Below are 72,089 nucleotides of genomic sequence, written 5' to 3' on the forward strand. Positions count from 1 at the left end.
GGCTGCCCAATCTAAACAGATTATTGTGGATGCAACTGAGCTGACAGATCTGCCAAGTGATTACTTGTCTTGTGTTATCTGTCTCGGGAAACTAAGCTTTATGAATGATGAAAAAATCCAACTAACAAAGAACGATATCAGTAGTACTTTTGGTAACTTTTTAGTTCTTGAAATGGGGCTTCTGAGACAAGAACCACAATTACTGAAATGTGACCAAGCAGCCAAGTATGTCATAGTACATGAGTGTTTTGCAGATTTTGTTGCTGCAGTTTTTATCTGGGACAAGTTGGTGAATGCAGATACAAGGGATGAAGCCACAAACGTACTTATGTGTTTGCTGTATTGCAAGAGACCCCTTGTTGTGGAATATGCAATAGCATTGATGGGTAAGAAAGCAGAGGGCTTCTTCTCTTTTATTAGATACCAAATGTGCTGTAAAGTCTCTTCTTTCTCGGAGAGTTCGCTCATCAGACTATATTTGCGTTGTCTGTGTGAGTGCTATGATACAGAGTTATTCAGCACAAAACTTGCACCATTAATGCCCAGGGCCTTGGTTCTGGTCGAATGGGACATAGCCGAAGTGTATGGTTTGACCAGTGTTTTGCAACATGAAAGGTGTAGAGTAGAGAATCTACGATTTGGTATAGTGTATGGTAAGAATTGGGAGTGTCATGAAGGTGCTGTGGCTGCTTTCTACAATGCACTACAGGTCAATAAGTCGATTCATTCCCTATCAGCACGACTCAATAATGCAAATAGAGATTGCATTGTTAGACTGGTAGATTTGCTTAAGAGGAAGAGAAGTCTTAAGCATCTGCAAATCACATGCACAGAAATAATGACTGCTGAAGTAGTTAAGTTATTTTGTGAAGGGCTCAGAAGTTGCAGCCTTGAGTCGCTGGACTTTTGCTTCAAAGGCATGAATGTTGAAAGCATGAGTCTTCTTTCGGAGGCTATAAAATGCATGTACAACCTTCGATCCTTTGCCTGCATTCTTGATAGCGGGGAAAGACATTACAATGAGACTATGCGGATTCTATGTTCCTATGGACTAGAGCATCTCCAGAAACTGGAAGAACTCGATCTATCCTTTTGCAAACTTGGCTGTCCGAATGGCAACTTTGATGATGTATGTATCAAGTCACTGGCTACTTTGATAAAGAAATCTACAAGTCTAAGAATCATCAAACTGGAAGGTTGTGTTCTTACAGACTCAGGGGCTGCATATTTGGCAGATGCTATGTCAGAGAATTTATCCGTAGTTGAGCTTCATCTCAATGGCAATGCTTTTAGTGTAGAAGGGGTACAGGATTTATGTAGGACATTAACTGATAACCACAGTCTGGAGACCCTTCACATCAATTACTGTGTCCCCAAACAGAAAAATCTAGTAAGTGGTGTAGGTGACTTGATTAGGTCAACAAGGTCTCTCAAGGTGTTGGACCTCCACAGGGGAGATGAAAGGTGTATTTATTTCTCACATGCGAAAAAGTATGTAGAAATGGTTGAATGTCCCATAGAAAATCAAGCAGAGGTCCATGACATAGCTTTAGCTGTGACACAGAATTTTACATTGAGAAACTTGCATTTTGGCACAGGTGTTACTCCAGGAATGCTGTGCATTCTTGTGTCCAGTATTAGCAAAAATACTCTCCTACAAGAGTTGGACCTGAGTAGAGGGTTGCTGACAGATAAAGTCGGCATGGAATTGCTTACTTCTGTCTACAACAGTGCAGCAATACGATGCATCAATCTAAGCAAAAACAAGCTTACAGTAGCGAGTATCACTGCACTGATTCTTGCCTTTGGTGCCATGCCTAATGTCGAAGAGATTGATCTTACTGATAACTATATCAAATCCACTGGAGCTAGAGCAATCTCTGGAAGGATATCAGATCTGACTAAACTTCGAAAATTGAATCTTCGAGATAATGGCATCTTAGAAGATGGGGCGTCAGCATTTGTCAACTCACTGCCACAGCACCCATGCCTGAAATACTTTGATGTCAGTGAAAATCCCATAGGTAATCAAGGTGCCCTGATGGTTTTAATGAGTATGAAATCCAATACAGTACTTGAGGAATTACACTTACAGTACTGCAATATTACTGATCATGTTCTTGATGAGTTTTCTAACATGATGATGGAAAATTCCACCCTCAAATTTATTGACATGAGTCCAGTAAAGTTCACCAAAGCTGTAGATCAAAGACTAATACAAATTGTTGAGGATGGTTGCCCCTCGATACGAAAAGTTCAGTTGAGCATTCCTCTGAATAAGAGACAAGAAATCGACTGGAAAACCTTTGTTCCTGTAGAACATTGGTGTACAGATTGGGTTGTGCAGCAAAACAGATGGATGTCAAAAGAGGAGATGAAGGTGAAAGAGGACTCACCTGCTGATTCTGGTGATGAAGAAGCTAATAACTTTTCTGACAATGAAAACTCATCACACAGGGATCGTGATGAATGTTCAGACAATGATCGTGACCCATCTGATGAAGATGATGGCGATTATGACGCTTCTAACAATGAACCATCAGATTCAGATTACAAGGATCAATATGATAATTTCTCGGACAAAACGACAAACCAGAGCCAAAACAGAAATGTTTGGTTCGCTGAAAATGCCAATACAGGGCTGTAAGCACGTAAAGGGGCAAATAGATAGATTTGGAAACAAGGAAAATAGGATGTTTATAGTCACTGTGTTATGATGAACATAACTTAAAATTCTGGTGTTGGTACATTAACTAGCATTTGATTTAGATTTAGTGATTTGTGCAAATTTCTTCGTCATGATAATGGTTCTGTGATATATATATATATATATATATATATATATATATATATATATATATATATATATATATATATATATATATATATATATATATATATATATATATATATACATAATTTTACCATTTATTAGTACTTGCAATGTTTCGTTCTATTTCATAAACATAAAGATATAATGTCAAGTGATAACCTATTTATATCTTGCCTTGGTATCCTTTGTTCTGACATGTGTGGTACCGATTACGTCTAATGTCAGTATATTGGAAATCTGGAAATTTTCGCTATAGTTCACTGGAAAACGAAATTGCAAAAATAAGTAGTGACTAAAATGTCTTCTTGTACATGAACACTGTGTCTGTAAATTAGTGAAAAATTAGTCTTTGAGAACTAGAAAAAAATTGTACAATTGCAAAATTTTCTGGTGGCAAAAATATGTACGGTTTACGGTATTAGTTGGTCTTAGCATCATAAAAGATGTGCTAGCTGTCCTCACTGCTGTCAAGTGTATTTTCCTGTAAGTTGGAAGTAAGGTAGTCTAGTTCCTATACAGTATCGTTACGATTTATATACCTATACTCACAATATAGACAAGACCCTGATGAAAGGTGTTAATTATGGTTCAACTCCATGGTAAGCAAAGCTCGAACAGAGCATGTCACTAGTAATAAAGGGCTGTGGTCATCGCTCATTAAATATTCATTTGGTACAGCTGTTTTGACCAATGTCCAACCAGGACTCCACTGACAGTCCTTTAAACTATATGATGTGGGGACCCATCAACATAATCATGTTTATATGAACACAGCACAGGAATGTGTGCTAATTGAGGGCATTTGACCAGACTGTGGTTAGAACCACAGGCTGGTCATCTAGACTAGAATTAAGGCCGACTACAAACATTTTGTTGAAGCCATTCATCAAATAATTAGTATCAGTATATATATATATATATATATATATATATATATATATATATATATATATATATATATATATATATATATATATATATATATATATATATATATATATATATATATATATATATATATATATATATATATATATATATATATATATATATATATATATATATATATATATATATATAATTGATTACCTGTCTAAAAATTTATGTATTTTGTTGTTTTCACAATGTCTTAAGCTCTGTAATGTACAGTTCAATAAAAACATTACAAAGAGAAAAAAAAAATGTACAGTTCATCATTTCAAAAATATGTTACATTATATTTATTACATCTTTGCAAAGATACCTAATAATTAAGTGTAAGTCTTATAATGGAACACATGGCATCATCTAATGCTAGCAAATTGACAATGTTTCTTTTCTGTATTACAAAGAGTAACACTGAAGTAAAACACTTGTGTATGTGCTACACCTGTTTATAGCATTCATATTATGAAGTAAAGCACTTTCTCAAATACTACACTGGTTTATAGCATTCATATCAAGTGTAAAAGTATACTGTTTCAATTGGTTTATTTACAAGCCTAGCATGTGGCCTTTCTGATGTGGTCAATTAGCAAATGAAACAGTATACTTTTACACTTGATATGGATGCTGTAAACAATTGTTGTACATACAGAAAATGTTTTACTTTGGTGTTATGGGTTGTACAGGACTAGTGGCTTGTATTGGCTGTCTAACAAGACATTCTGTGACATTGCTGAACAAATTATATGTATCTGTGAATTGAAAACATTATAACCTTTGTATACCATGAGTCTCCACTGAATTCAGTCTAAAATGACAACTGTGCATGTCATTGTGACTCGGATAAAGATCAATTCCTGTAAGATCAAAGTGACAAAATGAAATAGCTAAATTGCTAAACTCTAAGCCTTATAAAGTCATGTTGCCCCTATTCAGGTATACGAAGACTAGTAGTTTGTCATTCTGTCTGGCATGTTCTTATGAATTTATGAACTACGGTAAATATGGATTGCCAAATTGTTGTTCTTATTTCAAATATAACCTACAACAATATATAAAGTTACTTTATTATTGTATCACGTTTTAGTTACCATTTCAACTTTAAAATGCACTTAGAATGCTTTCTTGCCCATTAAAACCAGGGCAAATTACTTGTGTGTAATTTTGACATGTTTGCAAGAATTCTGGATTAACAAATCTCACTGTATGGTTACCATAGTAATCATGGGATCCACTTTTGACAGTCATTTGCATCAGGCACTTTCAGAAACCTGGGAGTATATGGAAGTTTCCTTTGCTCTATACTTTGGCTAAATGAGTGAATTTCGTATAATTACACAGTTTTGGTTACCATGGTAACCATGGAGTTTACTTATGATTTGTCAGTGGATCTAGTATTTCCAGAAGCCTAGGAATATGTGGATATTTTGTGTAACTATGATGCCCTGTGGCCAAAAAGGGGAAAGATGACATACCTTGGAATGTGATGTGTTATAAAACACTAATTATTGCCTGGCCTTATTTGCTGACTCGTACCCATATTATCCCTCGTGCTCAGCTATGTGGCAACTATTTCCCTCCGCTAAACATTTGCTGCATAACAACCCTTGGGGTTTATAGACATCTACTAGTGCCCAAATTAGGCAAGGCAATAAGTGTATATTACTACTATCATTTTGTCTCATATCTCAAAAAACTTTTCAAGTGTCTATATACCCCACATCATCAATAATAAGTGTTCTACTGATACCTTCATTTTTGACCTTGACCAACATTTTCAAGGTCAAATAGCCGAAATTTGTCTTTCTACCAGAACTCAAGTTTAATGCACAGACACTCCATTGAAGTATCTACACCAATATTATCAAAAGTAGGCTTTCTTTTTATACCATGACTTTTGACCTTGACCTCCACCTTCAAGGTCAAATTTAAATTTGCTCAATAACTCAAATAGTCTCACTAATATCGCAAGGGGTAACATCTCTAGGACTAAGATGTGAGATGCCAATTCACAGCATGATACATGTTGTGTTGGGAGGTTTATGTCAAATGCAGGAGACTTTAAATTATTTTAATAATCATCATTATTATCACATGAATGACATTGTAATTGACAATTATCAATCAAAAATTTATTTTATGAATATTTAATCGCCTGATTAAACTTCGTCCACATCATTCTCATAATAGATATGTATTGGTCATTTAATTTCCTTAATGTGATGTCATGTAATTTTGTTTTGCAATAAAGGCTTGTAAAATAGATCAAATATTTGTATGTGTATGGTGTGTGTATGTATGTATGTATGTATGTATGTATGTATGTATGTATGTATGTATGTATGTATGAGTGAGTGTGTGTATATGTATGTATGTATGTATGTATGTATGTATGTATGTATGTATACATGTATGTATGTTGTTTGTATGTATGTATGTATGTATGTATGTATGTATGTATGTATGTATGTATGTATGTATGTATGTATGTATGTATGTATGTATGTATGTATGTATGTATGTATGTATTGGATGGATGGATGGATGGATGGATGGATGGCATTACTACAACCTCTATCCTACCAGGTCCCTCATCCTAGACCCTCCACCAACTTCAGTGGAGGGTCTGTAGTTTCATGCATCTAGTCAAGTTGCACATTCTCGATCTCTCAAAAAAAGAGCCCAGACTATAAAGTACTAATTCATTTTATCTTATCTTATTTCATATTCCATATCATTTGCATATTAATATTATTGCAGCAACTTTATTCACTGTTGGAAGACGAGTTCCCTGTGCTGTGCTCATTACTGCCACATTGGTTAGGGTTAGGCACTGTAATAATAGCAGACCATATCAAGCAGCACGCTGCTGACAACCAAGCAGTGAATCACCTGTCAGTTGTGATGTGAGGGGTGGGGAGAGGGTGGGTGGTAACACGGGAACAGTTGAGTTAGAAGTTGCAAATTGCGCCCTCTTATGTTTTCGCAATCTCAGTGGAGGAAGTGCAGCGTGAACTCTCGAATGGGTCATGTCAGGTCAACCCGGTCATTTCAGCTCGGCTGGTTTGCATGCGATAGTAGTTTGGTGGTAGAGTGATGCTTTCGGGAGAGTATGCGGTCAGAATGGTTTAGCTTGACACAATAGAATATGCGAGGTAAGTGAAATAAAGGTGTGTGTACTCGGTGTTTCACTGTTTGCTCCCGTTGTTTACCTTGAAGATTTAGCCTCAGGACGGTCATGTTTTGTCTCCATGGGTTCCGCATTCTCGAGTAAACAATGTCAGCATGGAGCAGATAATTTCTTTTCAGTTTTGACTGCGTCTACAGCTGTTCATCCGACAGATATGAACGTAAAGGACTCGAGGGAAGACCGAAAAATCTGTCTTTGGACAGATCCGAACTTGAATTCTAATGTGCCATGCAAGGTATGGTGTCGGCGGGCGTTTGTACATTAATTAATGTATACCCGAAACCGTAATGCACACTGCGCTAAACTTGAGTACAGTATTGTATAGGACTTGGCCAGGTCACAGACCAGATACATCTGTGGCCAGATACACCCAATATGATTTGCTTTAGTTAGAGAGTCTCTCTGGTACATTCATGATGCATGGCTACAGTTCATATCTTGCTTGCTTCTGTACTGGTTATCATCTTCGTCCCAGACCACTGCTTCTTTCTATGTATTATAGAGCACACGGCATGTAATGGATAGAAAGACAATAGAGACAAATTCCCTTGTAATGTCTTTGGTTTAACTATATTGTTATGGTGTTATGTATTTATACTGGGTTGGGTTTGTAAGTAGCATGACAATCATTTTACTATTAATATAGTATTTTCAATTTGTGTATGATTTAATCACACCAAGCACAGTGTGAGGAAAGATATTAATCATAAATTTATTGATTATATTATATTATGCAACCATAGAAATGGTGTAGTGAGCATACCTACCTACCTATCTACCTACCGATCTACCTACCTACCTACCTACCTACCTACCTATACCTACCTACCCACCCACCCACCTACCTACCCACCCACCCACCTACCTACCTACCTACATACCTACCTACCTATCTACCTACCTACCTATCTACCTATCTACCTACCTACCTACCTACCTACATACCTACCTACCTATCTACCTACCTACCTACCTACCTACCTACCTATCTACCTATCTACCTACCTACCTACCTACCTACCTACCTACCTTCCTACCTACCTACCTACCTACCTACCTACCTACCTACCTACCTACCTACCTACCTACCTACCTACCTATCTACCTACCTACCTACCTACCTACCTACCTACCTATCTACCTACCTACCTACCTATCTACCTACCTACCTACCTACCTACCTACCTACCTACCTACCTACCTACCTACCTACCTACCTACCGTACCTACCATACCTACCTACCTACCTACCTACCTAATTTGTATAGTGCCAAAATCCAATACAACATAATGTCCTATGGTGCTAGCTGAACAGGAACAATTGTAGATCATTGTAAAAAGTTAGAGAAAGCTCTTGCAAACAGATGTATCTTGATATCCTTCTTGAATTTATAAACAAGTTCAAGTGGTGTACAGTTCCATAAGCATGATAAGAGTGGCGCTGATCGTGAGAACGCACGCTCACTGTATGACTTTGTATTACAGTGGGTACATGAAGTAGACTTTTGTTATTTGAGCAAAGTGAATGAGTTGTGGGTTTACTGTTAATCAAGTCAGCAATATAACTCAAAGTTAGAATTTAAAAAAAAAGTCAATTGTATCTTTTCTGTTGTACTACAGGTGTATATATGTGATAGAGACTTATTGAATTCTACGCCTGTAACCATGGATGAGCTGTCTATGTACACAAGTCATGGCAACAAGAAACGCGGTGTTGTACTCTATAATTACAATGAAATCCCTCACTTCCTGAAAGGAAACCCTTTCATTCTCAACGGATACAGAGCACATTTACCCTCTTCCTTGTGTGTGAAAAGGTAAGATCATTTGTAGTCATATTAGTATGCAGGGCTCAAAATTAACAGTAGTCCCATGCCCACAGACTACCAATTCTGGTTATGGGGCTGCCATAGTTTGCAGCTGGTAGCCCACTCGGGCTACCACTGATTATGTGATGAGGATGGAAGATTTACGGACATAAAAGTATTTTAATAATAGAAATATTTCCAATAGAGGAAATCTGTTTTCAGTTCAGGAATATCGGACTACAGGTCACAATCCATGGGCTATCAATTTCTGAATTCCCAATTTCTGAAATTGGTAGCCCACTAGGACTACCAAAGAAAAAAAAGTTAATTTCAAGCACTGACTATGGTTTGCAGAGGTTTGGTAACCCTGGTAACAGAGGGAGAAACCCAGTAGAAGCTGCATAGATTTCCATAACTTGTTACTTATATACATACTGTAGTCCTATATATTTTGCATAGATTGCAATGTATATCATAATGTTAGTGAGGTACATGGTAAAAAAGTTTGAGAACTCAGGTAGATGTTACCCTAGTTATCAACAATAACAAGAGCCCTAAATGTACAATGTACCATAATTTGGGTACGGAAGCCTGATAAACTACTTTGGGGGAACTGTGCTAGACTTGTACCTACTTTATACCTAGCTACTGTCTGGATTTGAACCTGCCCAGTATGAACTGGGTTTGATTGAATTAGCCAGATCTGTATGTGAGAAGGATGTTGCTCCCCATTTTAACAGTAGAATGCTAGTTTAGTGTCATGCTCCATTACTTGCCAAGGAATGGTTTGTCAGTTTCCATTCCTCCCAAGAGTACAGCGATATGTCTATCGAAGTCTGCCCCCCCCCCCCCCCCCCCCCCCCCCCCCCCCCTTGCAGTCAGAATATGCCAATCATGTTATTTTGGGTATGTTTTCATTATAGTTTGTTTGTCTGGTCTAATGAAACTTTGAATATCTGGACACATATGGTTGGATTCCTCATCTTCTTCTTCCTCTGTATCTATGACAACCTGTTCCTCATTCCTCAATATGATGGTACAAAGATAGATCATTTGATGTACACAGTTTTTCTAACATGTTTTATGGTAAGTACATATATACAGTTTTTCTAACATGTTTTATGGTAAGTACATATATACAGTTTTTCTAACATGTTTTATGGTAAGTACATATATACACAGTTTTTCTAACACATTTTATTGTGCAGGTATATTGTTAGGGTACTGTACTCAGTGAGCAGGTAAAATCTAGCTGAATTCCACTTTCATTTTACTGGCTTTCCCCACCACAGTTCGTCACGTCAGTGCAGTAAGGTCGTATCTGCCTTTATAATTGCATAGCAGATACGACCTTACTGCACTGACGCGACGAATTATGGTATAATATATGGGAAGCTATGCCTATTTTATCATATTTTCCCCATTCTGTTACTGGGGTTTCCAGACCTTGGCAAAAACTCTGGTACTTCTTTTTAAAAAGTGATAATGGCAGTACTAGTATCATGAAATGTGAAAGGTCATGGCTAGACTGTGGTAAGATATGTCATGTCACTCTGCCCACACTGGCCTGCTCTATCTATATGTGAAAGGAGTTGACCGATGTGTGAGGGCGCCCCATCACACAGGACAGCATACCTTACAGTGTAGGTCATGACTTGCTCTTGTCTGTGAGATACAACATGTTGTGCCACTCAGTGACTCTTATCAAATACCATGTGAAAGAGAAGCCTGATTTAGAGCTCAACATATCTTAGTCTAGGCTTTTTTATATGCATACAAACCCCTACCTCTCAAACAAATATGCTGGTATACACAGTTTAGCTGTACATACCCTAATAATTAGTTTAACATCACCAGTGATACATGCAGCAAATACAACCCAGAGAATGATCAAACAGGCATGCAGGCAAGATATTTTGCCGAAATCCTTTAAGTACTACACTTATACTTAATTCCAATGTCAACTGATTAGACATGTTTGTGTTTTTATTTGCAGTTTTGTATGTTATGTTCTACGGGGTATCATTTATTTTGTTGTCATTCGGAGCATATATGTAAATGGTGGCTATCCTTAGATCTAGCTGGTATATCAGTGGGTCTCCTAGGTTGTTACTTCCCTGCAGTCTTCTATGCTTTTTACTGTTTTGAGGTAAGTCTGACTATAAACGCAGTTTACGTGTCTTCTCAAAATACATTATTATATAATCTTACAAGAATGTGGTCATTGCTGCTGTGTTTGTGTGTGCATGTATGCATGCATGACTGTGTATTGAACGTGTGTGTGTCACAGTGTGTGTGTGTGTGTGTGTGTGTGTGTGTGTGTGTGTGTGTGTGTGTGTGTGTGTGTGTGTGTGCACGCACGTGCACGCACTCACAGTATTTGTACTTTTATGCCATTGTGGTCAGGACAAATCAAAAAGCTCTGCACAACTGAAAATCTTACTTTTTTACCTTCATTTCTACCTCACAGATGTGGAAAATCTTTTATCTAGTTGTAGTAAGTTGTTTGATGTTGCTGACCTTGGTAATGCAGCTTCATCCAAGATATTTGTCATCTAGATGGGCAGTAAGGAGACTAGTGTTATTATGTGGTGTTGTCGGCTTTGGTATTGTACCTGTAACTCACTGGATTTATTTACATGGTGGATACAATGCTCCCATTGTTATGGTAAGTCTGAAGGTCCATGTTGGATTAGGATCGAAATGTGGGTGAGGAAAAAGTTGTCTAGCAGAACTTTGGAAAAAGTTGGGCCAGAATAAAGAATACTCCTGTCTAATCCTTGCTGATCAGATAACACTAATGTTATATATATAAGATTGAATACTATGACAGAACCACATAATGCCGGGGTGCAAGTGTTGCGTATACTTGGGGTATTTGCATGTCGTACTTTTAGTGTTCTCTGTGGCCATACTTTTATGAGCGGAGCAAACAGAAGTGCAGTAAAAAACACTGGAAGCATGAGTATAAATACCCCTGAGTACCAACACTGGAACTCACATAAAATGGGGTCTGTTATTATTAATATTACATGTTGTTATCTGAATCGGAAAATTTCCGTAATATGATACAGTGTGACGAATGCTTGCGTCCTTGTGCGACATAGGGGACTGTATTCGTGAAATATTGGCTTGATACATGTTGGAAGTGTCGAGACACTAACCTGGATTGAAAATTACCCCTTTAAGTACTCAATCAGTGATATTTTTATGACTAAAATATTTAACTTTGTTATTTTCACAGGAGTTTCTTCCAAAAGTAGCAGTCATGTATATACTTGGAATTTTGGCTTTGACTTTCTATGCAACAAAGGTACCAGAAAGATGTTGTCCAGGTAGGTTATCGTTACATATGTACTGTTGAACTCAAGACTTTCTTTCAAACTGGCCTAGCATTTAGCTGGCTTATAAACTGTAAGATATGTTAAAGGGGAACACCACTCCAGGAAATACAGGGATTTCCATAAACTATGGGTTCTAGAGAGTCATTGCATGATTTTACATCACCTACAATTACTTGTGATTTCAGAGAAACATCAACTTGATCTTGTGCCTTTATAAAATCATGAAATGACTCTCCAGAACACATAGTTTATGTAAGTGTCTCTATTTCCTGGACTTGTGTTCCTCTTTAAGTTGTTCAGCCCTATTAATCTTCTCAATCACTGATAGCATGGCAAGACACATCGTATCTTACAGACTAGCTTGCTTGCTTAGGACTTACACCTCACCACTAACACCTCCCCAACATGTATTTATAGCACCCAGCTGGCTCTGACTGTCCTAACATCAAAGATCAGGCTAACATTTGGCTAAATCATTGCTAACACTTCACCAGCATGTATTAGCAACTTGAACTTGACGGGTTCAGTGTCTGCACCAGTTGATGTTACGGATGAATGATAGGTATAAAAACAACGCAACTGCACATATCAGTTGAACAGTGCACGCCGTTATACGTCAACATGGTTTTTTGCGAAGTTGCCATAGTGATTTTGTACAACTATTCAAAATGTTAAAATTCTATTTAAAAAACCCAAAAACAAGCATGTGACCCCATATTTTCTTTTCAATTTCTGAGAGCATAATAAATATATTTTATAAAAAATCACATTTGATCAAATTGTCTTTACTTTCAATGTTACCTATCGACCTTCCTTAACACAAGGCTAGCTCAGTGCTACACCAGGCTAATATTTTGCAATTTTAAGACTGTGCTAGCATCAGTCAAAGGTTGGGCTAGCTCTGTGTGAACGCACCAGCCAGATGTTAACACCAAGCTAGTCTGATGTTAACATAGAGCTAACATATATGGCTAATAATTTTCGGTACCTGAAATAGAATATTACTGCCAAGGCACATCATAAAAATAACGAACATTCAATTTCTTGGTCGACACCATAACGTCCACTCCATGTGCTTCAAATGCATTACAGTACTATAGGCACGCATGAGGTAAAAAGCTATTGCAGGTACCGAAAATTGGCTAGCATTGCTCAGTGTCAACACAACCAACATGAGTATGCAGCTTGAAGAATTAAAGCCAGCACTAGACATATGTTACAGTTAATGTACTAGGCTAGGTTAGTGTAACATCAGGCCAACATTTGGTTAATATTGGGATAGCTCAGCATTAACACCTCACAAGCATTCATTTATAGCAACTTGAAGGGGTGATTCCTGCACCAGCCAGATGTTAATCATAGGTGCAAGACTGATATTGGGATGTCTCAGTCAGTGTTTTTGTTAAGGTTAGGGAACCCGGGTAACAGAAAGGGGAAAGGGATAAAAGCTACTAACATAGTTTCCCATACAATTTTGTTTGGGAACCCTGGTAAAAATTACTGGGGAACCCCGGTAGATTTTACGTGCTTACCGCCCGTAACGAAAACACTGTCAGTACCAACACTTCACTAGCAAGCCGTAGTTATAACAACTGGAAGGATGAAAGTAGAAATTAGATCATGTCTACAAACTTTGTTCTCTGAAGAATTACTAGAAAAATATAAGAACTGTTAATTTTCATTATCATTTTTTATTTTACAAATATTTTCAAATATTTTTTTTTTGGCAGGTAAAGTTGATTTTATTGGTTCTAGTCATCAATGGTGGCATGTCATTATTTGTGCAGCCTTTATCTGGTGGCATCATTCAGGAATACTCTTAATGCAACACAGATACAATAATCCGTGTGATACATCTCAGAACCTGACACAGTGAGAACAGATCAGAAACAGTACTAGCATAAACCAGTTGGAACCAGTTAGAACCAGTTAGAACCAGTAAGAAACAACAGCGTGGTATTAACCAATCAGTTGTAATAAACCATTACCAGTTTTGGCTAGTTTGAACCAGTTTGAACAAGGTAGTGGAAAAAGCATAACTTAACTAATGACACTAAACCAATACCGGTGCAAACTGGTTCAGACCAGTTAGAACCATCTGAAGAGTATGAACCTCTCAGAAATGAAATACAGTAGTCTCAAAAGACCTTCATCTTTCTTACATGAGCTAACCAGTTTAAACACAGACAAGGTCTTTCCCTTTTCTGTAGTTTAACTTCGTTAACACTAGTTTCAGCTAATAAATTGACTGCATAATTTGCCATGAGGCAGAACTCAAACTTGGTATGCAGGCATAGTACATAAAGAATTGTATGACTTGATTTCAAATACACATACTTCAGTGTCAGAGCAACTCTAGTCTAGTGCTACCCATGGCATCAACTCTCAAGATCTCTCTTTATGTCTAGCTCAATGAGGTCCTGAGGTAAAATTTCAAATTCAACCACAGCCACCCTTACAGTCGTAAACATCATGTCTTTGTTAATCAATCACAGAATTGTGTGCAATGATATGTTGCTTTTTATTGGGGGGGGGGGGGGGGGGGGGCAGTTACTAATGTCCAAATATGCTATATTTGTCAGCCCAAGCTGCTATTTATACATTGTTTACTTAATTTTCACATTTGGAGGTTTGCTTATTTGCATGAACAAGTCTTGGTTCATGATTTCTCATTGAGCTAGACAGGGTGGAGAGATGATTGAATACTATTGGTAGCATCTAGACTAAAGTAACACCTATAATATGCCGTCAACTGTGTGAAGACAATTTTTAATGGCATCACGGGAATGCATAAAATTATACCTAGAATAGTTTAATTAAGGTGTGTATATTCACCTGAATTAAAAAAAATTATACACTGAAGCTTGTGCCACTTGATGATCTGGCTGTTTGTAGCTGCCACCAATGTAACAGACTCAATGTAGCTTGTGTCACTCGATAACCTGGCTGTTAGTAGCTGCCACCAATGTAACAGACTCAATGTAGTTTGCGTCACTCAATTACCTGGCTGTTAGTAGCTGCCACCAATGTAACAGACTCAATGTAGCATGTGCCACTTGATGATCTGGCTGTTATAGCTGCCACCAATGTAACAGACTCAATGTAGCTTGTGTCACTTGATGATCTGGCTGTTTGTAGCTGCCACCAATGTAACAGACTCAATGTAGCTTGTGTCACTCAATTACCTGGCTGTTAGTAGCTGCCACCAATGTAACAGACTCAATGTTTAAAGAATTTAGTCTCATGTAAGTTATATTGCTATGTGAAAAATATAGAATACCAGTTTTTCAGATTTCCTAATGAATCATTATGATATTAATACATCAACATCCAACAACTAATTGCATTTCAGCCCTGACAGTGAACTATTCATGTGTCAGTATTTGTGAAGTATTTCATTGGATGTTTACTGCTTCCTATTTCATATATGAATAAATCTAGCAACACAACATTTTAGAATTCTTGTTCGGGTAAAGGAAATCTCTTTCAAAACCAAATTACAGGAGATTTCTGCCTAGCTTGCAAATGTTATTAATGGGGCATCAAGATCAGTGAGACTGATCACAAGGTTTCATGTTTGAGATAGACACAATAAAGATAACACGGAGACATCACTTACAGTGTGGGCTCTGTATTTAGTTAATTTACAAAAAAATGTAAATGTAACAAAATACAGAGCAGACACTGTGTATGGGATGTGTGTGTATGTTATCTTTATTGTGTCTATCTCAACATGAAACCTTGTGATCAGTCTCACTGATCTTGATACATCGTTTAAATAGCATTTGCAAGCTAAGACGAAATACCCTGTATTTCATGAATATATTATTTATCAGACTGTACTCTAAACTAAGATTTTGGGGACAAAAAGATGTCCGACAACCAAAGAATTTGTAAATGGAAATTTTGTTGAAAAGTAGTCAGTACTATAAACATATACAAAATAATCAATTGCAAGAAATGTGTACCGTACGGTACATCTAAAATTGGCGGGAAGAGATCAGTGCAAAAATTTACACGTAACCAAGAAATTTGTGAATGTTAGTTTGGCATGAAAATAGTTTTACAGGTAATCAAGAATTTGTAAATCTGAAGTTGGCGGGAAAGCGCATGGCACATAAAAATGAGCCAAACAAGAATTTTGTAAATGTAAGTTTGTTGGGAAAGCACTTGCTACAAGAATTAACAGATAACAAAAATGTTTGTTCATCTTTAATAATTTGGCAGGAAATGGTTGGTACAAACAACAGATAACCCATAATTAGACAATCTGAATTTGGTGGGATAGCAGTTGGTACAAAAGTTTTCAGATAAAATTTGTTCATGTAAATCTAAATTTGGCAAGAAACGAGCTTGGTACCCCAAAAAGAGAAAACCAAAAAAATTTGCTCATCATATTCTTCGGATATTATATGTGGTGGCTACAAAAATGTATAGATTTATCCAAAAAAAATAAAAAATTTCTTCATATTTTGATGGGAAAGCAGTAAGCACAAAAATGTGTAGATAATCAAAAACTGTATTCATTGTATTGTGGCAGAAAAATTGTAGGTACTTAATATGATACAGTAAATATTAGAATACTCTACTCTCAAATGTACCTCAGGCATAAAGTTCCCTGAAAATCGAAGTTCTTCAATTCTCTCCAAAATTTGCCATATAAAAGTTTGTTCCTGTCCTTTTAAAATAATAAAAGAGATTTGGGGTTTCACAATCTTGTTTTCAAGGAAATTGTCAATCTTTTATTTTCTCATAGAGTAGTAGTTCAAAGTAATCGGCGGCCATATTGGTTTCAAAAATGGCAAAATTTTGATATCATTTTGACCCCTATTGAAAAAATTGTGCGGTGACCCCAGATTTTTTTTACTGATTTTAACTGAGAATAGGTTGGAATTTTCTTGAACAAAGTAACAGCAAAAAGTTTAAGGAGTTTATTTCTGAGGCATATTCTACATTAAGCCCAATTGTACAGTGGATTTTAGTGATATATTTAAACTTAATCAAATGTGTATAAATTTTTACTTAAATCAAGAAATTTTAAGAATGAATTGCAACATCAAGAGAATGATGATGAAAACAAGTTATTTTTAAATTGTAAAATTATTATTATTTTTACACAAGACATTCTTCCTTAATATGCTGTCTTCAAGTTGTGTGTTGTATTTTCATTGCAAATAGTGCAATAAGAGAGAGAGAGAGAGAAGTATTTTGTTTCGTATGGACCAAGATAATCCCAATGATGTACATTTTATTTGATGACCTCTGTGTGTCCTTCTGTGTGCCAAATCAGTTACAATGTATGTAGTAAGTTCACTTTTAGTCCAAAGTCATTTTATGACCTTTTTAAACCAAGAACATGTAAAATTGTATCCTAAAATGGCAAATTTCATGAAATGGCATTATCCTTGGTATTTCTATTGTCAAACTATATATATATATATATATATATATATATATATATATATAGTTTGACAATAGAAATATATATATATATATATATATATATATATATATATTCAGTTTGTACATTTTTATATTATGTTGTGTTACATCTTTGTGCAAATATTTGTGTCTATTGAGAAATAAATGTAAAGCTGCAAGTTTAGAAGTTGTTTTTTTTGAGTGAAAGATACTGTTGGGGGAAATATCATCAGTACTGTTCAGGACTAGCCCAGAGACTTGGCTATCTGACAAAGCATACTGGCTTTTTCTGATAAACAAGATTGTCAAGCTAAATAGCAACATTTGTGAATGACATTGTCAAGGTGAATAGCCATGTCTGTGAATGATACTGACATTGTCAAAGTGAATAGCCAAGTCTGTGAATGGCATTGCCAAACCAGAGAGCCATGTCTGTGAATGTCATTGACATTGTCAAAGTGGATAGCCAAGTCTGTGAACTTCATCGTGAAGGTGGAAAGCCAAGTCTCTGAACTTGCGAGAATACTTTAAAATGAATGACCAACAATCCGTATAGTTAATCAGAGTTAATAAACATTATTTACTGTATTTGATACAAAACCAAAAAAGAACCAACAAGAAGACAATCTGGTCTTTTATGCTTTGAAAATTACGCCCAAAAAGAAGAAGAAGAAGCCACAAACCACAGAGGATGATACATTTGTATAATGTGCCAACTATACAAAATTATACAAAACCAAGAAAAAAACGAGGAAACACCAAACATCTGCTCTTTTTCCTATTTTAAGAAAGAATTCCAAAAATATAACATTATGAAAATGTTATCGAGAACCCCTGAGGATGCACCTCACCCAGTTTCCCTAAATGTCACAAAACGAAGAAAAAAGGAGCTAGGTGAAAGAAACTATAGAAGATCTAGTCTTTGTCCTTTTAAATGGATTCTAAAGATACAACATTATGTGCAAAATATTTCCTGAGAATCCTGAGTATACACCTCACCCACTTTTCATAAATTGTATGGCATTATATAGAAAGACCAGAAATGAGAGGAAGGGAAAGAAAAGACGTTTATTAACCGAATTTTAAATAATACAAAATATTTCGTCAAACCTCCCCTAAGGATGCACTCTACCCATTCCCAAATGTGACATTGTACACAAAATCATGAAATGAGACGGGAAAGAAACACAATCTGGTCTTTATCCGAATTTTCAAAAAATATGATAAAGCCACAGCAACAAATTAAATCACCATGAAGCCCCAGAGGCCGAGGATGCATCCAACCTTTATACTCTGCCACACCTTCAGCCTGTAGTAATATGATTTATGTTTGCAGCCATTCTTAGTCTACATATTAGGTGCGTCATTTCTTGTTCTGCCGACAAAGAAGAGTACTTAGCCAAATTTTAAAAAAAAGTTGTTTGGTTCCGGTTACCCGACCCCACCTAGTTTTTCACGCCGACCCTACATTTTTTTTTACATATTCGAGAAAAAAAATAAGAAAATTGTGAAAATTGTGAAGTCTCGCAAGAAATAATGGATGCGGAAACTGATATCAACTGAAAAAGACAGTTCTTCCAATCTGTAATAGCTGTACATCTGATGAGAAGAAACCAATAACACAGAGACCATATGGAAAACAACAGAAAAAACATAACTACCTGAACTAGACACTCACATATGAAGAAAAAAAATTAAAAATAAAATTAAAAAATCTACCTACTCCACCTATTCTAAAATTGAATGTAATGGGAAGGAACCACACAATTTTTTATACGTCTTTGGGACAAAGTGGCTTCATTTCTTGCCCTTCTAATCATCTACTCCGTATAAATGTGTATTTTCAATATTGAGTGGTTGCTTTTAAGATAGATAAATTGACTACTCAGCATAAATAATACAGCATTGTCTGGTCAAAGCAGCTCCATTGGTAAGATACATCGTGTCGCATGTGAGGTTGTTGAACGATGTGTGAGGGCGCCCCGTCACGGCGTACCTTACATGTACAGACCACGCCATCTGTTACACAGACAAATGACGCTAATCTCATATTTATAGAGTGTGTAATATACATATAAGTCTGTATACAAACTCACCATATCACGTTACAAGTAATCTGACTACGACAATAATTTTTACATAGCATCAATTTTCGGTTGTCTAAAATTCGCCTCCATTGTATATAATTTTATTAATTTATGGCTCCTCACATTTAGTGTGTTTTTGACTACTTCTGACAGGCTAAAAGATGAACAAATCCGACAAATTGAACTTGGCCCTACACTTAGCTGTGTAACACAACTAAGGATCGGACGCACTGTTGTAAACCAACAGCGATTTTTTTTGACAACAGCAAAAAAACCGACCTGCCAGGCTATGCTCTGATTTGCGAATATGGATATAACATTTCTAAATACAATAATGACATTGCGCATGCGTGATCCCTGATTTATCTGGGTGTTATGCAATGGAACTGAGAGGATCCAAATGTAACTATAACAGCTTTCTGTGATCCTTCATTTATACATCCCGTGACGTCATAAAATGAAAGTCTAGCTTTCATTAGGCACCTGTTGACACATTTGATGACCATTATATCAATTTCAAAAATTCTTTTCTTGTACATTTTATGATAAAAATAATAATTATCATTATTATTATTATGAATTATTATCAATACTAATAACATATCATCTTGTACATATCCATGGAAATATTCCACACACAAATATGCGTATATTTTTAATTACTGAATATGCTTAAAATACTAGCAGCCTAGCCCTACTGTATAGTTCACACCCACACTCATATATATAGCATTAGCAGCACAGCTGTTAACAATTTTAAATAAACAATTCCCAGACTGGCGTTTATTTTATCTATGTGGATGAAAACATAACATAAATTGTACAATTATATCGTCTGGATCACGTGTCTAGAGGTATGTATACTAAACACTGTTTAGAATTTACCATTTTTTTCACTGTATAATTGTATAGTTTTATAAATATATAGCTGTGATATTTTAATGTGATTTCTCCACAGCATAACTTTCTATTTTTATAAAACGAAGCAAAACGTACTATATAGTTGTATGCCAATATGGTGTCAGGAGTTCTGAACCTATATATGTTTGCATATATGTTGCACGCACGATCCGAACAGACTTTCAACGGCACAGATTTACGTATCAGTACATCGATTACTAGTATTTCGTGTTCAATTTAATGATGAACGACTTCGTCACCCGTGTACAAGATTTCATTTTTTTTCTTCAGAAAATTAATGCAGGACAGTATTCGCACGTCCAACCATTTTTCATCAATGTAAAGAGACATTTCTGCCAAGTACGTCTCGTTTAATTGAGAGGGCCTGACGATACTGTCAAAATTTAGCTTATTTATGCGGCAAGATTCAAGTGTTTTGATTAATACTGATACCGCGCCATCATCGTGATCCGGCTTTCTCATGATCTGCTGTTGTTGAGTTTGGAATGATGGCGGCCATCTCCTTGTGAATTGAGTAGAAAACAAAAACAAAAACAACTATTATGATAATTCTGAACTTGCGCTGTGGTGATGTAACGATAGATTGTCGTGTATTAATTCGTGACAGCAATTTCAAATTATAGCATTCGTCAGTATAAGCGTATATGTGAGTCTAGAGACTATCCGTGGCTTCGAATCTCTTCTCACGTCTAGCAAAATGTGGTAGTTAGATGAAATTTCAAATTCAAACAAAGCTACCCACTACAGTCATTAACATCATAGAGCATCTCTTTGTCAATAGGTTATGGAATTCTCTTTAAATCTAATTTGGGGCAATTATATAATGTCCGTACATATGCCATATGAGGATGCTAATTATATATTGTTTACAAATCATCATTTCTAACAGTTTACTCATGAGCAGCTTTTGGTTCATGATTTCTCGCTGAGCTATAGGGGTGATATCACCGGAAGAGAGATCTTGACTTGAATCGAAGCCATGGTAACCTCTAGACTATATACAATGCTAGTATTTGCAAATCGGTTGCTAGAAATACGTTTCATATTGCCATAGAGTCATGGTGGTTTTGACTTCCTTTTCCCTTCTAGAGTTCCTGGATTGACGTGATTGGTTATCAGGAGTCTGAAAACCTTTGTAGATGAAAATGGTGTTTCGGGATCGTTAGCAGTAACGTGTATTGGTGATTGATCACTGCAGTAGCGATTTGTATTTATCACATTACTCAATCACAGTGCTACAATCTCTACCAAGGACGATGAACCCTCGATTGTGCAAAAGACAAAAATTGCTTTGTATCATTGTCTTTGTATTTGTACTCTTAATCGCATATCTTAGATCTGACATCTTTCCTTCACTGACGGAACACCCTGATACCAATGAAGTCTTCGCTGCAGATGAATCAGATACGCATATGATGATGACGTCATCGAATGACGTAAACACAAGCAGACGACAGAAGATTCCATATGACACAATCACTGAATCTACTTTGCCAGAAATCTTGATAGAAAATCATCGTTCTTGTCGGATTTCCTTAAGTTGCATAAGATCTGTAAAAAAATTGATCAATATGGGTAAGAAATTCAATGTTAATAATAGTCGAGATCTGCAGGTGTGTAGGAAAGACCATGTAAGTAACAACTGTATCAAAATTATCTCATCGAAGGCCCGTAAACACCCTACCCTAGTTGTGCCAAATATCGCCCACTACGTTTGGTTTGGAAATCAAAGTTTCCGATTCGATCATTTGATATCCATGCTTAGTGCTTATCGCATTATGCAGGCTGACAAAATTATATTTCATACAGATATTGAGCCATCGGGACAGTACTGGGAAGAAACGAAAAGGCTCGTGAAAAATCTTATTATCAGGCAAATTGAACAACCCTACAGTGTTTACGATATAAAGTTGAGGAGAGCTAATTTACAACACAAAGCCGATATCGCACGACTGCAAATACTGCAACAATATGGCGGCGTCTATATGGATAATGACGTTATTGTTGTCAAGTCCTTAGAACCATTACGTCATTATGATTTCGTCATGGGCAGAGAGAGTGAGGTTAGCCTGAATAACGGTATCATCTTAGCTAGGAACGATTCGGCATTTCTGAGATGGTATTACAAAGGTTACAAGTTTTACAACCGAACGTGTTGGACCTGTGACTCCATCTTATACCCAAATGCCCTGGCCATTCAATACCCACGACTTATCCATATCGAAGAAACATCACTTGTGAAACCTGTCTGGAACAATAGCTGGCAGATTTTTAAGGGACATTATGAGTGGTGGCAAGATCATTATACAATTCACACTTTCATAAGGAACTTTTACAAGTTTCCAGAAAATATAGGGAAGGAGATAAATTATACACCAGAAAATATTAAATCTCTGAATACTGCTTTTGGAGAAATTTGTCGTTTTGTGTATTATGGTAATAAGAGTTTAGAATTTGCTTGATAAGTTTTGCAACATGTTACAACCTGTTATACTGTATTCTGTTTTTCATTAAGTTATGTAATTGTCATTTTGGCCTGTGGCCTAAAGACGAATAAACAATATTTGGTAATAAGAGTTTAATCTAATAAAGAAATATCTTGACAGAACACATATTTACGGTATGTTTTTATCCTATGAGATAAGAACTTGTTTTGGTATCACTGTACTTCTATCTATCTATCTATCTATCTATCTATCTATCTATCTATCTATCTATCTATCTATCTATCTATCTATCTATCTATCTATCTATCTATCTATCTATCTATCTATCTATCTATCTATCTATCTATCTATCTATCTATCTATCTATCTATCTATCTATCTATCTATCTATCTATCTGTCTGTCTGTCTGTCTGTCTGTCTGTCTGTCTGTCTGTCTGTCTGTCTGTCTGTCTGTCTGTCTGTCTGTCTGTCTGTCTGTCTGTTATAGGAAGGGAGAGAATTGCAATGTTTTTACATTCGTTATGAACACAAGCCTATTTGCCAAGCACAAAGGGCCTAGGGCCTAATTGTCAGGAATGAAGACACTTCTTAGGAGGTATGTGAAGGACACTCATTACAATAGAAGAGACGGACAAGCACAGGTGGTGTGAAATATATGCTAACTAATATGAACCCTCTCCAAAATCAGAATTTCATCACCTCTATAAACGCTTTGATGTGGTTGATGACAAAGTTGATAAGCGCCCTCAAAGTTCAAATCAAAACTACCTAAAATTAAACATAGTATACATTCACTATAGCTAGCACCTTTCCATCGATGATACGTATAATATGCATTTACAACACACATGCAAAAACCTGACAATAATTTGCATGTATGTGTCTCTGTCTGCCTGCCTGTCTGTCTGTCTGTCTGTCTGTCTGTCTGTCTGTCTGTCTGTCTGTCTGTCTGTCTGTCTGTCTGCCTGCCTGCCTGCCTGCCTGCCTGCCTGCCTGCCTGCCTGTCTGTCTGTCTGTCTGTCTGTCTGTCTGTCTGTCTGTCTGTCTGTCTGTCTGTCTGTCTGTCTGTCTGTCTGTCTGTCTGTCTGTCTGTCTGTCTGTCTGTCTGTCTGTATGTATGTATGTATGTATGTATGTATGTATGTATGTATGTATGTATGTATGTATGTATGTATGTATGTATGTATGTATGTATGTATGTATGTATGTATGTATGTATGTATGTATGTATGTATGTATGTATGTATGTATGTATGTATGTATGTATGTATGTATGTATGTCTGGCTTTCGGGCTGTCCATCGTCCGTACCTACACGCTTTCATTGCTAGAAAACTTTGCTTCGAAAAATCGCTATTATTGTAAAACTAAACCTGTACAAAGTTTGTCAGTTCGGTACATGAGCAACGCGAGCAATGATGCCACAGTGAAATTAAAGTGAAAAAAGAAAGGAATTATATTACTTTATCAGTGAACCACTTACTTTGGTAAGGGAAAGTTGGCATCTTGAGGAAGTTTGGCGAACTTACTGAACTCGCAGTGGCGTATGGGATAGCAAGAACTTTTTGACCTTCGGATTCCTTGAGGTCACTTGCAGTAAACAATCATGGCGGCCACTACGAAAAAGGTAACGTCTTATTCGTCTTTTTGTTGATTCTTAACTTTTATAAATTGCATACTCGTGAATTAACCTGGCTCCTCAACTAACAGTTTTTATTAGAATCCTGACAGACAATCGACCTGGTCTAACCCCTCGAGAATAGTAAAGAATCGGAGTTCAGGCAACTCGGTCGAGGTATAAGCGTGATTTATTGGCTATATATTCTACAGATTTCACGATCGATCGATCGTGTCATTAGAATTGGGTATTTAGGGGTTAGAAGTTAAATAGTAATTTGATAGGATACACACCAGTCTAGTGTGATTGTTATTGCATGGAGATCGATTCGTTAATGTGTACTACTTTTCCAATTAACGTACTCAATATTGTGTTGGCTGTTTGAAATTGAGATTACTGGCCGAGGCTTCGATGTTGACAACTCCACACATACAAAAGTTTTAACTTTTATACCGGAGCCTCTAGCTATCCATTTTCCGTCACACTGAATACAACACGATTACACTTTATGGCATAGCAATGTGCATACACAAATCTAAAAAAAAATAATAGTTGTTTTTCCAATTTTTAGATGAAAGAATGGTCAGTATCAATGCAAACATTATAGTAATCTGCACGCCCGTAGTATTCTCTGATCATTAGAAAAGTGAAAAAAATGGAATTACCAAAAACAATAGCACATGGAAAACAGCTCCTGTTCATTTGTGATTTACATACAACTGTAAGGTGTGAAAAGGCATTGTTGTGATCGATGTACGTCGGTAGACAAGGGTAGAACCAGCTGACTGAAGAGTCACATTTGTCTGTCATGCAAATATGTGTATATGCAAATTTAAAGTACTGATAATTAGACATTGAACATATTAATTAGATGTGTATTTTATCTATATATAAGTAGTAAAGGTTGAAATCATGATCACATAGGGTGCTGAATTTCAGGTACAGATCCAACTATTCAATTTGATTGGGTTTATTGTATTGTATTTATGTGCAGAAATATATTTACTCACACAGTCACAGTTGATTTAGCATAGTCTGGATGTGCCAATGTGGTGTGAGTGGAGGTGTGAATCGCAATGATACCATATAGGAACTAGACTATGTCAGTGAAGGTGTAAATTGTAATGAGACTGTATAGGAACTAGACTATGTCAGTGAAGGTGTAAATAGTAACGGTTCACTATGTGAGTGGAGGTGTAAATTGTAACGATACCATATAGGAACTAGACTATGTGAGTGGGGTGTAAATGGTAATGATACCGTATAGGAACAGACTATCTGTGAGTGGAGGTGTAAATGGTAATGATACTGTATAGGAAGTAGACTAATTTAGCTCTGTTCAAGGGTTCAATATTATGAGTAAGTTATTATCTAATGAAATAGTTTCAAAAAAAATGTTCCAGTTGCAGAGAGTACAGCTTTGATACCTGGTTAGAGTTCTACCAATTGGTACACATGCTTAAACATATTTGATTGTATTTTCAGTGTGAAACCTGAGTATAATAACCACTAGACTGGCGCCAGTCTGATGCCTTGGGAGATTGTTTTCTTAGTCACATAATCTTCAAATGTTTTCAGTTTGTTACTCATGTTTTAGTTTGTAAAGGGAAATGACCTCAACTCTTTTTTTTTAATTTGTCCCATTTACTAATTAGCTGTTCGTCTAGTTCCTATATGGTATCATTACGATTTATACCTCCACTCACATGGTTTAATTAGAACCCACATTGGTATCCAAACTAGTTAGCTGTGTGCGCTCTAAGCCAATTTGATGCACCACTGATGCTCACAATTTCTAGTAATGCACCAAAATTTGATGTTCCCTATCTCTTACTGTGGTGACTCACAAGAAATGCCAATTTTTCTCATTTTGACTCACAGCAACAAACTTTGGCTATCATTAAAGGGCACACTGCTAGTTAATCTCCCATACATATTCACCCCACCATTTTGTAATTACTTGCTCAGGTCATTACAAAATGCATGTTTTAAAAAAACTATATTCAATATAGAACAAATAAAGCCTGTCAATGCTTGACTAAGTCTAGAGTACTGAAATCACCATAAAACACATGAAATTAAAGATTGAGCCCCTTACTATCAAGACAATGATTGTTTTTAAAGTGAACACCGTAAATCTGTTGCTGGTTCAAAGATGCATCACGCTTTTCCCCATACAACACCATGTATTCTGTACATCATGCAGGGGGATTTGCATGTGCTACCCAGAGGGAATGGTTGTCACCTGACCGTACCCTGGGTTTACCAATAAAATCCTTCTCTGTCGTTGATGACATTTAGTCTTTGTTCTATAAAATCATAATTAAAGAGGTGAACATGTCTTTCCATCATTTCCTGATGAAAATGTTATTTCTTATGTAATAAAGACAAAACAAGCCTAAACATAACAACATGGGTGATGACATCACACGCTGTGAATCTTAGAACCAGACAGTCGACCATAACAACATCGTCACAGTTGAATCCACTGTCAGTGTTTCCCTTGTATTTGTAAATTCTGCTAAGCAAGAGTCTCTGTATCTATCAACTAGTCTATTTGCTATACCGTTTGTGATAAAAATTTTGACCCGATTTAGTCAAAGCAAATTCTCAAATCTCCTATCAAAGTGCTCACTGACGTCACATGGTCTGTAACAAAATCATCACCCTACCTAATAGTATTCTCTCTGTCTTACATAGTGCAGAGTCGATTTTGATTAAATATTCTTGTAGCCTGGAATCCATGTGGATTGGATTTTTTACATTCATCGTTCCAGGTGATTGGAAAGACGAATATGAAAAATCCAATATGCATGGATTTCAGGATATATATGCTTGTTCTCTAACTAATACTTATTGGTTCAATAGAATGTTAGAAATATTGCAATACGGTTTTTCTGTAACATTTCAAAGAGAAAAATATGGAAAATTAATTAATCCCCTTTCTACTAGGAAGTTATTTTTTGTGTATGAAAAATTACAAGTTGGGAAAACCAGATTAGATTAAGATGCTGGTAGTGTTACATATATTGTAATTTAGACAGAGCTGTTATCTTGGTTTTATTACATTTTGTAATTTTAGGTAGGATTTTTTATAAGATGCGCGTTGTCACGTAGGAAGACGTCACTTTTTTCGGTCGAGTTTCTAATTAATATTGATATTTTACACTACAGGAGATTTACTATCTACTGGAGGGTAGGTTTACTTTGTAGCTAAAACAGCGGATAAACTCAGTTTGGCGCCAGTGCTGTCTTTTTTTTTGCATGCAAGTATTTTGTTTCAGTAAGCCATTGGATTAGTAGACTGGGCTTTCTAATAAGTCTGTTTGTTGCAGCTGTGATAATATAACTTTATTACTATTTGCATAAAAATGCATTGGAAACTGGCTTTCCACGAGCGCTCGTAAAAAGAGGTGAATAAAATTGAAAACTAAAGATTGAAAGAAAACAATACTGGAATAAACCATTGGAAAGAAAATACAAGTGAAATGTAAAAGCATGAGATGAAATTAATATAAAACATCAAACGATTTAAAACACACATGATGCTAAAAAGATATAAATGCAGAGACTAATAACATGAAACTAAATGAAATCCTAGGACTGGTTTAAAATATGAATCGCAGATGGATAAAAGCTCTTTCTAAAATGTTCTGATTTTGTTTTGATACTCATGTATTGCCTACCCAAGGGTAACAACTGTTATTCGCACAAATATAAGTTTGCAATGTATAATGCAAAAATACCAAAACAAGTTCAAGGCTGTTCTATAAACTGGTCTTACATATATGTACTATTACAGCTTGTACTATTGCTTTTACAGCTTATCAGTGAGCAAACTCAAAAATTGTGCCACAAGTGGATTTCATTTTGTACTTATACCTGTAAAAGCTAAAACAGTGAATTACACTGCAACTTTAATGTGTTTGACAAATAGATGTATATTGTAAGCAAGTTTGACTATTAATATGTTCTATAAAGTGGGTGTATATTTTCAGCGAGTTGTATTAAACTTAATATGTGTTCTACAAAGTAGGTGTATAGTTTCAGTGAGTTAAACACAATATATATATTTTATAAAATGGATGTATATTTTCTCACGGATTAGAATCCATATTTGGTGCCAGGTTCGGATGTGTGAAATTTTCACCATCCTATGATTACATTCTTTCTAGGAAGAGTTACACAGGCATGTAACTCTTGACACTAAATCACATTTATCACTGCATCCCTCGGCTGTATATCTGTCATGTACACATCTTAAGATAACTTGATTTTCTCTGACACACTCAGAGATTAAGTTGATTTGGGACTTGAAAATATCTTACAGAGCCATAGTTTTATTCCTGTACATATAAAGCAAAATCAGACTAGATCAAAACAAGATACTTAGACTTTTGATAAAAGCCTCTAGTGATATGAACTCTGATCGGTGAACAGATGGTGAACTCATTTCCATGGCAATGACGAGAAAATATGACTCTAACCGTAATATGTTATTTTCGTACCACATGTTCCGTTTCAACCATACTTGACATATTGTATTTATATACATTTATTATTAAACAGAGTTTTTTCAATGTTAATATTTTAGTTGACTTTTTAATAAATTTGACACCTTCTTTCACTCTGTTCAAAGAAAGGTTTTCAAGTATTTTACAGACTCAACCACACTTCCTGCGACTGTGTAAATGTAAAATGTAATTATAAACCCGGTGTGTAATCAGTCAATGGTGTGGTCAGGTGAATGCGTGCAACTAAGAGGAACGTCAAATATTGGAATAGATTTTTATGATCGGATGTGAATATCCTGTGCTATAATGTAGTCGTCGTCGGTCGTTGTCGTGTGTGTGTACAGAATACAGAAGCATAGAGTCACATGTTAGAAATATGGAGGTGGAAAATAATGCCAGTAGTTCATGTACCTTATTGCATGGTCTTCCAGTCCACTGATTTTTTATGGCTCAATTAATTTCAAATCAACCTTGAAAACGCCTACAGAGGTGTGAAAGTCAATTTTTTAATACTTGTTTACAGCTGAAATATGTTTGAATTTTTTGTATTACAGTTCATTTGCATGGGAGTTTTAAAAGTGAATTTTTTTCAAAGGAAAGCGCAAAAGAGAGACACAAAGACAACAGAAAACGTAATATATATTTTAGTTGGAAGCTTACTAATATTAAAAGTTTGAAGTTTTTTGTATTACAGTTACTAGTAATTTGCACAGGTTTTTTTTTTTCAAGTTTTTAATATTTTAAAAAGTGAATTTTTTCAGCTGCATAGTAAGAGAGACACAGACGAAAATGACAAAAAACTACACAAACAAATTCTAAAGGTATATATATATAAATTCAATGGATCACAGTAATTTATATATCTTCTAACAAGGACTACTCGTACTTTGTCAGATCCTTTTCAACTTATTGTTTTTTTCTTGCAATTTGTAATTCAAGAATTTAAGCCTGGTTACTACAAGCACTGAATCTAGGCATAAGTTCATCTTATACGGATAGTATTAGGTAGATTTTCGTAAAAATTTTACTGAAATGACTTTGATGAAAAAAGTCAATTATTGCCGTAATTGTCTACTCTGAAATTTTGTGCATATTAATAGAAAGTGTATTAAACTTGTCTGCTCAAATAGTCCATACTGTTCTGAGAGAAAGTGTTATTACTTTGCCATTGTGAGGCGTAAGTGTTTTGTAAAAAGTAATCGAATTTCCTACAAAAAATTCCATATTTTTGACAGAAAATATAATTAACTTCAACATGTGTTTTCTGAAACGCTGTACTACTGGGAGATAAAGCGTAATTACCTTGTACTTTTGTGGCATAAATATTTTATAAAAAAAGTAATTGACTTTTCGTCTCTGAAATTGTAAACCGCTTTGAGAGAAAGTGTAATCACTATGTCCTTGTAAGGTATAAATGTTTTATGTTTATTCAAATTCAGTGAATATATAAATTACAGTTATGTGAGCTATTAACTCTAGCGAAAAAATGCTGTTTGATTAATACGAAAATTGAAGCACAACGTCAGAATTGCAAATCCATGAGTCAATTAATGCTATTAACATCACATCAGGTTTAAAATGAACGACAAAATCAATCTTTTTCATCTAAAATTTAGAGTCCTTTGAAATTCAGGCTCTGTCGGCGTTGATTTTAAAATCTCATTTATTTCAATACATTACCCACAGTCACCGTAAATGGTTCTGACAGAATAAATTTGTTCGTCAAAACTGTAAAGTCCACTGAAAGTCAAACTCTGTCGGGTTTGATTCAAAAATCTCAATCTATATCTTAATATACTACCAATCAGTGTAAATGGAAGTGACAAAATGAATTTGTTCGTGTAATGTTTAAGTCCTTTGAAAGTCAAGCTCTGCCGACTTTGATTATGAAATCTCAATACACACTCTATTGTAACAGTCATGTCATCGCATAGCTTCTCGAATTTCAGCATACTTCAAATGAACTGGATAAGATTCACAATCTTGAGTGCTACTTGAGACGTACTCAAAGATGAGTGAAAGGAAAACTTAATTGAGGTTATACGGTTCTCTGATTCAGTACTCTGATTGTCCATTGCAGATTATTAAAAAAAACACAGAAAGAAAAATGTAAGATAATTGTGTATATTGCACAACTGGAAAGTGAATAGTTTTATGTTACATGTATGATGTAGGATTGTTACACACGCAATTTATTAAAACCCATTTTTGTTTGCTAGTGCTTCTTCTTCTTCTTCTTCTTCTTCAAGACAGCTAGAGAGAGAGAGACAGAGAGAGAGAGAGAGAGAGAGAGAGAGAGAGAGAGAGAGAGAGAGAGAGAGAGAGAGAGAGAGAGAGAGAGAGAGAGAGAGAGAGAGAGAGAGAGAGAGAGAGAGAGAGAGAGAGAGAGACAGACAGACAGACAGACAGACAGACAGACAGACAGACAGACAGACAGACAGACAGACAGACAGACAGACAGACAGACAGACAGACAGACAGACAGCCAGACAGACAGAATGACAGACAGACAGACAGACAGACAGACAGACAGACAGACAGACAGACAGACAGACAGACAGACAGACAGACAGAGATACTGACACAAAGCCAGACGTAGATCTAGACAGACAGGAAAGATGTAAGACATAAATTTTTACATCAATGAAAGAGATTTTTTTTTACTACTTTAGATCTAACAGAAAATCAAGGAGAAAATAACAGATGCTGGTGACGGTAAGTAATACTATAGCTTTGCAGGTGGACTACTTGTATAGGTGAATCAATATAACACAATGTATCAAGTTTAATACATGTAAGTTGTAATCTATGAGTAAATGATGTGAGAATGTCATCACCTGGCTATGTTTGTATAAATGTTCATCAAAAAGTGTAAAATACTTGAATTCAGTACAGTCAGATTTCATAAAAGGATGGGTTGATCTCCCCCCCTAAAAAAAATGAATTTCTTTCTAAATATCATAAAAAGATGGATGCTCCAAAATATCATTATCAGATTCCCATGGAAACACAAATTTCCAAATCTGTTACTAGAATCAAATTAATCATGAAATTTAAATTTTCTTTCTTATTTGAAATTTTGAAACATTTTGTCCAGGATTGAATTTTATTTATCTATTTAAACGTTTGTTACACTTTAAAGCAGGGAAAAGTGGTGTGTTAGTCTAGCCCTGGTATTTTGTGAAAAGATGGATGAAATAAACAGGGAAAGCGGTGTGTTAGTTTAGCCCTAGTATTTTGTGAAAAGATGGATGAAATAAAAGGTTTAAAATGTCCTTGTGAGATGCATTCAGTGTACATTTGGTTTTGTACTTGCTTGCTCACTCACTCACTCACTCACTCACTCACTCACTCACTCACTCACTCACTCACTCACTCACTTAGTTACTTGCTTGCTTGCTTACTTATGTATCTACCTACCTACCTTCCTACCTACCTACCCATGGCACCTACTTACTTACTTTTAATACTTACTAACCCACCTACCCACCTACCTACCTACCCACCTACCCACCCACCCACCTACCTACATGTACCTACCTACCTACCCACCTAGAATATACTCAGTGTTCAAAACTTGAAGTGACAGGGTAGATAGGAATTGTTGGCTTACATCAATGCTTTGAAAAACATACATCGTAATAGAAAGTAAGCGAGGAAGGTAGAATTAGATGGAATTTATAGTTACTTTATTAAAACTGTAATGAAAATTGTCATTGAAAAAAAAAATCTTTAAAAAACCCACCAGCAATAATGTAGATATAATTTAATGTAAACAAGAAATGTTCTAACATAATGGGGATGACAGAAATAAAACAAGATTAAATCTGTAGCTTTGTAATCTGTAAAAATATTTGCTGGGAAAAGCAAATTCTGAAATCGACAGAAATAAATAAAATAGAGATATAGAAATGTAGCTTTTGACTTTTATTTCAGACAAAATATTCCCATGAAAATAAATCTTGTATTTTAAAGATATTTTCTTAAAAATGGACTGAACCAGAGTATATATAATGTGAAGGACCATTCCATTATATCTAGTATGCAGGGGTGTCTATAGTTATTCATTTTAGACACGTTGATTTGTGTAAATGATGAAGTAGAAGATAATCTATATTTATTGCACTACTTTTACTCCCCTTTCATTTCACTCAAAATAGACTGATCCTGTATACACGAATGAGAAGACTATTTTATTATTTCAGGTATAGGGGTGTATGGGTTCATTGTAGATATTAAATTAGGTAAGGATCAATTTGTGAATTGAATTGAATACTTTAGTAGAGGTTTTATAATATCGCTGCTCCGGCTTGATTTCATTGCGGGCAATTTACCAGCAATAAGTTAATTACACAGTAATAACTAGTGTATGTCACAGTGTACCTTGAGTAAGATTGATTGAGAGCTCTGCATAGGTGGGGGAGGAAGTAGTCGTTAAACGTATTGACGTAAATCATGGATAATAGCCGTAATTGAAGGAAAACCTATTACACCAATCAGTTCACTGAGCTAATAAGGCCTTCAGTGTGTTTTAATTGTGTATGCCATAGCCAATTTACAGAATTCTCCATTCCAGACTACGTTGTAGTGCGTTCACCAGTGCACGTATCAACACACAGGATTTTACAGTGCTCCAACGTCAATGATTACACAAGGGTGTACTGATTGCATACAAGGTGGGTAATGTTTCATACAGTGGTTTCTCTAAGGGTTTAGGAGCAGACGACAGCTGGCAAATATTTGGTCAAATTTTGTGCTGTATCTCCATAAACTAACCACTGTTTAATGCAGACTTTCTAAAGGAAGAAAATTTGGTTTAATTTAGTCAAATTTTCATGATTTCTCTGTATGTTTATAAAGTGTGATTTGATAGCAGACTACAGGAAGGGGAAAATCTGGTAAAATTTTGTGAATCTTTCATTAAAATAGTGAATCATGTATCTATTTAAAGTCGGAGAATTTAATTTCAGACAACAGATAAAGGAGGGTGAAATTTAGTAAAATCTTTTGAATTTTTTGAATCTATTGAAATACATGTAATGTGTTGATTTAGTAGTTTATCTAAGTCCAAGGGTTTGGTAGCAGACTACACAAAAAGGAGAGAAAATTTGATCAAAATTTAATGTCTCACAAAAATGTTTCTCCAAGACTAAGGGTTTGACAGCAGACAACAGAAAGAGTTTGAGACTAGAGAAATTTTGTCAAATGTACTGAATCTTTTATTATTGTGGCGTTTTGTGAAGCGATTTCTTTCATTGACGTGGCTTTTTGTAAAGCGATTTCTTCTTCTTAATTAGCAATACTACTCAACTTCCCATATGGAACAAAACAAGTAGGCCGTCATGTTTGTCTCTCTAAGGATTTGACTACATGTACAGAAACGGAAAATCTGATGAAATTTTCTGAATATTTCATGCAGGTAAATGTGTCATCTAAATGCTAGATCGAAATCTAAGGAATTAATCAAACAACAACAAGGGAGAAATTTATTTCAATTTACTGAAAATTTCATACATCTAAATTAATGTTTCATATGGTGGTTGTGTAGATACAGGTTTGGTAGCAGACGACAGAAAAGGGAGAAACCTGGTCAGATTTACTGAATAATTCAAACACAGATACATCTATATATAAACAACAATGCCGGGGAAAATCTCAGTGCCTTGTAGTGGCTATCTCAAAAGATTACATGTTTTGACATATATTATTAAATGCCAAAACTGAGTTCTATTACTGAATATTCCATAAACATAAAAAATGCTGATTGTAGGAAAAATACCAGTGAAATCATGAGATTGAAACGGATATTCGCACTGATACAGGTAAACTCTGAAAATGCATAATATTATGTAAGTGTGATCCGGAGGCAAATGAAATATTTTTCACATTTCCTGTCGCATTGTGAGTCATTGAAAGTGGTTTGGAAGTGATGGGTTGATCAATATGCTTATAAAAACAACTTATTTTCAAGTACTTTAATTGTGTGTCTATAGTTTGAATATTTTGTTATTTTGCCCCAAATTCACTGTCTTGTGTGTAATTGTCTAAATCTGAGCAAAAGATTAGAACAATATGATGTGATGCATGATGTGATGTGATGTGATGTGATGACATAATGTGATGTGATGTGATGTGATATGACGGCAGGGCTCCCACTACCCATTCGCCAAGACGCCAAATGTGAATACAAATTCTAGCTGGCTATGAAAAATTCGATTTAGCAAAACTGTCGGTGACACATTTTTCACTGTCCTTATTTACATGAGATGACTGATACACTCTACAAATCAGTCATGCCCTAAAAATTAGGAACGATCACGTTGTATCTGGTTCATTTGATCACCGCTGGCTGTTTCACGGCAACACTGTCAGATCAAAATTGACGTGAATAGTATGTACGTTCATTCAACGTTTGTTTTGAAAATAGCGCGAATCAACTTCATCATGCCCGATACGTGTTTGGTGGTAAATCACACACAATCAGACTCCTATCGGCACGATCGGAATTATTCGGAAAAAGCATAGGGTGGCATATATGTTAGCATATGAATACGAAGTATGTGAATACATCACCATTAGATTGAAATTTGCCGACGACTAACAAAATGGACGTGACGTGCTACAAAATCAAAAAGCGGCTAATTTTTACACATCATTAGATCATGCTATCCAACATTTTCGAACACCATGAATATAATTATATCCCTTGGAAGAGTAGTTGAAGCCGTGTCCTGGCTTGCTGTGAGCTTTGGACTGTTTGATTTCTACTTCCAGAAGTCAACTTGAAAACTGAGAATGAACTACATCACTACTGTACATTTGCAGAATTATGAACATGTATATGACCTTACACAAAGTCAGCTGTGATTTTTTTAATGACAACACAAATACATTTGTAACCCACGATGAAAAATTTCATCGACTGATAGCAATGTGGTGGTGGTAGTTATACATCTATGCAATGTTATAAAATTTTGTCAAGTTTGATGATTGACCTCGAGATTGACCATATGTCATGCATGTGATGTCGTTCAAAAATTTTATTTTATCGTGAAAGAAAAATTAGTCTAATTAGAGATGATTACAGTACATGACATTTTGATACAAATAATTTGTTTCTTATCCCTTTACCACCAAGATATCGAGTCAGAATATTGAAGTAATATTGTATGAAAATGGTAGCCAGGAGAGGCTCACTTGCGTTATTTCTTTTACCCAACCGTGAGGTACTACATGTCATTGAAACTCACAGCAGCTTTTCCTTATCTTAAAATGCACTGAAATGAATGTACATGTACTGAAATATATGAAATTGTAGACTTAAAGTTAAAACAAACTGCAGTGTTTGGAAATGAGTGTGAAATATACAAAATTGAAGTACTTAAAAACAAGTTGCAGTGTTTGGAAATGAGTGTACATATACTGAAATATATGAAATTGTAGAACTTAATACAAATTGCAAAGTGTTGAAAAGAGTGTACATATACTGAAATATATGAAATTGCAGTACCGGTACTTAAAAACAAGTTGTAGTGTATTGAATTGAGAGTACATCTACATGTCAGAAACATGTGAAATTAACGAGACCACATGGAGTTGATACCTGCCTAGGCATAAATTGTATGAAAGAGCCTAACAAATTCATCAAATTCTGGGGCAAAGCATAAGTAATGTTTCCTGTAGGCTTTAGTCGTGTATTTGATGTTTGCTTAATTGTCATGATCTAGATTTATCTTGATATTTGGTGGTGCCTTAGTATCCTGCCATGTGTTCTCTGGATTTGCATTTTTAGAAGTTCAATAATTTCATTTTGTATTATAACACTTAGTATTGCACCATGTCATATTCATATTCATATTCATATCATATCATATTATTTTGATTCGTATCGTATCGTATCGTATCTTATCTTATCGTATCATATCATATCATATCATATCATATCATATCATATCATATCATATCATGTCATATCATATCATATCATATCGTATCATATATTTATATCATATCATATATTGTATTGTATCATGTCATATCGTATTGTATATAGTATCGTATCATGTCATCATATCGTATCATGTATCGTATCATGTCATATCATATCGTATCATATATCATATCGTATCGTATATAGTATCATATCATGTCATATCATATTGTATCATATATCGTATTGTATCATGTCATATCATATAGTATCATATCATATCGTATTATGTCATCATATCACATCATATCGTATCATACTCAATCTATCATATCTTATTGTATTGTATCATATCCCATTGTGTCATATTGTAATAGCACATTGTGTCATATCATATATACAATGTATCATATCCTATCGTATTGGTAAACAGGTTGTGAATAGATTTTGCCAATAACATACGATTTTAAAAAGCATGCTACAAGAACATCAATACTAGAAATTTAATTGTTCAAAATGTTCACTTATCAGGTTATGCCAATAAATGTCAGTTTTCAGATTTATATTGAAATTAAAATCAAATATTCATGGACAGCAGTTTCTTTCGAAATGTCAAAAATGAGGAGTAATGAAAAAAAAATGATAAAAGCTTAGGAAAAAAAAAAATTTCACAACCAATAGTTATTGCTTTGTTTAACTTTAATATCGAAGTGTGCCTGTTACTCTCATTGAAAGTGATGTATGGGGAGTTGCTAGGCAACCACTAATAAATTTAGGAGAAAAATTAAAAGTGCTTTGAGTTGAGTACGTCGTTAATGTTCTCAACATTTAATCTTTTATAATTTGCGTTGTAATGCTACGTAGAATAACTTCATAGGCTTACAATTAGATGTTATTCCGCAATATTTTTTCTTCATTCAGCCAAGGAAAATATGAGTGAGGGGCCATTGTCAGTATGAGTCGCTAGATGAGTAGTGACAACCCTTAACTCAAGAGTATTTTTTCTCAAATGGCATATTCTATGTAAATTTATAACAATTTTGTGGAAAGGTTGACAATAATTAGTATGCAATAGTGCATATTTTACTTTTTAGCATTAAAAAGAAGTTTTGAGATGAGAATGATGTATGATTTGGTTGTTGCCGCCACTTTTGAAAGTGACTTGACTGCACATGACAGGTTTATTGAATTGTGGTCATTTTAAATTAGTTTTAAGATGGCAGAAGTTTGACATATATTGAAAGTCATACTTATGTTGTTATTTTTGACAAGCTGTGTTTAATTTTGTTGCCAGTCAAATTTATTATTAGTTTTTGCAACTAATTGCAATAAGTGTCAAATTTGTCTAATAATTAGATTGGGCACGTGAGAAGTTTGACGTTTCTTCTGGGCCTTAGGGACGATCACGCAATGTCACACAAGCATAAATAAGTTCAATGGGGGGGGGGGGGTGTGTGTGTGTCAAATATCAATGCGATTGCTGAACTTCATTTGCAGCGGCACATACACATACTAGTAGTATTTGCAGTGCAATACTGAAAACATTGCATACCTGTATGTAAATGGTATGCAAATGAGGACACAATCGTTTGTTCGACATGAGATAGCGTAGGGCCATTTTTAGAGAAATTTGTTGTTTTAGACATTAGTAATAAGGGATATTTGCATTCGTGCTTGCAGTGTTGTCTGCTGCACTTTCACTAACTATGCTCGTGAAAGTATAGGCGCAGAGAAGACTGTAAGCATTTGTGTAAATACCCCGAGTACACCACACTTGCACTCACAGTGTCATGGGGTTCTCTGTGTTAAAGTACAATTTCCCTAGATCTATAGATAACACATTCTAAATACAACCAAAAACTTGCTTCCTTGCTCTGGATTCATACCTTGCAGTAGTTCCAAACTCAAAGTGTAAATAATATGTCAGAACTCCCATGACCCATGAGTGCAAGTGTGGCTTACTCAGGACATTGCATGAGTGTTTGCAGTGTTCTCTGAGGCAGTACTTTCACTAGCATAGCGAGTGAATGTGTAGCAGAAAACATTGCAAATACCCCTGAGTACCCACACTGGGACTCACATGGCATGAGGTTCTGTTATTATTACGTATGTTAATCTGAAACAGGAAATTTCTATAAAAATCATAAAAATCACACAGCATGATCACATAATTTCATGTGTAGTGAACGACAGGGTCCTCATTTGCATAATATACGCATACAGATATGCAATAATGATTTTGGTAATGCACTGCAGTGAAAATACTGCGAGTATGCATGCCCACCAGTGCAAGTAATCTCCGGTACATATGTAATATTACTATGATGTATGTTTCTGTTATTAAAAACATTTTAAAGTGGCCATATGGATGAGAATTTGGTATTTATTTTGGATTTTTATTTGATAAAACAGCCTCACTATGCTTTTCTACTTGAAAAAATAATGTGAAATAACATATACCAAGTCCATGTTCACATCTCAATAAACGGCAAAACATTAAACAATGTGTAAAATGTTTGTTATTGTACGTACAATAACAAACTTTTCACACTTTGGGCATCTTTTTGTAATGTATTGAGTTATGAACATGGACTTGGTATATGTTCTTTTGCATTATTTTTTCAAGTAGAAAAACATGGTGAAGCTGTTTTATCAAATAAAAATCCAAAATAAATAACAAATTCTCATCCATATGGCCACTTTAAGATACTAGCACTGAGGAAAGTCTGCAGATGAAATGAGGTTGCTTCATATCTGATGTATATCAGTTAAAAATTGAATTCTAAAATCTTGCATTTATAGAGGAAATGAAATTTCTATATTGATTTCACCAGTAAGGAGATAAGCACTGTATGTTAAAGTATAAACCCATTTCGCTGGTAATTTTCGCATATATTTCATTATTTGCAATAAAGCAGATTTCAGAATTGAAGATACAGTACATCTTCTTTGAGTAATCCCTTCAAGTTGGTTTAAAATTGAATCAAGAAATCTGAAGTTATATTCAACAATTTTATCGTACAACTTTTTTAGTTTCACTAGGTGAAAAAAGTAGACTTTCTTAAAAGTTGAATTTTCAGCATGCAAAATGAACAGCTACAGTTGAAACGCTGTAATAGTATATTTAGCCTAAAATAAAGACGATGTTCGACAAAATGTTGCAAAATTCTAGAATTTTTGTCACAAGATTTTGGTGACGGTAATTAGAACAGTTTAGTGTCTGACAAAATGGTATTTCAGAAAATTAAGAATTTTTGTCAAAGATATTAAAAAATAGTAAATTTAACCACCATTGAAAAATTGATATAATTTCACTCCCTGGTACATCAGAGAAAGAACGATATCATTCAATTATTTGGGTAAATACCATGACTTCTGTTCCATGTGCTAAATATTATGCATTACCAGTACTGTAGGTGTACATGAGATAAAAGCTTCTGTATTTACTACTGAGATGTGATAATGTGATAGACAGTGCAGGGTTTCCTGTAGTATTTTAATGTGTTTACCATCATGTTTTTACATTGCATCGATTGTGACCGCTATAATTATCATCATGGTTTACACCATATATAAATGTGTCGATGTTGCACTTGTGAATGTTTGTTTAGGGGGGGGGGGGGAGGTTTTTTGTGTGCTAAACGAATGAAGTTTGTTTTAAGCATGTGTGACATTGTGCGATCATCCCTAATCATAATTTGTAGGTATGTAAAAGGATTTAGTTCTGAAATATATCAAATTTGGATAAAGAAAATTGATAAATTTAGTTGTGCAGATATTATGAACAGATGTTGTCTGTCGGTATGGAGAGGTAACCCTGAAACAAGGCAAACTGCACGTAACCAGGGAAACCTTTTGAGATTTGTTGATTTAACAAAAATATGAAATATTTGTTTTGTTGGTAATTTTTATGATTAGAAAGGATGCATGGAGAACTACTTAGATGTGTTATCTTTTTTGTCAGGATTTTCTTGAAATTTAATGAAACAACACAAATGAAAAAGTAAAATGTGTGTTTTCAGATTTGTGATTGTTTATTGTGAAAATGAGAGAGAGAGAGAGAGAGAGAGAGAGAGAGAGAGAGAGAGAGAGAGAGAGAGAGAGAGAGAGAGAGAGAGAGAGAGAGAGAGAGAGAAAGAGAGAGAAAGAGAGAGAGAGAAACAGACAGACAGACAGACAGAGACAGACAGACAGAGACAGACAGAGAGACAGAGAACAATAGACAGCGATACATACACACATACATACATACATACATACATACACACATACATTCATACATACATTCACACACGCACAGACACACACACATCATAATGATGTTGTCATCAGCATACTCTCAATTGAGAGAAAAAATCCTCAGTGTATAAGGATAGTATTATATTTACGAACACAGAATATGTTATTGCCTTAGGGTTGTTGGACATCTGAAATATGCAACATCATAACAAATCGAGAGCTGGAATTTACATCATAGAAATCATAAATTTTGCATTGATCCAATGAAAAATATGTCCTGATTTGATCGAAGACGATGTGTTTTGTCTAGAGGCAATAACATGGCATAATGAGAGACATGAAATGTGATTTGTGGGGAATAAAAAATCACACCTTATATCACGAGTATGTCGTAAAGGGTTAGATTAGTGTGGCAGAATTAATGGGTTTTAGCAATGTGACCTTTCAGTGTTGTGTTAACAGATTGTAACAGCTCTATGTATGACAAGCTGTAGACGTGTCTCTTTGTGCTTGCCAATATTATACAGTGAAGTAGTTTCTTGTTTAACACTCGGCTGTGTTCGCCCACTGTCAACTCTGGTGTTCTCTGCTATTGTAAGCTACTCAGTAGATTTTCACAATTTGAACGAAGACATCATGGCAGAAGGTATGGTTATAGTAATACTCCTGTACTCCAAGCACCTAAACTGCTTTTATGCTATCGTAACTTTGTCATAAAAATATAATTTATCGCCCAAATTGTTTCTCATTTTGCGATAACGTCTTAAAATTTTATAACTGTGCTTAGAAATTCTTCTTCTTAAATTGTTCATTGCCATTTCACGTCTACTGTGTGTATCTTGCGATGTGTGATATGAGACATGCATCACTAAACCTATTGTTGAATGTTAGGAGCCTCGGTCTATATATGTATTGTAGGTAGCAAGTAGTATATGTGTACATGTTCTCTTTTCCGTATCGCAGCAGGTACTGTTACTGTACATAGTTTGTTGTATGGATGTTTTGTGCTTTCTATGTAGCACCTTTTGAATTTAATGTACTAGCTGTTTCATTGTAGCAGATGTGGCTTGCATATAGCTGTATAGTTTTGTAATAGGTATCATGGTATGTGCATAGATATACTGTTTTCTGTCATATTGTGAATATTACTATTCTATTGTGGCAGGTTTAGTAGTATGATACTTATGGTAGTTTTTAGCTCCGTTGTCAGTGACAGCTGAGTGAAGCTTACGGAATAGGTTGATTCTCCGTTGTCTGTTGTTTGTCAAGTTTTGTCTGTCAACTTTTAGCTCTTGCTGTCCAACAGCTGAGTGAAGCTTAAGGAATAGGTTGATTCTCCTTCATCTGTTGTCAATCAACTTTTGTCTGTCAACTTTTTAGCTCCCGCCGCTGTCCATGACAGCTGAGCGAAGCTTTAAGGAATAGGTTGATTCTCCTTCGTCTGTTGTCCGTCATCCTTCAACTTTCCTATTTTCATCTTCTTGTCTGAAACCAACTGTCGGATTGCTTTGATATTTGGTGTGCATGTACTGTTGGGGAGGCTATTCAGGTATGTTCATGCCAAGTTGACATGAATAATTTTCTATTTTTAGCGATTTTTTTGGTATTTTGGTCAAAAACGATATTTTCGACTTCTACTCTTGAACTGGTCATCGGATTACTTAGATATTTGGTGTGCATTTGCCTTATGGGAGTCTATTTAGATTTGTTCATGTCAAGTTGATAGTCATTTTCTATTTTTTAGCAATTTTGGGGTAATATTGGTCAAAACTTCTTCTCTGAAACTGATTGTCAGATTGCTTTGATATTTGATGTGTGTGTACTGTTAGGGACAGTCTATTTAGATTTATTCATGTCAAGTTGATTTTCTATTTTTAGCAATTTTTTGGTATTTTCTAAAAAAAATGATATTTTCAACTTTATCGCTGAATCTGATAACTATTTCGACCACTATGTTGCTTGTTATATAATGGTTTACCACACTGTGCTCAAAGTACTTTACAATTAGTACCTTTGGTATGGACCTATAATGGCACAGCATATAGCCCATGCAATCTGTATTAGTACATAAGATTAACACATTCATATTACAACCTCTATCCTACCAGGTGCCAATTACTCAGCTGAGTTTATATTATTTAGAGTGTTATTGCAGGAGTGGAGATTATCAAACAGTACTAGAAGTATAGATTATCAAACATTTTAAGACATTATGTACCAGCAGTGCAGATTATCAAAAAGTAAAACCATACTGGCTGTACAGATAATCAAAAAGTAAAACCATACTGGCTGTACAGATAATCAAAAAGTAAAACCATACTGGCTGTACAGATTATCAAAAAGTAAAACCATACTGGCTGTACAGATAATCAAAAAGTAAAACCATACTGGCTGTACAGATAATCAAAAAGTAAAACCATACTGGCTGTACAGATAATCAAAAAGTAAAACCATACTGGCTGTACAGATAATCAAAAAGTAAAACCATACTGGCTGTACAGATTATCAAAAAGTAAAACCATACTGGCTGTACAGATAATCAAAAAGTAAAACCATACTGGCTGTACAGATTATCAAAAAGTAAAACCATACTGGCTGTACAGATTATCAAAAAGTAAAACCATACTGGCTGTACAGATTATCAAAAAGTAAAACCATACTGGCTGTACAGATAATCAAAAAGTAAAACCATACTGGCTGTACAGATTATCAAAAAGTAAAACCATACTGGCTGTACAGATAATCAAAAAGTAAAACCATACTGGCTGTACAGATTATCAAAAAGTAAAACCATACTGGCAGTACAGATTATCATTAAGTGAAACTGTATCAGTACAGATTATCAAAAATTTAAAATTGTATTGGCAGTACAGATTATCAAAAAGTAAAATTGTATTGACAGTACAGATTATCAAACAGTAAAACTATACTGGCAGTACAGATTATCAAAAAGTTAAACTGTATCAGTACAGATTATCAAAAAGTAAAACCAAACCAGCAGTACAGATTATCAAACAGTAAAACTATACTGGCAATACAGATTATCAAAAAGTAAAACTGTACTGGCAATACAGATTATCAACTGTGAAGCCAATCTTATATTATTCAAAGAGACCAGAAGCAAGCTTTCATTTTTTAAAGTTTGGCGATATTTTAAGAACTTTGCTTTTCAAACAAATTGACTGTCAAGATACGTTCTACATCTACGTTGACAAAAGTATTGAAGCACATGAAAGAGATATTGAAAATAACAACGTGTGTCTTCGTAAAATTGGAACCTGTATAACTCGGAGTTTGAAAAGAGATTCCATTTAGACTCCGCAGATTGAAATCCAGAACTAATCACACTACACAATGGTACTTTATACCTCAGTATCCAATATCAAAGACGAGGTATTTTATGTAACAGTTATTTTTTTTCACTTTGTTGGGACGTACAGTGTATAGATCAGAGAAATAGGACCCAAGTGATCATCTTCAAATTTGATCTAGAATTCTTCATTCCAGTAGACTAAGTACATATATTAGATACAACAATCTCCATTAACTGAAATCACATTCAAACTGATACTTGTAATGAAAAGGAATCTTGGATTATTTTATTTCTTTGAATTGCAGTAATAGTCTAATTTTTTTTGCTCTAAATTTTGATTGTCTACAACTGATACGACAACATTCTGATCAGCAGCATTTCCAAGGTTGTATTTTACTTCATAGCTTTACAAATTATAGTACAGCCTACTTGCAATGTAGATGTGTAGGACTAACACTACAACATTATTTTCGCTGTCCTGGTGGACATTTTGATTTTTTGAATTTTCACTTGTCCAACAAGTCTACTGTGACTCTTCAGTTACGCTGGTATTAGACCACGCCCCCGCCGCTCGTAACATACGCAAAACATTAACATAAATTAAAGTAAAATAAAATCTGTTTCCCATGTAGCCTTTCCTGAAAACACCTAATTATAGATTCATCATGTGACCTGATTGCATAATTTAAATATGTGTAATTATGTATTTGACCAATCATGTTGTATGGTGGAATGCCATTTGAGACCTGGTTACCAGTGTAACTAAAGAGATGTTGTAGACTTGATGGACAAGCAAAAATTCAAAAAATCAAAATGTCAGTAAGGATGGCGGAATAGTGAAGTAGCATTAGTCCGATATGTCTACAGGTAGGCAAGTTTTATTGTTGCTTGAAGGCATCTCTACAACCTTAAACTTCAAAGTGCAAACAGACTAAAACCATATAGAGAACTAAAAGCTTCCCCAGATCAGATTAATTGAATAGGCTCATTTTAATCTTCTGTTGCTATAGAAACAGATGTTTTTTTGACCTATGTATTACAACGCCTTGGGAAGTGGATTTTTAAGTGAATTATTGATGGGAATAAAAGATGACAGTTTGAATTGAATCAAGGGTACATAGTGGACATTAAAAGGCAGAACTAGTCACCTGGAGAATCTCCTTAATGTGATAATAGAATCAGTGTTGTTAAGTGCATCACTGAAGAGGTTTTGTTGAAAAGTAATTTCATTTCAAGCTGTATTCTGTATTGTTAGACTATCTTCAACATCAATGGAATCTTGTCGTAGGAAAGTTAGAAAGAGAGAGGAAGGGAGGGAGGGAGGGAGCGAGAGAGAGAGAGAGAGAGAGAGAGAGAGAGAGAGAGAGAGAGAGAGAGAGAGAGAGAGAGAGAGAGAGAGAGAGAGAGAGAGAGAGAGAGAGAGTCCGAGAGAGAAAGAGAGAGTGCAAGAGAGAGAGAAAGAGAGAGAGAGAACAAACGAATGAGAGCAGCAGCCCAGATAGAGTGAGAATCGTTACCCTTGCAGTATGTATTAAAGCCCATATTTAGAACTATCATCCAGGTGTGTTAAAATCTTAATATCCATGGTAACAATACTGAATAATTTAGTAAGGTATTACATGCGAATAAATCTGACTTTTGGGTAGATGTAGCAGCTTAGGGTTTTGTTGAAGTGCGGTGTTTGTTGTTACCTCAGTGTGTTAGTTGAATGATAATATAACATGTATAATCCATCAAATCTTTGAAATGTGAGACTTGTATTCCAGCATTGAAATCTTCCACATAATCCTATGATACATTAAAACAACATCTTTTCACTCAGTTTTGCAGAACATGAATATATCAAAAGCCTGATACCAGTGCTAGTCATATAGGCTAATGTGTGTGTATGTATGTATGTATGTATGTATGTATGTATGTATGTATGTATGTATGTATGTATGTATGTATGTATGTATGTATGTATGTGTGTGTGTGTGTGTGTGTGTGTGTGTGTGTGTGTGTGTGTGGGTGTGTGTGGGTGTGTATGTATGTGTGTGTGTGTCTGTCTGTCTGTCTGTCTGTCTGTCTCTATGTCTGCCTCTATGTGTGTGTGTGTCTGTCTGTCTGTCTGTCTGTCTGTCTGTCTGTCTGTCTATCTATCTGTCTGTCTGTCTGTCTGTCTACCTGCCTCTGTGTGTCTGTCTGTCTGCCTGTATATGTCTGTGTCGGTCTGTCTGTCTGTCTGCCTGTATATGTCTGTTTGTCTAGTCTGTCTGTACGTACATGTGTGTGTGTGTGTGTGCATGTACATGTGTGCATGTGTGTATGTGCATGTGTATATGTGTGTCTCTGTCTGTGTTTCTCAAAAGTTTCAGATTTTGTTTCTGTTCACACTTTTGTAAAAGTAATAAAGCTAGATTTTCACTTGATGAGATCCATTTCACTAGACGTGAGTGGCGAGATCTCTAGATAGATTCAAAACAAACGGATAGCCTCTAGACTAAGGAAATACAGCTACTCAATAGATTCCTAGAATTCATAACGTACATGTATATTTGCTGAGAAAATTGAAACACAAGCTGAACATTTCAAGAGCCCTCAAACAGTTCCATGGTGATGACAGACACTCACTTGATTAGTAGTCTGCACTCCCTATAATCCTCCAATGAGCTGATCCGCCTTTGTAACATGAAAAGGGTCAAAACAAATTTGGAAAAAAATAGGGGTAGTTGTTGGGTCAACATCTTGTTATTGTAGGAAGAGGTCGAGACGTTGATACCCATTATTACTAATAACTTGTCTGGACCATTGAGTGATTACATTTGACTATGCATCAAAGAATTAATTTGTAAATGAAAAAAGTAAGTGTTGAAATCTTTCCGAGGGAAAATATCGTTTTCAGTAAAGTAAAACACATCGATTTAGTGTTTTCGCATTATAAGAAATATAGCGGGAAAGTGTCCATCACATACGGTAAAATGCGCAAGTCGTTTTGGTTGAATTCCATACAAGAACCAATACACACACTTCAAAGATCATATGTGACTGTTCAGTTTTGGCAGCAAAGAATACATTCAATCTCAGATGATCATAGGGTTCAATATGACGTACACATGACGTATGTACGCAATCCAGTGTGCGTACATTACACAATGTACTGTATATGTGTGACGTCCATCATACATATACAACATACGCAGTCCATCCTATGTACAAAACACATGATCCAATAATGTATGTACAATATACACAGTCCAACACACATGCAACATACAATATGTACAACATGCATAATCCAATGTATGTACAATATACACAGTCCAACACACATACAACATACAAATCTGTTATATGTACAACATGCATGATCCAATGTATGTACAATATACATAGTCCAATGCACATACAACATACAAATCTGTTATATGTACAACATGCATGATCCAATGTATGTACGGTATACAAGGATAATAAAGATAACACAGATTATTACTGCCTACAGTGATTCTAATGAAATTTTCGACCCTCGAGGTTTGCTTTATTTCAAGCTATAACAACATCAGTTTTCAGAAGACATCAATTTTATCGCTGTATAAAAGGTTAGACATTAATGACAGTCTACGTGTTATCTCATAGCAAGGCTAGATTTATTGGTTTTATATATACTGCTTTGGATTACATAGTTCTGCTTTATTTCCCTGGAGGCGGGCTGCAACAACAGGGCTTATCTCGTGTTTTAGAATCTAAAGAAAGATAGATTATATCGCCATAGTTACAGATATTGCTTTTATGCAAATATTGTTGATATTCATTTCAAATTATTATAATAATTCTTACTGAGACAAACTAAATTAGTTTCATAGATCTGCTGGTTGAATCATTGTGAACAATTTTTGTCGGACTCAGTTTGAGTTAACTCTGCAGTTACAGGTATGTGTTCTGGTTTTGACAGTTGTTGATTTTTGTTTTTCCACCTGATGTGTCAATTTTTTCCATTGAAGCTGTTGTACATGTAGGTCATCAAACAATCTAGATACTGTCACAAAGTGTTGAAATTGTGGTTGGTTCGCAAACCTAGAAACTGCCTCCCAGTAGTTGCTGACATTGATGTGCAAAATCTAGTCAAGAAAGAACAAATCATTGAAGTTGTTGTCGGCAAAATGTTTAGCCACCAAACATGAATCATTCAAGTTGTTGTAGGCAAACTGTTTAGCCACTAAACATGAATTCTTGAAATTGTCGTAGGCAAACTGTTTAGCAACTGAACATGAATTCTTGAAGTTGTCGTAGGCAACCGAGCATCTTGAAGTTGCCGTAGGCAAACTGTTTAGCAACTGAACATAAATCATTCAAGTTGTCATAGGCAAACTGTTTAGCCACTAAACATGAATTGTAGAAGTTGTTGTAGGCAAAATGTTTATCCACCAAACATGAATTCTTGAAGTTGTTGTAGGCAAAATGTTTAGCAACCGAACATGAATTCTTGAAGTTGTTGTAGGCAAACTGTTTAGCAACTGAACATGAATCATTCAAGTTGTTGTAGGCAAACTGTTTAGCCACCAAACATGAATTCTTGAGTTGTCGTCGGCAAACTGTTTAGCAACTGAACATGAATCATTCAAGTTGTTGTGGGCAAAATGTTTAGCCACCAAACATGAACAATTGAAGTTGTTGAAAATGAATGCATCATCTAGCCACTAAACACAAATCATTGATTCGTATAGGCCTTGTAAGACTTCAAGTCCTCAAAGGACACATTGAAACACAGTAATTTAATTTTGAATTTGTAAAATTGGATATTATTCTACAAGACCCAGTATTTTATTTTTCTGGGTTTTATAGCTTTCATATGTGAACATATGTGTAGCATATTGTATATATATTATTTTCAAATCAACATCTGCTACCAAAGAAAATTTATAATTCTATTAAAGCCTACAATATGCGGAACACACTAATTATATTATGTACAGTATGTGTTTATTGATACCTGAACAGATGTGGAGTGTAGTAATAAACCAATTCTTTAAAATCGACCAAACCTTTCCAGAAAAAATGGAAAGTGGCAGTTCCACATATAATTTTTTTTTATAAATTTTAATTATTATCTTTAATTACTTTATTTTTCAATACATTCTTAATGAGTGTAATGTTGTTCACTTAAAGAGGCACATGCTGAGTTTTTACATATTTGGACATAGTTTATCCTTATTTGGGCATAGTTTATCCATATTTGGGCATATATTTTGTTGCATATTTAAAGGTATTCACAATATTGTACTTACTATTAAAAGCACACTTAACTATCACTCACAATTAACTGAACTCAAACCTGGTATTAAGATATAACTTACGAATGATCTGATGACGTAATTTATTATACGTATCAAAAAATGTTGAGGAAATTCCTACTTTGCAATCAAATGATCTAACAATGCCAGAAGACAGCTGTAAAAGTTATGCATCAACATTAACATTATACTGGAATGTGGTTTTATGTACGTATTTTCACTTGAGTAAAACCTTATCAACTTACCTAATGTGTCACTTTAAAACTGTATTGAGGTAATGTTTAATCAATTGGTGGGGCAAAGATGTCTTATTAGCTCTGTTAGAACTATTTGTTATGTCCTTCACTATTGTAACTTTAGTGTCTGCCAATGTTTGTTTTAATAATTCATATATTAGTGAAAATAAAGCAATGCAATACAACACAACACAATACAATACAATGCAATACAATGCAATGCAATTGCAATGTAATACAATACAATACAATGCAATACAATACATACAATACGATGCAATGCAATACAATACATGCAATGCAATACAATACATACAATACGATGCGATGCAATACAATATATGCAATGCAATACAATACATACAATGCAATGCAATGCAATACATACAATGCAATACAATACATACAATGCAATGCAATACATACAATATGATGCAATGCAATACATACAATGCAATGCAATACAATACAATACATATGATATGATGCAATGCAATGCAATGCAATACAACACAAGTGGGGCACTGGTCAATTTGACCATAAAGAACAGGCTTATCAGAAACAGCTAAAAATGCTACTGCACAATCACACTCTTTCCAGTCCAACAAATGATCACCTTCATTGACATATTATTAGCATGCAGATATGCAACGTTTCGGTATTGCATTGCAATGCAAATACCACTAGTATGTGCACACCGGTACAAATAAATCTCTGGAACATGTGGTACATATGTAATAATACTAACTTGTATTATTCTAGAATCTAATTAGGGCATAGATAGTTGAGTGCTGTCACAGATTGAGTATGTGCGGACGGAATTAGTATAATTCCTAAATTTATAGATAAAAAAATTACCCACATACCATATACTAGTATGTCATTAACACATATGAGAAAATGAACATGTTTGGACTCTCAGTTTATATCAACCATAAAATTGATACTGACATTGTCAGAAATTTATTAAGAATTATCCCAAATTTCTGCTGACATCTCGTTATGTTATTTTATATTTTGATTCCTGGTGTGAACGTTATTGTAATTAAACCTTTATTGCAGGATAGAATCCAATATACAGAAATAAACCCAGACATAACACAGCTATATACAGGCGTAAAAACTACATAAAAAGGGTAGACGTAATTGACACTTCAAAAATACGTTAAATTACTATATTTTAAGATCATCTTCGAGTGTAAGAAAGAGTCGGAGGAGAATACTGCTGAGATGAATACATTAGAACTATTCTTCACTCTATCGAAAGAAACTAAACTATTTGCGTCTGAGAGATATTAACTAATTGCAAGGATGCAATTCAACATTTTTAGCTCCCGTATAGGAGCTGATGTCGTGGCACTGTCTGTCTGTCTGTCTATCTGTCTGTCTGTCTGTTTGTCTGTCTGTCTGTCTGTCTGTCTGTCTGTCTGTCTGTCTGTCTGTCTGTCTGTCTGTCTGTCTGTCTGTCTGTCTGTCTGTCTGTCTTTTTGTCTGTCTATGTCTGTGCAGAAATTTTGTTTAATCATTGGAATGAACTAACTATACTGTAACATGAAACAAAAGTAACCCGCACAAAGAAAACATTTTAGATTGTGTACCCATTTTGATATGGGAAAATTTATGCTGATTTATTTTAGCAGCATTTCATTATGCTTGGGGATCCAGAAAATTCATTTTCACTAATTCTGCATCATGTGGTTCTCCAGTTGTGAATATTTATAAATCTGTCTAAAGAGTTTTCTTGGCGCCGTCTGTAGACTGGAATGACTATTGCTACTACACTATTTCGTTATTCTAACTATAATAATAATCTTTATTTATACTGGATAGTTCTTTAAGCATATGAACACTTGTCTCCCACGAAGTCCAGTGAGGGCCATCCCTAATGGGTTTAGTGGTAACTGACATTTTGATATTTTGAATTTTCGCTATCGTTCCAAGTCTGTGCTGACTCCTTTCTCCAGCTGGTCTCGAAGAATGGCATTCCTTTATAAAGCATGATTGGTCGAATATAGGAAGACATATTGCTGTAACTTATGCCATCAGGGCATATGATAAATCCACAATTTAGGTGTCGTCATGGAAATGTGACCCTTCAACCTCACTCTGATCATTATGCAATTGCAAATCGTTTTCTATTCAAATTACGCTAATGTCTTGCGTACATTATGTGTATGGCTGGGCATGGCTTAATATGAGCTGGAGATAAGAGTCAGTATAGACTTAGAACAATTGCAAAAATTAAAAAATCAAAATGTCAGTTAGGGTAGCGGAATAGTGTAGTAATGTTAGACGTCAAGTGTACAGGTAGGCTAAGGTATGAAGGTCAAAGGTCGTCAATGACGAAGGACTATCCGTGCAGTTGGTCTTGTAAAATCTTCTTACAACTTTAGATCCAAATTAGTTTATCGCGTACGAAAATGATGGAGCATACTTATAAAGTCCTTTGAATGGTACTGGCGGAATTTTGAGAAGATGGGCATTTCCTTGGAGTTGTGGAGGGCAAAAATAGGTTGCTTCATGCCTCGTCAGAAAACGAAGGTGAGCATACCATGCATAACAATGAAGAAAGCCTACGTGTCACTTTCACTCAAGGTGTTGTTGTTCGTGTTACTCTTGTGTGCTGGAGATATAGAGTCCAACCCGGGACCAAATACTACTCGAGCAGTGACAAGACAATCCAAATTAAATGAAGTTGGTGTCGAGATTCCGGAGAGTAGTTCAGGTGGTAGTCAAATTCCAGAATTTAAAGCAATTTTGGACCAATTGTCTACTCTGAGACAAGAACTAACTGGGAAATTCGTAGAGTTAAATAATAATGTTGAAGGCTTGAGAAGGTCTATGACACAACAGTTTCAAGAATATGGTGCTAAAGTACAAAATCTGTGCCAAGAAGTACATGCATTAAAGGAAGAAAATCAACGTTTACAAAAAGATAACAAGGAGTTACAAAAGCGCCTGAAAGTCGTGGACGATAGAGCTGAGCACATGGAAGCACAGTCAAGAAGAGAGAATTTAATTTTTCACGGATTTGCGGAGGAAGATCGCGAAACTTGGGAGGAATCAGAGCAGAAAGTTAGAGATTATATTAAAGATGAGCTAAAGATCGAGGATAACATCAAGATCGAGAGAGCGCATAGATTAAAAACTAAGTCATCTCCTCGCCCAATAATAGTCAAATTTTCACGATTTAAACAAAGAGAAATAGTGCTGAAGACGGCTAGAAGTTACAAGAGAAATAATACGGATCTGGATTCTACTGTCGGGGTGTCCGAAAATTATACTGAGAAAGTACGCGCCATACGTAAGAAATTGAAGCCACACCTTATTAACGCAAAGGAAAATCATCAAAGAAGTACATTGTCGTATGACAAGTTGATTATTGACGGCAAAGTATTCACATATGATTTAGAGAAAGATGAACTACTTCACTTGAACAACTAGGGGTGGGGCCAAGGCTCTAAGTCTCGCAAAAATGCCGATACCTTACAAACTATTCAGCCAACTTTTTCTAGAGTTCTGAACTGTTTAGTGTGGAATGTTAGAGGGTTATCAAGTAAATGGAATGATTTCGATTTCAATGATTTTATTACAAACTTTGATTTCATAGCTCTGGTTGAAACTTTCACTTCAGAACGGCAAGATTTCTATATTGACGGTTATTGCAGTTTTTCTACTGGTAGTCGTCGCACTCAGAGGATGGGGAGGCAATCAGGTGGAATTTTAGTTTTCGTTAAAAGTATTTATGAAAAGTTTGTTCAGAGGCTAGAATGCACTAAAGACTACATATTGTGGTTAAAACTAGAGTTACCAAACTGCAAGCATATTTTCATTGGGACATTGTATATACCACCTGTTGGATCCACACACTCGAGTAGTGACATGTTTGCTGAGATTGAAAATGATATTGTGAATTTGACCGATGCGCATTGTGATGCTAAGTTTATGTTAATAGGAGATTTCAACGCTCGTACTGGTGATTTATGCGATTTTGTTAACAATGACACTGGTATGTATGTACCTGTCGGAGATTATTACAATGTAGACACAGATGCAGGTGTTCGTCGTAATTGCGACAAAGAAACAAATGATTACGGGAGAATTCTACTAAATATGTGTAGATCTGTTTCCATGCGTATTGTAAATGGTCGCAAAGCTACAGATTATGAGGGTAATTTTACTTGCATTTCACACAATGGTGCAAGTGTAGTAGACTATCTTGTAGTTTCACACAATATTCTTAATGATGTGTCCAGTTTTAAAGTTGGTTGTAGAACTGAATCAGATCACATGCCAATAGAGTTTACATTGGATTATGTCGATACTGAGGATCATTTAGATGACAATAACCTAGATCAACAACAGGATAGTCCAAAATATCGTAGATTTAAAGTTAGTGAAGAGATATGTAATAAATTCAAGGACGATTTATCAAATGGTGTATATGAACGTAGAATTCGAGCAATTGATATGAACTTGGAGCATCTTGGTGTAGATGAAGCTTTATTTAAATTTAATGATCTCTTCTATGGACTACTTCCCGATAGACGTACTAGATCAGATAAGAAACGTCCCAAACATCCTGTAAATGAGTGGTTTGATGGAGATTGTAGATGTGCTAAGATAAATTTACATAAAGTTTTGAGGTTGTTCAGGCGCACAAGGTCTTTAAACGATTTAGAATGTTACAAGGCTTTGAGAAGCGAGTACAAAACATTGATCAAGAAGAAAAAACAACTATGTTGTGACAATAGAATTTCAGAGTTCAATAAAGCAGCACAAGATAAGGATAGTAGACGTTTTTGGGGTTTTATCAGACAAACCAGGGTTTCTATTCCGTCCTCCATTAGTTCACTTGAATGGTTTGAGTTTTTCAAATCTTTATTTAATCCAGGTACGCATAATCTCAATTACGATTATTCCGATCATTGGAAAATCTTTGAATCTACCGTGGCAAGTTTTGGGAGTGGAGACTTTTCTTCTGCTCACAATGATCTGGATTCTGATGACATATTGAATTATCCTATCACAGAGGAGGAAGTGGAAATAAGTATTAAAAATTTGAAAACAGGAAAATCACCTGGTCCTGACGGTATCCCTCCAGAATTTTATAAACATTGTTGTCAAAATCTAAGTGGCATACTCTGTCATTTATTCAACACAGTTTTCAGTTCGGGGATTTTTCCTACGGCCTGGTCGGAGGGCATTATTTTCCCGATTCACAAAAAAGGATCGAGACAGACAGCAAGTAATTATCGTGGAATATCGTTACTATCGATTACAAGTAAAATATTTACAAGAATATTGTATAATAGGCTTTGTAAATGGGATGAGATATTTGAATACAGAAGAGAGGAACAAGCTGGTTTCAGAGCTGGGTACAGTACTGTAGACAATATTTTCATTATACACACTCTCATTCAGAAATACCTGACTACCAAGCGGGGTAGATTCTACTGTGCATTTATTGACTTCGAAAAGGCATTTGATAGGGTCGATCGGGTAGCTATGTTTTTCAAACTAGGTAATGCGGGTGTCAAGGGAAATATGTATCGAATATTGTACTCTATGTACAGCAAGGTAAAAGCCTGTGTTTTAACACCCACAGGACTAACAGAATTTTTCAACTGCCCAGTAGGGGTCAGGCAAGGTTGTATTCTGTCCCCCTTTCTCTTCTCCTTTTTTATTAATGATTTGAATGAAGAGCTTAGCTCTGATCATATCCTTGGTAATGATGTTGGGTGTTCAATTGGTTTGCTCAAACTGTTTTATCTTCTTTTTGCCGACGACCTAGTTTTCATGTCATATAATGCAATTGGAATTCAAAGACTGCTTTCTAAACTTAAAAATTACTGTGATAAGTACAAATTGAAAGTAAATCTTAGTAAAACGAAGGTTATAGTGTTTAGAAATGGTGGGGTATTAAGGAATTATGAAAAATGGTCTTATGGACAACAAACAATTGAAACGGTTTCATACTATGTGTATTTAGGCTTGAAACTGTCTTCCCGTGGAATCTGGACAAAAGCTCAAGAACAATTGGCTGAGCAAGCATCTAAAGCTATGCATGCTTTAATGATCAACCTCAGAAAATTGGGCCGAGTGCCAATTCCACTGTGTTTTAAAATTTTTGACACTAAGATTCTGCCGATTTTGCACTACGGAAGTGAGATATGGGGTTATCATGAAGGGCAAGCCATTGAAAATGTTCATATAAAGTTTTGTAAATTTTTACTTTCATCACAGAAATCGTATATCCATGTAGCAGTACGTGGAGAGTTAGGCCGTCCAACTTTAAGAGCATTACGGTTGGTTAAAATAGTTAAATATTGGCTCAGAATTCTAAACATGAGTCAAAACCGTTATGTCCTACATTGCTATCGTTTACAGTGTACATTAGCAAATGCCAACAAAGAATGTTGGGTGAAAAATCTTAAATCAATTCTATTTATGTACGGTTTTGCTGAAACATGGTACAATCAAGGGGTTGGAGATGAAAACTTGTTTGAAATCAATTTCCGTCAACGTTGTCTGGATATTGATTTTCAGAACTGGTGTGACATTGTTGGTTCTTTTGATAGGTTGCGTAGCTATAAAGTATTTAAAACAGATTTAACCCTAGAGTCGTATCTTACGATTGAGATGAAACCTATCTTTCGTTTAACTTTATTAAAGTTCAGAGTTTCTGCTCACAGTCTTATGATTGAAAAGGGCAGACATTTGGGGATCCAACACAAAGATAGGTTATGTCCAGTGTGCCTGGATAGCATTGAAGATGAGAAACACTTTATATTTATTTGTCCTCTTTATGAAGAACTCAGAGAAAAGTATATTCCCGCAATCTATATAGACAAACCATTATCTGATTATAAATTTTTGAGGTTTATGAACAATCAAAATCCTACTGTTATAAGAAACTGTGCAAGATATTTATTTTATGCTTTTGAAAAAAGAACACTATATTTACAAAACGTTGAATAAGAACAAAAAATGTTCTTAATTGTCGTATTATATTCTTTGAATCTCCCATATTATGTTTTGTATTATATACTAGCTGTACCTTTGACCTTAGACGTTATCTTGATTTCTCTTTTTTCGAGACTGTACAGTGGGCCAGTGGCCAAAGTACTCATTGATTAATAAACATTATTATTATTATTATTAGAACAATTGCAAAAATTAAAAAATCAAAATGTCAGTTAGGGTAGCGGAATAGTGTAGTAATGTTAGACGTCAAGTGTACAGGTAGGCTAAGGTATGAAGGGTGTAATAATGACAGTATTGAACCTAATAATTACCATATCATGTGATGCAGAACTAGCCAATGAAAGTAGGAAACAAATAATTAACATATCATGTGATGCAGAACTAGCCAATAGAAACTCTAGAAGCTATGAATCAGAAATGTTTGTTTCAAATCACGATAATGTTTTGAATTATTTTAGGAACAAGTATGAGGAGAAGAAAAGTACATGAAGAGGAGGAGAAGGAAGTGGAGGAGGAAGTTAAGGACAATGGACAAAATATAACAGAAAGTGAAGACAAGGATGGTGTTGCAGTGGCTCCCTCTCAGACCAAGATATGTGAAGCAAGGACCATGAAAAAGTTATTTGGTTTCGATTTTCAAGATATTCGAGAAAAAGGGATTGTCAAATTGATGAATGAACCCAGAGATCCTTCATTGCTAGGATTTACTAGAGTACTCTTTGGTAAGTACAGAATAATATGACAAAGTGATGGTGGTTGAATGTTTATCTTAGAGTGCTGTGATCTAGAAATAAGTACTAGTACTATGAGGTGATGATGCCCCCATTTTGAGCAAGGGCGCTGTATTTCCTGTTTGCAGTCTGAAATGGTTGTTGTAGACCTACTCACCATGATGTCTAGCTAGATTTATGTGTCGAATAGGGAGTTATTTTAGGGTTGGTTTCGTTAGATTTGAAGTCAACACACTGTGGTGGTGATGGTAGTGGTAGCTTTGATAGTGATGGTCATAGTGGTATGAATGGTAAGGTTGGTAGAGGTGATTGGAACAATGGTGGCGGCGATGGTGGTTGTAGTAAAAGTGATGGTGTTTATGATGATGGTGGTATCAGTACTTACCAGCAATAGTAAAGGTGATTGTGTTAAACTTGACTATCCTACATAACATTACTTTGCCATCTTTTTCTTCTGATGTATTGATAAATTTTGACACTTTGGCTTCTTCGTCTGTTGCCATGGTGATGGAGTATATAGCATGCAAAGTAAAAAAAAATTGACTACTCTCATCTTTTCTACAGGTCTTTTGATGATTTTTGACACTTTTTTTGAAAGAGGATTCTTTGTGGCTGACTACAGATGGGGAGACATGCATGAATGTCGATTTCCTCTCTTTGATTTTTTGCAACCTCTGCCAGTGGACTGGATGTATGTAGCATACCTTGCTATGTTGCTAGGTGAGTCACCAGAACAAGCTCTTATGCATTGATGTATACAATGCTGCCTTCAATGGCGGCCACAATGCTACAGTTTATATTACACATTCGCCACTTTTTTGAAGTATATAGTGTGGCACACAACTTTCAAAGTATTAATAATAATTAATGCTATCAGTAGATTACTCTGGCTAAATTCTGCAATACATTCCGTTAAAGTACGATTATTTTCAATTCCACCAAAATCTAGTGACAGATGTCGTCGTTGTATATCAACCATCCAACCAGCATTCCTGTTCATACACCGTGCCCAAATTTGTTCTCATGATATAGAAATTTCACCAAACAGAAATAGTTCTTCAAATTTGTATCATTCATGAACAAATCTACCTATAAATTCAGTTCTTATCATTAGTATTTGAATGCTATAGTCTTACGTCAAAATCCAATATGGCCCCCTACTGAATGCAGCGTCATCTTGAAAAAATTGACCTGAAGTAGTGACAGGTGATCGTTTTAGGAAAACCATGGTAACAAAATAATCTAAATTCAAAAGGCCTTCATTTCTTGTATACTTGTAAGTATGAAAAGTTCCACAATCAGGAATTGACAAATCTCTTTGCTGGCTTCTAACTATGCACAGTATTAAAACTTGATTACACAGTAGCCTACTATCTCTATGCCTGGGAAAATATCTAGCTGGAAGACTTTACGATATAAATGTTTGATATGAACAATGAAGTAATAATATTGGGAAAAACCCTGTATAGGAAAAATCTTTGATATTAATTTTTGATGCAGGATATTATGAATCGGAAGACATTACGATATGAATATTTGATACAAAGTTAAATATTGGAAAAATATGTGAAGACACTGTGATATAGTTATTGATGATATTGACAAAAATCGATATGATAATATTGTGATATTAATGTCAGATAAAAAAGATAATTCAAATAAAATTCTATATGAAATCTTTGTAAGATCGATATTTAATTCAACCTAATAATGTCTTGAAAGAATCTGTAGGCAAAATCACTGTTTGATGCAAAATAATAATTGATATTAAGGAAAAAATGTCTAAAGGAAAAAATGTCAATTAATATCAGGAAAAAAATCTTAAGGCAACCTTTGCCATTTCAACATTTGGTTCCAACTAATCACATTAGGAAAATATGACTAGATGATGGCAGTGTTTGGCATAAAATGATACTATCGGGAAAAAATCTATAGGAAGGCATTGTAGTATCAATGTTTGATACAAACTAATGAATTTAGAAAAATATTGTAGGACAACATTGCGATGTCAGCCTCTGATGAGAAGAATTAATATTGGAAAACACTGTATAGGAAATTATTATGCTAATGATGATAGATATAATGTAATGAAATTGAATTGAGGAAAATCTATAATTGTGCTATCAACGTTTGATACAAAGTAGACATTATGATATCAATGTTTGATACAAAGTAGACATTGTGATATCAACGTTTGATACAAAGTAGACATTGTGATATCAACGTTTGATACATAGTAGGCATTGTGATATCAACATTTGATACAAAGTAGACATTGTGATATCAACATTTGATACAAAGTAGACATTGTGATATCAACATTTGATATAAAGTAGACATTGTGATGTCAACATTTGATACAAAGTAGACATTGTGATATCAGCACTTGATACAACGTAGACATTGTGATATCAACGTTTGATATAAAGTAGACATTGTGATATCAACGTTTGATACAAAGTAGACATTGTGATATCAACATTTGATACAAAGTAGACATTGTGATATTAACATTTGATATAGAGTAGACATTGTGATATCAACATTTGATACAAAGGAGACATTGTGATATCAACATTTGATACAAAGGAGACATTGTGATATCAACATTTGATACAAAGTAGACATTGTGATATCAACATTTGATATAGAGTAGACGTGATATTAACATTTGATACAAAGTAGACATTGTGATATTAACATTTGATACAAAGTAGACATTGTGATATCAATGTTTGATACAAAGTAGACATTGTGATATCAACATTTGATACAAAGGAGACATTGTGATATCAACATTTGATACAAAGTAGACATTGTGATATCAACATTTGATATAGAGTAGACATTGTGATATCAACATTTGATACAAAGGAGACATTGTGATATCAACATTTGATACAAAGGAGACATTGTGATATCAACATTTGATATAGAGTAGACATTGTGATATCAACATTTGATACAAAGGAGACATTGTGATATCAACATTTGATATAGAGTAGACATTGTGATATCAACGTTTGATACAAAGTAGACATTGTGATATCAACATTAGATATAAAGTAGACATTGTGATATCAACATTTGATACAAAGTAGACATTGTGATATCAACATTTGATACAAAGTAGACATTATGATATCAACGTTTGATACAAAGTAGACATTGTGATATCAATGTTTGATATAAAGTAGACATTGTGATATCAACATTTGATACAAAGTAGACATTGTGAGATGAACATTTGATACAAAGTTGCATTGTAATATTAACATTTCATACAAAGTAGACATTGTGATATCAACGTTTGATACAAAGTAGACATTGTGATATCAACATTTGATACAAAGTAGACATTGTGATATCAACATTTGATACAAAGTAGACATTATGATATCAACGTTTGATACAAAGTAGGCATTGTGATATCAACATTTGATACAAAGTAGACATTGTGATATCAACATTTGATACAAAGTAGACATTGTGATATCAACATTTGATATAAAGTAGACATTGTGATGTCAACATTTGATACAAAGTAGACATTGTGATATCAGCACTTGATACAACGTAGACATTGTGATATCAACGTTTGATACAAAGTAGACATTGTGATATCAACATTTGATACAAAGTAGACATTGTGATATTAACATTTGATACAAAGTAGACATTGTGATATTAACATTTGATATAGAGTAGACATTGTGATATCAACATTTGATACAAAGGAGACATTGTGATATCAACATTTGATACAAAGGAGACATTGTGATATCAACATTTGATACAAAGTAGACATTGTGATATCAACATTTGATATAGAGTAGACGTGATATTAACATTTGATACAAAGTAGACATTGTGATATTAACATTTGATGCAAAGTAGACATTGTGATATCAATGTTTGATACAAAGTAGACATTGTGATATCAACATTTGATACAAAGGAGACATTGTGATATCAACATTTGATACAAAGTAGACATTGTGATATCAACATTTGATATAGAGTAGACATTGTGATATCAACATTTGATACAAAGGAGACATTGTGATATCAACATTTGATACAAAGGAGACATTGTGATATCAACATTTGATATAGAGTAGACATTGTGATATCAAAATTTGATACAAAGGAGACATTGTGATATCAACATTTGATATAGAGTAGACATTGTGATATCAACGTTTGATACAAAGTAGACATTGTGATATCAACATTAGATATAAAGTAGACATTGTGATATCAACATTTGATACAAAGTAGACATTGTGATATCAACATTTGATACAAAGTAGACATTATGATATCAACGTTTGATACAAAGTAGACATTGTGATATCAATGTTTGATATAAAGTAGACATTGTGATATCAACATTTGATACAAAGTAGACATTGTGAGATGAACATTTGATACAAAGTTGCATTGTAATATTAACATTTCATACAAAGTAGACATTGTGATATCAACGTTTGATACAAAGTAGACATTGTGATATCAACATTTGATACAAAGTAGACATTGTGATATCAACATTTGATACAAAGTAGACATTGTGATATCAACGTTTGATACAAAGTAGACATTATGATATCAACATTTGATACAGAGTAGACATTGTGATATCAACATTTGATACAAAGTAATTATGTCAGTTTGCAATCACACCTTAGATCAACTCCAATCAATAGTTAATTTCAAAGTCATGAATTAATCAAATAAATTCTTTGAATTGATATAGTTGCCAAGAATATTATGAGTTCATAATATTATATATCACGCAGATGTGATTGATGTAGCAGTCATAATTGTCTGTATGTTTGCCAATATATGCGCAATGTATTGATTACTGTCGATGTTTGTACAAAGATGAGCAAGTGGTGAAGTTCACAGGAAATATGCCGCAGGTAGTTCCCATGAAATGTGACATAGGGGTCAGTTGTCGTATTTCGCTATTGATTTTGTCTTGTTTGTTTCATGTACATTGTGATGATCAATCAAAAGTGTTGTAGGTGGAAATAACTAGGTTATCTTCATATAGAGACAATATTGACTAGTTTTATCTGGGATAGCATACAGTAGCACACAGAAAACAGATTTGCTAGCTTTACCTGGTTGATAGATGAGGTAGCTGTTTCAAACAAAATTCTCTTGTTTTGCTGTTGAAGATGAATATAGTTAAATTTTCCCATAGAGTACAGATTAGCTAACTTTTCCCGACAAAAATAGATTTGTCAACTTTTTCCATAAAGGTTGAATATGTTTCCACATGAAGATTAGTTAGCTTTTCCCATCAAGGGTGGATAACCTACCTTTTCCCGTAGGTACTGATTGGCTGGTTTTTCCTGTAAATAAGATACATGTATTGGATAGCTTATCCATAAAAGAGTGGTTATTTTCTCCTTGAAGATTGGCGAAATTGTTTTGTACAATTGATGCTTTATTACTGATATTTTCTCATACTTTGTTTGTCAGCACAGTTAAAAGTAAAGAATACAAGGTAAAATCACTTACAACACCAAAAATCTTGTGTTTTGATAACTCAGTATTAAAGATTGAAAGACTTATTTTCACTGTGGTCAAAAAGCAAAGTAACAATATACAATACAATTAAAACATGATACATATCAACTTTGTGTGTGTACAAACAGACAAATAGATACAATGTAAAAAATACATACCAGCTTGTTTTCAAGAAAATCAACAATTTTTATTTTCCCATAGAGTAACAGTACTCGGCGGCCATATTGTATTCAGCGGCCATATTGGATACAGTGGCCATATTGGATTCTAAAATGAGCAAATTTCTATTTAAAAAATTTGGATGGTGACCCCTGCTTTTTAAATTTTTTTCAACTGAGAACAGGTTATGGTTTTCTTGAGCAAAGGAAGAGCAAAAGTTTGAGTTTATTTCAGAGACATATATACTATGATCAGTTAATCTTTAAGTGACACAAGCTGAGTTGATAATCCTTTTACTCACGTGAAAATACTTATGTAAAATCTCGATTACACTATCATAGTATAATATTGATGTCAATGCATGCCTGCTGTCACATTACAATTGTCTTCCTGCATTGTTAGAACAGTTGATTGCCTAGTATGAATTCCTCAACATTTTTTTTGTTATATCTTAATACCAGGTTTGAGTTCACTCAATTGCAAGTCATAGTTAAGTATGCTTCAATAAGTAGAATATTAGGATTGACTTTTAAATACACAACATAAATCTCACCCCAAAACGTCTAAACTCAGCTTGTACCCCTTTAATGTTAGAAGTGTTCCTTGTACATCTGCCATATCTGGCATATGTTTATGAGAACTGTTTGTTTGGCATACTGATAATCTTTGAGATGTCCTAATGAATGTGTCAGTCAAAATTTGTCTTTTCTTTATATTTTTCAGGTGGAGTTGGAATGTTACTTGGTTTGTTTTATAAAGTCAGTGTGTTTATGTTCGTCGTTGTATACTGGTATATATTTCTATTGGACAAGACTTCATGGAATAATCATTCATATCTCTTTGGCCTTATAGCATTTCAAATGTTATTGTACAGTGCCAACCATTACTGGTACGTTTGACTTTTAAGCCCCCCCCCCCCCCCCCCCCCCCCAAATAAAAAAGAAAAAAAAGAAAAAAGAATTGTTTCTGGTCAGTGCGCACATCACTTAAATACCCTCACGCCAGTCTTTTGTCTGTGTGTTTGTCCAGTGCATACAGTCTGCAGATCTAGGGGAAAAACACAAAAATAACCCTCCCTACTTCACTGAAGACAATTCCAGAGCCAATTATGAACGAATAAATGACATCTGCCCCACATACACACTTGCTCTAAAGTACTAAATAAAAAGAACAGTAACTGTCATAAATAGCAGACTGTGTGACAGGTTTGTTGAAAATTTAAAAAAAAAAAATTTGCATCATCACACTACTTTAGACAAAATGTCCTGACCAGAAACAATTTTTTTTTTGCCTAACACATGAATTTTGTAACACTACTGTATACCAGCAAGGACAGTTTCATAGTTTATTGTGCATCCATGGCCGTGTGTTCTTGACCTAAAAACTCAGATAAATGCTAGTGTATAATGTATACCATGTGAGGGCGCCCTCATTGGCCATACTCCTCTCAAGGGAAGGTCAATGACAGCGGAACAAAAGATTAAGGTGAACGCTAGTGTGTAAATATACACCATGTGAGGGCGCCCTCTTTGTCCTTACCCCTCTCGATAGCAGGTCAATGAGAGTGGAATGATACAATGTAGCTTACAGTCTAAGTAAAGTAATCAGAGTCATCAGTATTTTGTTTATTACCACATTTTACTGCAACAAGTATTGTCTGTCAATAAAAAACATTTATTTTATTTTATTTACTCTATCTAGGTCTCTTGATGGGCTGCGGAGACCTCATATTAGAAATTCACATGTTCCTTTGTGGAATTATGCATTACTCAGATTTCAGGTAAGAACTAATTTTCAAATTATGTGATAATGAAATGGGTTGTCAGTGGCTGAGTTATTTGTCCACTTACCACTGCAGACTTGGATCAAACCTGCCCCGTGCTGGGTGGGTTTGAATAAAACATTAACCATCTCTATATTTAGAAAAGTGATTCTCAGTTTGCCGGGTCCTAATGAACAATTCAGGTTTCTCTTGGATACGCTGTTTCCTCGTGCTTGAACACTTTGCCACTACAGCGCTGCACAAGTCGCGGCTGTATATAAATTTCTCACTTTGATTCAGAATAATAAAGTGTACATTATTATAACACATTGTTTTATATAGCATTCAGTGATTGGCTTAGATGGTATCATGTGGTATGGACGGTTGACCCATAGTGACCTCAATTTGCATATGGGGACACTTGTCACATTCTGTTTTCCCAAAAGCAATATTCACATAGTACAGAAGTCTTATTGCATTAGGATTTGCTTTGACTATGAAAAGAATATGTACCTGAGAATGTGATGTGTTATAAAACACTTATTGCCTTGCCTTATTCGGGCACTAGTAGACATCGTATTACCCCCTTATGCTGTTACAGCCCTCGTAGTAATAGATGTCTACTAGTGCCCAAATAAGGCCAGGTAATAACTGTAAAATATTATTTTTGTTTCCAAGTAAACCAAGAAACCCTAAGTACTTGTGAAATTTTGAACTGTCCATTTTCATTTTTTTTTTTGATATTTTGTTTACTCAAAATGAAATGAAATTGTAAGAAGTCATGTAATAGTTGATGATAATATTGATATATCATTTTTCATTTTTTCTGTGTAGATATTCCTTGTTTATTTCATTGCTGGGTTAAAGAAACTTGACATGGATTGGATGGCTGGCTATTCCATGGAGCATCTTTCCACCCACTGGGTGTTCAGACCGTTCAGGTGAATATCCAGTTACATTACCTTTTTTTAGTGTTCTACAAGTCACTCACTACGAAATGTATATTTTGGGTGTCTTTGTTATTTCTGGCAATGTCTGTTACAAAGTCTGTCAAAATTTTGTAAATGTGTCGTCTGATTATTGTTGCAGTCAAAGGGAGTTTTCTAGACAAGGTCAACCTTTTTGTGAATCAGTGATGTCATGTAAAGACAGAGGAAACACTTTACCAGTACGCATGAATTTGTGATTTGAAAAAAAAGAAAGCATTTCACAATATGCCACCAGAGGGCAATGTTCAATTTTCACAGAAGCGGGGGGGGGGGGGGGGGGGGGGGGCATCTCAGCATGATGAGAATTGTACTGTGAAAGTATCAACCAAAGATGGAAAACAATGTGACTACGATACTAGCTGATAAAAACAAAAGCATTTCACAGTAGACCATGTGGAGGCAGTATTAATGTGAAACTGGATCAGTTGAACTTTGGAAGAGTTGATGACTATGGATCCAAAGTAAAAGTTAGACAATGAATGCAAAGTTTGATTAAACAGAAAGAATACTTTCGGCATTGAATGAGGAAATTTAAGTGATGATGTGTGAATATGCTATATGCAATGCCATAATAATATATCAATATTTGATAATTCTCCATTTTGTATTGCTGTGTCTAGGTATATTGCCAATAGCTTGGTTTCCATAGTAATATATCTATATTTGATAATTCTAAATTTTGTATTGCTGTGTCTAGGTATATTGCCAATAGCTTGGTTTCCATAGTAATATACTAGTATCTGTTTTTGGACCCTCCATTTTGTATTGTTGTGTCTAGGTATATGGCCAATGGCTTGGTTTCCATAGTTATGTATCTTTATTTGATATTTCTCAATTTTGTATCGTTGTGTCTAGGTATAGCTTGGTTTCCATAGTAATATATCTGTTTTTGAATTCTCCATTTTGTATCGTTGTGTCTAGGTATATTGCCAATAGCTTGGTTTCCATAGTAATATATCTGTATTTGATAATTCTCCATTTTTTATATCTTTTTCTAGGTACATTTTAACAATAAAACAAATCTCCTTCTACATCGTACACCTTGGTGGTTTAACCTATGACCTTTCATGTGGCTATCTTTTATTCTTTGACAAGACTCGTCCACTTGGCTTTCTACTCAGTTTCATGTTCCATGGAATGAACAGTTTCATGTTCAGTATTGGTGAGTTTCTTTTACACCAGTGTATTTTATCTTTATTTATGATATGACATGTCCCAATTTTGGTGCAGCTTTCGACTAAAAATCACCAACTCTGCTTAAAGTCCACAGACTGGTGCTGTAAATAGTGAAAGATTTTGCAAAATAATCATCTTCATCACCACAAATTTATTCAGTTCTTTCAAAACACTTATTTTCAATCCTGCAGGTATGTTTCCGTTTACTATGATGGCTACGTTATTTGTTTTCTGCTATGCTGACACTCCAAGAAAACTCCTTAAGAAACTGCCAACATGGATGAAATATGTCTTACCAAAACAAGACCTTCCACAACCAAGTATTCACTGTATCTATGACAACCAAGACCTTGATACAACTGTTAACACTCAACAAGAGGTTAGTATTATTAAAATATATATACAAACACTTACATCTACACTATATGGCTCTCTCTCTTTCTCTCTTTCCTCCTCCCCTTGCATGCACTTATGCATGCTCCCCCCCTCGTGTTGTTTGTTTGCCAATCTATCATCTACCTGTCTGTATGTATGTATGTATGTATGTGTGTGTGTGTATGTATGTATGTATGTATGTATGTATGTATGTATGTATGTATGTATGTATGTATGTATGTATGTATGTATGTATGTACGCCTGCCTGCCTGCCTGCCTGTCTGTCTGTCTGTCTGTCTGTCTGTCTGTCTGTCTGTCTGTCTGTCTGTCTGTCTGTCTGTCTGTCTGTCTGTCTGTCTGTCTGTCTGTCTGTCTGTCTGTCTGTCTGTCTGTCTGTCTCTATGTCTTTGTCTCTATGTCTGTCTTTGTCTGTATATAATGTAAACAACCAAGTGAGGAGCACTATGTCATGGATGAATTTCTATCATGATCATGGTCTTACCCAGATGGTCTGACTTCAAATATGTGGTTTTGCTTAAGCCTACCAAAACTGTTTAAACTTGTAACTGCATGAACATTTATAATATTTGTCAGAATTGTTATTGTTTCTTGTTTTTCACACGATATTGTTTCATTTTAATACATCTACAGGATGACAAGTACAATAAACCAACTGTACGGAAACCAAAAGAAGCTAAACCAAGACACAACATTATGACAACTTTGGTATTAATTTATGCAGCGATACAAATCTTTTTACCTTATTCTCATTTCCTTACAAAGGTAAAACATAGTTTTTTTCCTGATTAACTCATTATTAAGGTTGTCCCGATTGTCTCAATCGCACAAGCTCAATAAGCGAACTTCGTTCATTTAAGGGGGGAGGGGGTCTGGCGTCAATGCGATTGCTGATTCAGAACTTCATTTTCACACTTCTAACCAAATTTTGAAAACTTTCACGCCTTCATTGATAACAGGTTCTGTATTTACTACTGAGATGTTGATAAGTTGATTAAAATTTACTTCTAATGTCCTCGATATACAGTGCAGGACTTCTGGTAGTATTTTAATGTGTTTACAATCATGTTTTTACATTGCATCGATTGTAGTGGTGTGACTGCTACAGTTTTCATCATAGTTTACATCATATATAAATGTTTGATGTCGCACTTGTGAATGTGCATTTAGGGGCAGGGGGTTTGACCTAAGCGAACGATGTTTGTTTGTTGAGCTTGTGCAACATTGTGCAGTCATCCCTAAAGTAGCCATATGGATAAGGAATGGGTAGTTTTTTTTATATGTTTAATACAACAACTTTACAATGTTTTTCAACTGAATATGAAACAGTCATGGATCATGTAACTTTTTTATTGTATGAAAATGATTCAGAAGTGATTTGTGTTTACTTCCGATATAAAGTGATCCCATCAATTCTCCACACTTTTCCACCATTCCAGGGATATAACAATTGGACCAATGGACTGTACGGATACTCCTGGGATATGATGGTCCATTCCTGGAATACCCAACATATCAAAGTCACATATGTGGATGGAGAAACCGGAGAAATGGGATTCCTTAATCCTGGTGTAAGTGAATGGAGAAAAATCACTTGGGAATTGATCATAAATTTAAAAAAGAAAATAATTGAAATTTGATGGAATTTTGCCAAATGCAAGATGTACAATGCTTTTTAATAAATTTTACAGGTTGAAATGTTTTTGACATTTTTGACCTTACAAAATCTGAAAAGAGATACTTGTTAGTTTTTGGTAGGTATTTGTTATTGTTTTATAGAACATTCCTACACTCTCAATGAGCTCAAAGTGCCTTTACAATTATTACTCCTGGCATGGACCAATAGTGGCACAACATATTGCCATACTTCCTCAACTCCCTTGGGAGAATACAACCTTTAGCCTGCATACCAAAAGAAAAACATATTTAACTTTGGTGGCAGATTTGAGATTTGAGCAAAGGTTTTTAATTCTCATTTATTTTGTTTCCATGGATACAAAGGTATGGACTACAAGCAGGAGGTGGGGTTCCCATGGTGACATGCTGAAACAATACAGTACATGTATAGCACAACATTTAGTGGATTATAATATTTCAGATCCACAACTTTACTTTGATGTCTGGTTATCAATGAATCAACGCTTCCAACAAAGGTAAGGTTAATCTAATGATGATCTTGTTTGGTTTTCTGTTTCTTGTGATGTTAGGGACGATTGCACAATGTCACACAAGCTCATAAAGTTTGTTTATTGGACAAGCCCCCTCCCCCTCAACCTAAATGAATGTTCACAAGTTTGACATCGATATGTTTATATATTATGTAAACTATGGTGAAAATTTTAGCGGTCACGCCACCACGATCGATGAAATGTGAAAACACGATGGTAGACACATTAAAATACTACCGGAAACTCAGCACTGTATATCACATTAGAAGTAAATTGTAATCAACTTATGAACATCTCACTAGTAAATACAGCACCAGTTATCATTGAAGATATGAAAGTTTTCGAAATTTGGTTAGAAGTGTGAAAATGAAGTTCAGCAATTGCATTGACGCCAGACCCCCTCCCCCTAAACGGACAAAGTTCATTTATTGAGCTTGTGTGACATTGTGCGATCGTCCCCTACCAACCATTTATTTCTTGAATCTGACTGGGTCACAATTGTGATTCATATCTTACCCAATGACTTTAGTCATTCAGAAATACCTTGCAGCAGCGAGGCTTGAACCTGCAATCTATAGATTCCAAGCTGTCCACTCTAACCATTCATCCATTATGACTCCACAACCAGCAACCTGTAGATTCCAAGGCATCCACTCTAAACCATTCAGCTATCATGATTGTCTCTTTTTTCTTATGAACTGACTAACCCTATATTTCTGAAGTCTGACCGAAGATTTTAAAATCACGCCCTCTATGGTCAGAAAAAAAGTTGGTACCGGTGGTAAGATTGCAACACCACAAGTGAATATGAAATGAAATGAAATGAAATTTATTCCACCAGAAAAGAAAAATATATACACGAACTTTGAAAGCAAACGGGCAGAACATTTCTGGTGAGGGCCATGGAAATAGTTCGTAGGAACTAATCAATGTCCATGGACCGTACATGTAGATAATAAATACAAATTTGGGCTGGTACAAGTTTCACAATAACAACGTTAACAAAAATGCAAAATATCTGACCAAACTTCAAAATAACGCCCACTATGGTTAGACTAGAAAAAACTCGTCATTATGGGTAACAAGACTGCAACACCACAATTGCATATCTGGGCAAAAATTATCGTTTATCACAGAAAAACAGAACCTTTAATGAATTTAACAGTTTACAGTATGGTTTGTGATTGGCTGATTTGTTTTGTTCTTATCCAATCAGAGTCTGGGATCCAAGAGTGGACTTAGTGAAAGCTGACTGGTCACCATTTAAATCAGTACCTTTCCTGTTACCCTTATTGGTTGAATTGTCACCATGGCGATCCAAACTAGAGGAAATAGAACATTCTTTAGATCTGGATACCGATGTAGTTTTTGTGGCAGATTTTCCAGGTAACATCGAAATCAAGTACTACAAATTTGACACTATCAGCTAGCAATGTATCAATGTATGAAGTCTCGCCACTGGGGGCTCTGCCTATGAGACCAACCCAAGCAAGAGTCTGGGGAAATGAGAGTCCACCCATTCACACATGCAGGAAGTAGCTTCTAGAGCAGTGCATGCTGGGGAATACTTCACATCCAACATTGCAGGCTAAACGATTTAGGACAAGTTATCAGTTCTCAAGGGAGTGATACATCTAAATTACAACAAACATTCTTCGTAAGCCCCTTTTTTATGGTGCGGGGTAGTTGAAATGTGGTTTCCCTAGATAGTTTTTGTCAGGGTGGTCTCGTAGAAGAGCCCCAGTGGTGAGAGTCTGGGTAACCAAGACAGTAGTGTATATAGCCTTGATTCTATACTTGTCGTTGATTTAGGATATTACTCACAACTCACAGCCTAGAATTTTGCTGTATTCAAACTTAAAGTGGCCATATGGATGAGGATTGGGTATTTATTTTGGATTTTTAATTCATAAAACAATTTTATCGTGGCTTCCTACTTAAGAAATCAATGTGAAACAACATATGCCAAGTCCTTGTTTGTAACTCAATAACTTTGAAAAGATTAATAAGTGTGTAAAATGTTTGTTACTGTACATACAATAATAAACCTTTTACACACTTTTAGCTTTTTGTTATGTATTGAG

The 72,089-nt window shown here is 35.1% G+C and overlaps 3 protein-coding genes across 4 annotated transcripts in view; all 3 read left to right on the plus strand.

The window, feature by feature from the left end:
- The first annotated feature begins 6,834 nt into the window (after positions 1-6,834).
- LOC144452250 (progestin and adipoQ receptor family member 3-like) lies at positions 6,835-22,882 on the plus strand. 2 transcript variants are annotated; one of them, XM_078143305.1, is made up of 7 exons: positions 6,835-6,912; positions 8,568-8,764; positions 9,679-9,841; positions 10,752-10,904; positions 11,226-11,423; positions 12,000-12,090; positions 21,618-22,882. In XM_078143305.1, exons 2-7 carry the CDS (start codon positions 8,613-8,615, stop codon positions 21,629-21,631), a joined length of 771 nt encoding a protein of 256 aa, XP_077999431.1. In that variant the 5' UTR covers positions 6,835-6,912; positions 8,568-8,612; the 3' UTR covers positions 21,632-22,882. The 2 variants fall into 2 exon arrangements, with proteins under 2 accessions (XP_077999431.1, XP_077999430.1); XM_078143304.1 differs by lacking the exon at positions 21,618-22,882 and adding an exon at positions 13,830-14,566.
- LOC144452471 (uncharacterized) lies at positions 22,100-22,990 on the plus strand. The gene has a single exon (XM_078143568.1). It carries the CDS (start codon positions 22,100-22,102, stop codon positions 22,988-22,990), a length of 891 nt encoding a protein of 296 aa, XP_077999694.1.
- A 34,705-nt stretch (positions 22,991-57,695) lies between these two features.
- LOC144451982 (vitamin K-dependent gamma-carboxylase-like) overlaps positions 57,696-72,089 on the plus strand; it is a 21,390-nt gene continuing 6,996 nt past the window's right edge. Inside the window, exons 1-11 of the mRNA XM_078142927.1 lie at positions 57,696-57,807; positions 58,381-58,536; positions 64,240-64,405; positions 65,218-65,296; positions 66,113-66,219; positions 67,266-67,429; positions 67,635-67,822; positions 68,471-68,602; positions 69,277-69,408; positions 69,839-69,990; positions 71,222-71,391. Coding sequence (XP_077999053.1) covers positions 57,696-57,807; positions 58,381-58,536; positions 64,240-64,405; positions 65,218-65,296; positions 66,113-66,219; positions 67,266-67,429; positions 67,635-67,822; positions 68,471-68,602; positions 69,277-69,408; positions 69,839-69,990; positions 71,222-71,391 — 1,558 coding nt within the window. The remainder of the gene's footprint in view (positions 57,808-58,380; positions 58,537-64,239; positions 64,406-65,217; positions 65,297-66,112; positions 66,220-67,265; positions 67,430-67,634; positions 67,823-68,470; positions 68,603-69,276; positions 69,409-69,838; positions 69,991-71,221; positions 71,392-72,089) is intronic.

This window comes from Glandiceps talaboti, chromosome 22 (assembly GCF_964340395.1).
Source record: "Glandiceps talaboti chromosome 22, keGlaTala1.1, whole genome shotgun sequence".
NCBI classification, from domain to species: domain Eukaryota; kingdom Metazoa; phylum Hemichordata; class Enteropneusta; family Spengelidae; genus Glandiceps; species Glandiceps talaboti.

What these genes read in the sequence shown, in the direction of transcription:
- LOC144452250 (XM_078143304.1), top strand. Translation starts at nt 8,613, where the DNA reads ATGGATGAGCTGTCTATGTACACAAGTCATGGCAACAAGAAACGCGGT. An exon ending in TCTTCCTTGTGTGTGAAAAG is followed by an intron (nt 8,765 to 9,678) that starts GTAAGATCATTT and finishes TTTTCATTATAG; the next exon opens with TTTGTTTGTCTGGTCTAATG. An exon ending in TTTTTCTAACATGTTTTATG is followed by an intron (nt 9,842 to 10,751) that starts GTAAGTACATAT and finishes TTTTATTTGCAG; the next exon opens with TTTTGTATGTTATGTTCTAC.
- LOC144452471 (XM_078143568.1), top strand. Translation starts at nt 22,100, where the DNA reads ATGGGTAAGAAATTCAATGTTAATAATAGTCGAGATCTGCAGGTGTGT.